General features: G+C 37.0%; 2 protein-coding genes and 2 non-coding genes across 4 annotated transcripts; 1 reads left to right on the top strand and 3 right to left on the bottom strand.

The window, feature by feature from the left end:
• Nucleotides 1-3,730: 3,730 nt before the first annotated feature.
• Nucleotides 3,731-5,702, bottom strand: LOC141708019 (uncharacterized). The gene is made up of 3 exons (XM_074511488.1): nt 5,670-5,702; nt 4,442-4,783; nt 3,731-4,312 (listed from the first exon to the last, which is right to left on the bottom strand). Exons 1-3 carry the CDS (start codon nt 5,700-5,702, stop codon nt 3,731-3,733), a joined length of 957 nt encoding a protein of 318 aa, XP_074367589.1.
• Nucleotides 5,703-6,068: 366 nt separating this feature from the next.
• Nucleotides 6,069-6,566, top strand: LOC141708013 (uncharacterized). The gene has a single exon (XM_074511485.1). The coding sequence runs from the start codon at nt 6,069-6,071 to the stop codon at nt 6,564-6,566; it is 498 nt and encodes a 165-aa protein (XP_074367586.1).
• A 23,283-nt stretch (nt 6,567-29,849) lies between these two features.
• On the bottom strand, nt 29,850-29,956 carry LOC141683129 (small nucleolar RNA R71). Its single transcript, XR_012560123.1, has one exon. It is a non-coding gene; the product is annotated as a small nucleolar RNA R71 (small nucleolar RNA).
• A 132-nt stretch (nt 29,957-30,088) lies between these two features.
• LOC141680052 (small nucleolar RNA R71) lies at nt 30,089-30,195 on the bottom strand. Its single transcript, XR_012558235.1, has one exon. It is a non-coding gene; the product is annotated as a small nucleolar RNA R71 (small nucleolar RNA).
• Nucleotides 30,196-72,089: the final 41,894 nt, after the last annotated feature.

Raw genomic sequence — 72,089 nt, 5'->3', positions numbered from 1 at the left:
GTGCCTCGTTAAAACCTTTCTAGGAAAAAACCCATTGGGAAAAAAAATCCTAGTAAAGGAAAAAGAGTACATCGATCTTGAAAATTTTATTTCAAGTCCTAAGTCGTCGCATGCCAATCTTATGTACCAATTTTTTAAAAACTGATGGGGGTAGCGACTTCGTGAATAGATCTGCAAGGTTTTCACTTGAGCGAATCTGTCGGACTTCAATTTCTCCATTCTCCTGAAGGTCATGTGTGAAGAAAAACTTGGGCGAGATATGTTTAGTATTATCGCCTTTGATATAACCTTTCTTTAGTTGCTCGATGCATGCTGCATTATCTTCGAACATTACTGTTGGTGTCATGTCATGATGCATGCCACATGACTCCCGAATGTGCTGACATATTGATCTCAACCAGACACATTCTCGACTAGCTTCATGGATTGCAAGAATCTCTGCATGATTAGAAGAGGTAGCAACTAGAGATTGTTTTACAGATTGCCATGAGATGGTTGTATCCCCATAAGTGAACAAATAACCTGTCTGTGATCGAGCTTTATCTGGATCAGATAAATATCCTGCATCTGCATAACCCGTTAGCACTGCTTTGGATTTATTAGAATAAAATAAACCCATATCAGTTATGCCTCGAAGGTACCGAAAATATGTTTAACACCATACCAATGCCTCCGAGTTGGGGCGTTACTGTGTCTTGCTAATAGATTCACAGAAAATGCTATATCAGGTTGTGTATTATTAGCAAGATACATAAGCGTGCCTATAGCACTGAGATAGGGTACTTCAGGACCGAGTATCTCTTCATTTTCCTCCTTTGGTCGGAACACGTCCTTTTTCTTATCAAGTGATCGAACAACCATTGGAGAGTTAAATGGATGTAATTTATCCATGTAAAACCGTTTCAAGATCTTTTCTGTGTATGATGATTGATGCACAAAAATTCCATTAGGAAGATGTTCAATTTGTAATCTAAGGCAAAGATTTGTTCTCCCAAGATCTTTCATTTCAAATTCTACTTTTAAGTAATCAACTATTTTCTGGAGCTCTTCAGGAGTTCCGATGATATTCAAATCATCAACATACACAGCCACTATAGAAAATGAAGATTCTGTTTTCTTTATAAAAATACATGGACAAATAGGGTCATTCTTGTAATTTTCCCTTAGTAAATATTCGCTTAACCTCTTATACCACATTCGACCAGATTACTTTAATCCATATATGGATCTTTGTAACTTAATAGAATAAAGATCACGAGAGTATAATTTAGATGCTTCAGGCATTCGAAATCCTTCAGGAATCCTCATATAAATATATTTCTCAAGGGAACCATACAAGTATGCTGTCACAACATCCATTAATCGCATTTCTAATTTTTCAATAACTGCCAGGCTAATAAGATAACGAAAAGTTGTAGCATCCATTACAGGGGAATATGTTTCCTCATAATCTATGCCTGGTCTTTGTGAAAATCCTTGAGCAACTAAACGTGCTTTATATCTCACAATTTCATTTTTATCGTTTCTTTTTCGCACAAATACCCATTTATAACCAACGGGTTTAGTCCCTTCAGGGGTTTGACTACAGGTCCAAAACCTTCATGCTTGTTAAGTGAGCTCAATTCCTTTTCAATTGCTTCTTTCCATTTTCGCCAATCTTCCCTACGTCGACATTCTTCGACAGATTTTGGTTCAAGATCCTCGTCTTCCATCATTATATCAAGTGCTACGTTATATGCAAAATTTTCATCGATGATGATGTTATTTCGGTTCCATTTCTTTCCTGTGACAACATAATTTATAGAGATCTCTTCTATTTCAAAATTTTCAGGTACCTGGTCCTCTTCTGGGGTTTGGTTATTCATGTCACGGGTCTCTTCTAGAGTCTCTCCTTGAGATTTTATTTCATCTATTTGGGCATCATCATATTTTGCTCCTTTTCTTTTCCGAGGATTTTTATCTTTGGAACCGATTGGCCTACCTCGCTTCATGCAAGGTCTTGACTCATTTGTCTTGATAATTTGTCCTTCAGGGACTTCAATTTTTGTAGGAGCATTTGCAGCTGGTATCTGTGACTTAGTCACTCTATTGATATCATTGAATGCATCAGGCAATTGATTTGCTATGCCTTGTAAATAGATTAGTCTTTGAACTTCTAGTTCACATTGGATTGTACGAGGATCAAAAATGTTCAATGTTGGTGCATTCCATGTAATTTCTTTCTCCAGCTGCTTATTTTCTCCCCCTGATTTAGGGAAAATTTTAATCTCTCCCCTAATTTTGGAAAAACATTTTCATCAAAATGATAGTCTGCAAATCTTGCAATAAATAAATCACCTGTCATTGGTTCAAGATATTTGATTATTGAGGGAGATTCATAACCAACATATATTCACAATTTTCTTTGAGGACCCATCTTTGTGCGTTGTGGTGAGGCAATTGGGACGTATACCGCACATCCAAATGTTCTAAGATGGGAAATATTAGGCTCTCTTCCGGAGGCCAATTACAAGGGAGATGATTTGTGATATCTTGTAGGTCTGATGCGTATAAGTGCTGCTGCATATAAAATGGCATGTCCCCAGACTGTAACTGTGAGGTTTGTTTTCCTAATTAATGGTCTAGCAATTAATTGGAGTCTTTTAATAAATGATTCTGCAAGACCATTTTGTGTATGAACATGAGCTACAGGATGTTCAACACGTATCCCAATTGATGCACAAAACTCATTAAAAGCTTTTGATGTGAATTCTCTGGCATTATCCAATCGAATTGTTCCAATATTATAATCCGGAAATTGTGCCCTTAATCGGATTATTTGCGCAAGTAGTCTCACAAACGCCAGGTTACGAGATGATAATAAGCACACATGTGACCACCTTGTTGATGCATCGATTAATACCATGAAATATTTAAATGGTCCACATGATGGGTGAATGGGCCCACATATATCACCCTGTATTCTTTCTAAAAATTTAGGAGATTTTGTTCCAATTTTTGCAAAGGTTGGTCTGATAATCAATTTTCCTTGAGAACAAGCAGCACAAGAGAATTCATTAGATTGAAAAATCTTCTGGTTTTTCAATAGTTGCCCGTGTGAATTCTCAATAATTTTTCGCATCATAATTGATCCAGGATGCCCTAGCCGATCATGCCATATAACAAAATTATTTTTGTCAGTAAACTTCTGGTTTACTGTGGCATTTACCTCAATATTTCGAATATTGGTATAGTATAATCCGGAAGAAAAGGTTGGCAATTCTTCTATAACACATTTGCTACCCGAAGTGATACTTGTAATATAAAGAAATTCTTTATCCCCTTTATTCACCGTTTCAACGTGATATCCATTTCTGCGAATATCTTTGAAACTTAATAAATTTCTTTGTGACTTTGGGGAGAACAACGCATCATTTATAATAAATTTTGTTCCTTCGGGTAGTAATATAGTAGCTCTTCCGGAGCCTTCGATCAATTTTATACTCCCGGAAATTGTGCATACATTGCCTTCATATTTATTTAAAGAGGTGAAATATTTTACATTTTTAAGTATAGTGTGGGTTGTTGCACTATCTACAAGACAAATATCTTCCTCTTTTGTTATATGCCCAATGCGAGAATGTAAAATTTCCATATTGCTTTAATAACAGATAAATATATAATTAGCAAGGATAATCATAAAGAGATACAATCATATGCATGCGAATGTAAAATAAAGCAAATAAGTACATCAAGCATTTTGTTTATCATCAAGGGTAGTGATGCCATCAGGAGTCTCATAAAAATCAGCGGTATCCAAATAAGTCATTGTTAGGAGATTGTCTGCATGTTCATTATCTTCGAAATCTAAATTTGCTTCAACATTCTTGCCTTTGTCCTTCAGGGACGCTTGATAAAGATCAGCTAGGTGTTTTGGCGTACGACAGGTACGTGACCAATGGCCTTTCATTCCACATCTGTAACATTCATTTTCAACAATCCCCTTTCTTTTATCAATGTTTTTCTCCAACTTCTGGTTGGGATTAGATTTATCATGCTTGAAAATAGGGTAATTTTGGATTTGAGATCCACGACCACGGGTTCCTTGTCCATGAGCAAAACTACGTCCACGTCCACGAGTACCACCTCGTCCACGCCCGCCACCTCGTCCATGCCCATAATTGTATATTGTCGCATTCGCTTCAGGGAATGGGCGAGATCCTGTGGGGCGAGACTCATGATTCTTCATCAAAAGCTTATTATTTTGTTCAGCAACCAGAAGACAAGAAATCAAATCTAAATATTTTGTAAAACCTTTTTCACGATATTGTTGCTAGAGGAGTACATTTGAGGCATGAAAGGTTGAGTAAGTTGTTTCCAATATATCTGCATCAGTAATATTCACTCCGCACAGTTTTAATTGAGAACTTATTTTAAAAAGTGTGGAATTATATTCACTGACGGTTTTGAAATCTTGCAGCCTCAAATGCATCCAATTATAATGAGCTTTTGCAAGAATCACAGTCTTTTGATGATCATACCTATCTTTTAAATTTTTCCATAATTCAAGTGGATTTTGCACTGTAAGGTATTCACTTTTAATCCCTTCGTGGAGATGGCGGCGAAGAAAAATCATAGCCTTTGCGCGATTTGATTCAGATTCTTGATTTCCATCTTTGATGGTGTCCCCAAGGCCTTGTGCAGCTAAATGGATTTCGATATCTAAAATCCATGATAAATAATTCTTTCCGGTGATATCAAGAGCCTCAAATTCAAGTTTGGTGAAATTTGACATATTTGAAAACTATAAAATCATGTTAACATTATATGAGTAAAAAAAATAATAAAGTAATAATAAGATCTCATCTTATTCAAAGCAAATTCAATTAATATAAAGCAAATATAACACAATTCACATGTTATTCACATAAAGAATATAATATAAATTTAGGCAATCTAGAGCAATGCATGTCCAGGAAACTCACACACACAAAAAAAAGGTCATCGTCAAAAATGAAAAGGAAAGAAAAATAAATAATCTCATCCAGTATTAAGAGAAAGCTGAAAAACAAATTTAAGAAATTTGTAACTAATACTACACAACCAAATAATATTATCTCAAACTTAAACTAAGATACATCCTTGTTAAGAAGCGTATTTGTTCAATTATAATTGTTAACAAGGATGTATCTTAGTTTAAGTTTGAGATAATATTATTTGGTTGTGTAGTCATATCAAGTTTGTATTAGTTACAAATTTCTTAAATTTGTTTTTCAGCTTTCTCTTAATGCGGGATGAGATTATTTATTTTTCTTTCCTTTTCATTTTTGACGATGACCTTTTTTTTTGTGTGTGAGTTTCCTGGACATGCATTGCTCTAGATTGCCTAAATTTTATATTATATTCTTTATGTGAATAACATGTGAATTGTGTTATATTTGCTTTATATTAATTGAATTTTCTTTGCATAAGATGAGATCTTATTATTACTTTATTATTTGTTTTACTCATATAATGTTAACATGATTTTATAGTTTTCAAATATGTCAAATTTCACCAAACTTGAATTTGAGGCTCTTGATATCACCGGAAAGAATTAATTATCATGGATTTTAGATATCGAAATCCATTTAGCTACACAAGGCCTTGGGGACACCATCAAAGATGGAAATCAAGAATCTGAATCAAACCGCACAAATGCTATGATTTTTCTTCGCCGCCATCTCCACGAAGGGCTTAAAAGTGAATACCTTACAGTGAAAAATCCACTTGAATTGTGGAAAAATTTAAAAGATAGGTATGATCATCAAAAGACTGTGATTCTTCCAAAAGTTCGTTATGATTGGATGCATTTGAGGCTGCAAGATTTCAAAACCGTCAGTGAATATAATTCCACACTTTTTAAAATAAGTTCTCAATTAAAACTGTGCGGAGAGAATATTACTGATGCAGATATGTTGGAAAAAACTTACTCAACCTTTCATGCCTCAAATGTACTCCTCCAGCAATAATATCATGAAAAAGGTTTTACAAAGTATTCAGATTTGATTTCTTGTCTTCTTGTTGCTGAACAAAATAATAAGCTTTTGATGAAGAATCATGAGTCTCGCCCCACAGGATCTCGCCCATTCCCTGAAGCGAATGCGGCAATATACAATTATGGGCGTGGACGAGGTGGCGGGCGTGGAAGAGGTGGTAATCATGGACGTGGACGTAGTTTTGCTCATGGACAAAGAACCCATGGTCGTGGATCTCAAATCCAAAATTACCCTATTTTCAAGTATGATAAATCTAATCCCAACCAGAAGTTGGAGAAGAACATTGATAAAAGAAAGGGGATTGTTGAAAATGAATGTTACAGATGTGGAATGAAAGGTCATCGGTCACGTACCTGCCGTACGCCAAAATACCTAGCTGATCTTTATCAAGCATCCCTGAAGGACAAAGGCAAGAATGTTGAAGCAAATTTAGTTTTCGAAGATAATGAACATGCAGACAATCTCCTAACAATGACTTATTTGGATACCGCTGATTTTTATGAGACTCCTGATGGCATCACTACCCTAGATGATAAACAAAATGCTTGATGTACTTATTTGCGTTATTTTTTACATTCGCATGCATATGATTGTATCTCTTTATGATTATCCTTGCTAATTATATATTTATCTGTTATTGAAGCAATATGGAAATTTTACATTCTCGCATTGGGCATATAACAAAAGAGGAAGATATTTATCTTGTAGATAGGGCAACGACCCACACTATACTTAAAAATGAAAAATATTTCACCTCTTTAAATAAATATGAAGGCAATATATGCACAATTTCTGGGAGTATAAAATTGATCGAAGGCTCCGGAAGAGCTACTATATTACTACCCGAAGGAACAAAATTTATTATAAATGATGCGTTGTTCTCCCCAAAGTCACAAAGAAATTTATTAAGTTTCAAAGATATTCGTAGAAATGGATATCACGTTGAAACGGTGAATAAAGGGGATAAAGAATTTCTTTATATTACAAGTATCACTTCGGGTAGCAAATGTGTTATAGAAGAATTGCCAGCCTTTTCTTCCGCATTATACTATACCAATATTCGAAATATTGAGGTAAATGCCACAGTAAACCAGAAGTTTACTGACAAAAATAATTTTGTTATATGGCATGATCGGCTAGGGCATCCTGGATCAATTATGATGCGAAAAATTATTGAGAATTCACACGGGCATCCATTGAAAAACCAGAAGATTTTTCAATCTAATGTATTCTCTTGTGCTGCTTGTTCTCAAGGAAAATTGATTATCAGACCAACCTTAGCAAAAATTGGAACAAAATCTCCTAAATTTTTAGAAAGAATACAGGGTGATATATGTGGGCCCATTCACCCATCATGTGGACCATTTAAATATTTCATGGTATTAATCGATGCATCAACAAGGTGGTCACATGTGTGCTTATTATCATCTCGTAACCTGGCGTTTGCGAGACTACTTGCGCAAATAATCCGATTAAGGGCAGAATTTCTGGATTATAATATTGGAACAATTCAATTGGATAATGCCGGAGAATTCACATCAAAAGCTTTTAATGAGTTTTGTGCATCAATTGGGATACGTGTTGAACCACCTGTAGCTCATGTTTATACACAAAATGGTCTTGCAGAATCATTTATTAAAAGACTCCAATTGATTGCTAGACCATTAATTATGAAAACAAACCTCCCAGTTACAGTCTGGGGACATGCCATTTTACATGCAGCAACACTTATACGCATCAGACCTACAAGCTATCACAAATTCTCTCCCTTACAATTGGCCTCCGGAAGAGAGCCTAATATTTCCCATCTTAGAACATTTGGGCGTACGGTATACGTCCCAATTGCCCCACCACAATGCACAAAGATGGGTCCTCAAAGAAAATTGGGAATATATGTTGGTTATGAATCTCCCTCAATAATCAAATATCTTGAACCAATGACAGGTGATTTATTTACTGCAAGATTTGCAGACTATCATTTTGATGAAAATGTTTTTCCAAAATTAGGGGGAGAGATTAAAATTTTCCCTAAATTAGGGGGTGAAAATAAGCAGCTGGAGAAAGAAATTACATGGAATGCATCAACATTGAACATTTTTGATCCTCGTACAAACCAATGTGAACTAGAAGTTCAAAGACTAATCCATTTACAAGGCATAGCAAATCAATTGCCTGATGCATTCAATGATATCAATAGAGTGATTAAGTCACACATACCAGCTGTAAATGCTCCTGCAAAAATTGAAGTCCTTGAAGGACAAATTATCAAGACAAATGAGTCAAGACCTCGCATGAAGCGAGGTAGGCCAATCGGTTCCAAAGATAAAAATCCTCGGAAAAGAAAAGGAGCAAAATATGATGATGCCCAAATAGATGAAATAAAATTTCAAGGAGAGACTCCAGAAGAGACCCGTGACATGAATAACAAAACCCCAGAAGAGGACCAGGTACCTGAAAATGTTGAAATAGAAGAGATCTCTATAAATTATGTTGTCACAGGAGAGAAATGGAACCGAAATAACATCATCATCGATGAAAATTTTGCATATAACGTAGCACTTGATATAATGATGGAAGACGAGGATCTTGAACCAAAATCTGTCGAAGAATGTCGATGTAGGGAAGATTGGCCAAAATGGAAAGAAGCAATTGAAAAGGAATTGAGCTCACTTAACAAGCATGAAGTTTTTGGACCTGTAGTCCGAACCCCTGAAGGGACTAAACCCGTTGGTTATAAATGGGTATTTGTGCGAAAAAGAAACGATAAAAATGAAATTGTAAGATATAAAGCACGTTTAGTTGCTCAAGGATTTTCACAAAGACCAGGCATAGATTATGAGGAAACATATTCCCCTGTAATGGATGCTACAACTTTTCGGTATCTTATTAGCCTGGCACTTATTGAAAAATTAGAAATGCGATTAATGGATGTTGTGACAGCATACTTGTATGGTTCCCTTGAGAAAGATATTTATATGAGGATTCGTGAAGGATTTCGAATGCCTGAAGCATCTAAATTATACTCTTGTGATCTTTATTCTATTAAGTTACAAAGATCCATATATGGATTAAAGCAATCTGGTCGAATGTGGTATAAGAGGTTAAGCGAATATTTAGTAAGGGAAAATTAAGAATGACCCTATTTGTCCATGTATTTTTATAAAGAAAACATAATCTTCATTTTCTATAGTGGCTGTGTATGTTGATGATTTGAATATCATCAGAACTCCTGAAGAGCTCCAGAAAACAGTTGATTACTTAAAAGTAGAATTTGAAATGAAAGATCTTGGGAGAAAAAATCTTTGCCTTGGATTACAAATTGAACATCTTCCAAATGGAATTTTTGTGCATCAATCATCATACACAGAAAAGATCTTGAAACGGTTTTACATGGACAAATTACATCCATTTAACTCTCCAATGGTTGTTCGATCACTTGATAAGAAAAAGGACGTGTTCCGACCAAAGGAGGAAAATGAAGAGATACTCGGTCCTGAAGTACCCTATCTCTGTGCTATAGGCGCGCTTATGTATCTTGCTAAAAATACACGACCTGATATAGCATTTTCTGTGAATCTATTAGCAAGACACAGTAACGCCCCAACTCGGAGGCATTGGTATGGTGTTAAACATAATTTTCGGTACCTTCGAGGCACAACTGATATGGGTTTATTTTATTCTAATAAATCCAAAGCAGTGCTAACGGGTTATACAGATGCAGGATATTTATCTGATCCAGATAAAGCTCGATCACAGACAGGTTATTTGTTCACTTATGGGGATACAGCCATCTCATGGCGATCTGTAAAACAATCTCTGGTTGCTACCTCTTTTAATCATGCAGAGATTCTTGCAATCCATGAAGCTAGTCGAGAATGTGTCTGGTTGAGATCAATATGTCAGCATATTCAGGAGTAATGTGGCATGCATCATGACATGACACCAACAGTAATGTTCGAAGATAATGCAGCATGCATCGAGCAGCTAAAGAAAGGTTATATCAAAGGCGATAATACTAAACATATCTCGCCCAAGTTTTTCTTCACACATGACCTTCAGGAGAATGGAAAAATTGAAGTCCGACAGATTCGCTCAAGTGAAAACCTTGCAGATCTATTCATGAAGTCGCTACCCCCATCAGTTTTTAAAAAATTGGTACATAAGATTGGCATGCGACGACTTAGGACTTGAAATAAAATTTTCAAAATCGATGTACTCTTTTTCCTTTACTAGGATTTTTTTTCCCAATGGGTTTTTTCCTAGAAAGGTTTTAACGAGGCATGATTATTGAAAAGGCCATCCAAGGGGGAGTGTTATGAATGGATGTCCTAGAAGAATCTAACTATCCTTGACCTTTAAATGTTTGTCTCTTAATCTTTCACATTCTTGTAACTATAGACTTTTGGTCTTTCAAATGCCTTGTAATCTACCTATAAATAGGAGGCCAATTGAGTTTATAGACACTTGATCTAATAGATTTTCTCTTCTCATGCCTCTCTAATTTATCATAAAATATTATATCTAACACGTACTCTTTTTCCTTTACTAGGATGAAGCTAGTCGAGAATGTGTCTGGTTGAGATCAATATGTCAGCACATTCGGGAGTCATGTGGCATGCACCATGACATGACACCAACAGTAATGTTCGAAGATAATGCAGCATGCATTGAGCAGCTAAAGAAAGGTTATATCAAAGGCGATACTACTAAATATATATCGCCCAAGTTTTTCTTCACACATGACCTTTAGGAGAATGGAGAAATTGAAGTCCGACAGATTCGCTCAAGTGACAACCTTGCAGATCTATTCACGAAGTCGCTACCCCCATCAGTTTTTGAAAAATTACCACTGGAGATTCCTGAATGGAAATGGGAGAATCTCGCTATGGATTTTGTGCTGGGACTACCAAAAACTAGATCTAATCACGATGCTATCTGGGTGATTATCGATCGATTGACCAAATTGGCACATTTTCTACCGATCAACGAAAGATTTTTGTTAGACAAGCTTATTAAGTTATATTTGGATGAGATCATTATGCGACATGGGGTGCCAGTGTCTATTGTGTCTGATAGAGATCCTAGATTTAATTTGAGGTTTTGGCGACAATTCCAAGAGCATTTGGGAACAAAGTTGAATATGAGTACTTCTTATCATCCGCAAACAGACGGGGAAAGCGAAAGAACTATCCAGACAATTAAAGATATGTTAAGAGTCTGTGCGTTAGATTTTAAAGGAAATTGGGATGAACATTTGCTTCTGGTGGAATTCTCTTATAACAACAGTTACCACGCGAGTATTGGCATGCCTCTATACGAAGCTCTCTATAGGCGAAAGTGCAGATCTCCTGTGTATTGGGACGAGATTGGTGAACGTAAACTATCGGGTCCATAATTGATTCAACAAACCAAAGAAAAGGTGGAACTAATTCATAAAAGATTGATCGCCGCTCAAGATCGACAAAGAAAGTATGTTGATCAAAACTGAAAAGTCCAGATTCAGAAAGAAAGGAAAGTTGAATCCAAGATACATCGGACCTTTTGAGATATTAAAAAGAGTTGGAATGGATGTGTACGAGTTGGCTCTACCGCCGCAGATGCAGCACATTCATAGCGTCTTTCATGTATCTGTGCTTAAAAAGGTACAATCCAGATTCAAGTCATGTGATAGAATATGAACCTTTAGAGATTCAGCCAGATCTATCTTATGTAGAACAAGCGGTAGAAATATTAGATCGGAAAGAGAGGACGCTTCGAAATAAGATAGTGCCGTTAGTGAAAGTTTTAAGTATCCTCATTTATTTACTAAAGTATGATTCTGGAGACATAATCCTTTTAAGTAGGGTTGTAATATCCAGGGATTTCGCGACTTGTATTCTCGAATATTATATGTGAATGTGTGATTTTGTGTGGAATTAGAAAATAAAAATATATTATTTTATATTTCCGTTTGGTGTGCTACTATTTGTTATTGATTTGGAGTTAGCGAGCAAGAAATTGAAAAATGATAATTTATGAGAATTAAAAAAGAAATGTGTGATTAATGATTTTTATGGGTATTTATGCGAGCACATGATTAAGTGACCCGTATGTGTTGATACGATTAAGTAAATTATGTGACGGTGTGACTGAAAAAAGATATCAGATTTTTGTATATATAACGGAAATGGAAAAGTGAGAATATTTAAGATTTAATATGGAAATTAATGGAAGCATGAAGCTTCTATTGAGGAATGTGGGATTACATGATATGTGAGTTGTACGTGTTGGACAATGTGGTTGATTAAATATTTTATTATGTGAATATAGGAGTATATGAGCTTTAAAATATTCCTATATAATAATTAGAATTATATAAAATCATGAGATTTGTTTTATTATCTCTAGAATACCCCTAGAGACTTTATAAAAATGATGGATGAATTTATTTTGCTGATTTGGCATTTTAAATGATTTTGGAATCATTATTTTAATTTTTGAATAATAACTTGTAAAATTCATATAAAATAATCTATACGTTCAAAAATTATTTTAAAAATATGAGAAGAAATCTAATTTAATTCTCTACATTTTAAAAATAAAATTTCATCTCCTCCCATCCGTTATTTACCCAGATTAATTATTTTATAAGAACGAATTATATGAATTTTACACTAAATAATATAGTAATAAAAATATGTTGTAATAGTAAAATTACCAAGTTTGTAATAACCCCAAAAATTTTGGACTTTTTGTAACCCTTATAAATAGTGATTTTGCTGATTATGCTGAATGAGAAAACTTTTCTTGCCACACTTTGTAGAGGTTCTTTTATTGATATTCTGAGATCTTATTAGTACTCTATGTGGTATATAAGTGTATGTAAAGATCGTCATAATCCAAATTCGAACACTTTGATTTTTCTCGAAAATCCACCAGATACCGAAAGAATTGAGTATAAGGTAACAGGATAAAGAGGATTTAAATTTAAGGATTATAAGAGAGGATCATAAAAGGAATATAATGTATTGAGAAAGGTTAAGGAAACCCAAGTAATAAGATCCCGGGTATGATCCCTCAAACGATAAACGAAAACGAAAGTTAAGCGAACCGTATAACAGATCAGCGATCATTAGCCAAGTAATTAGGAGTTAATCAAAGAGGTTAGGGATGATGATGTCATCACACCAACAAGAAGAAGACAAGTGTGGGAAGATGACATAGGAGGATGACATAAGCATGACCAAAAGGGAAGGAATTGTTGGTTGATTATAAGCCACACAAATTTTACCATGGTTAAAAGATTAATTAACAAAACAAAAGGATATCAACCAAGCCTTTTTATGCACAAAGATCAATAAAAACAAAGCAAGCTTCTCTCCACCCCCCTTTTTGTAACATCCCCAAATCCAGGGTAGGGGATCCAGGTTGTCACGAGTTCCATTTCCCTTAATAACACTTAACCTTAATAAACAACCAACTATTGCGTACTGTGACCCCACAATATACACACACACACACCACAAGTTATAGTCTCAAAGATGAATACCAAAAATAACACAAGTCATTTTATTCCACAATTATAAACCGTTACACCTTAAAAGGGGTTCTGAATAAATTTACATTTCTTTGCCATTATTACAATTCATATAGATACATAAGTCTGGTACATCATAAGTTGAAAGCCTAGCCTATTGGTAATTTCTACCTCAGCTACAGCGGCATCAACGCCTACAGGAAACTGCGGAACGTTTCCTATCCGCTCGCAAATTGGGAGCTTGGTCATGTTCATCTTTTTTATCTGTTGTTCTGTGATGAAAGAAGAAAGCAAGGGTGAGCAACAAGCCCACCGAAATAATATGTATAATAATTAACAATATATCAGCATTCTCATAGTACTCATGAAAGTCTTGGTCACAAGAAATGAACCAAGTTTGTTATCTTAACGCGACCAAGTCGCAAAATATTCAGTATATATATATATACTTTTCATAATCTTTGAAATCCTCTGACATGTATAATATACACAGAGTTCCAGTTTATAACTGTATAAAAAATATTGTTGCAAGGTGATCTCATATATCTAACTTTGTCTCAACGTTTTTCTGAAAATCTTTGACATGCATAAGATAATCATTTACTAGATATAAGTTTAAAAGATGAAGTTACAAGATACTCTAATATACTTATATCTTTTCTAAATACTACTTGAACTACCACCGTTCAAGTTATAATCAGTTTCAAAAGTTCATCGCACTGATGAGACTACAAGATAAGACTTGAATAGATTCAATCTTTGAAATATCATTTGAAAGAAATGAAGTTACGAGATACTTCATTAAGTCCCGATATATATATACACGTATATATATACATTTCATACACTCCTTGAAAACCTCTGTTATGAAAATTATAAACGGAGTTACAATATCCAATGAATTTGGAAAGGAGAAAACCTTGGCATAAACTTGATATCTTGCTGATCAGGCAAAGATACCAATAAGTAACCTTTTCTACTAGTAGATGGACGAATTCCCCACTGGTCATCACCCTGGCCGCAATAGGACCTTATGCTGGACTGCCACTCAGCCACGTACGCATTTGATGGACTCCCACTGAGCCACTTACACTTTCATGGACGCCCACTGAGCCCATGTTGCTTATGCCGACTCAATAGATGGACTTACTTCCCGAACGTTGGGTAAGTAATCAATTCATTTATCAAAACAGCAACCTTGTTGCGAATATAAGTACACCACAGAGTCGAATCCCTCAGGTTTTGAGCGGGTATTTAAATCCCCTTTGAAAGGAAGATCTTAAATATAAAAATGAGTTTTGGGATCCGCTCTAACTTTTAAAATCATTTTGAAGACACGAAAACACTTTTACGAATGTTTGGAGTAATGCTGATTTAATAAAATAAATCAGTCCCAATATATTAGAAAATATTTGAATATTTTTATTTAAATAATATTCCCATAAGGATAATCTCTATATAAATAATTGAAGTAGAAGTTTTAAGACTCATACTTGAAATGAATAATAAATAACCAAAGATATACTTATACGAAAGTACGATCTTTATTTGAATAATCGAAAATAAGTTTGATTATCAAACATTATTCTTTAATAAAATAAAGAATATTATTTAATAAAAGAAGCGGAGTCATAAGTCCTCAAATGAATATTCAAAATAATATTCATTAAATAAAATAAAGTTATCGAATAAACCTTATTCGATTAATAATTTTGAAAACTATATCAATATATATATATAAATATATATATATATATATTATACTCGAGAACATCGATTCCCGGTTTAGAAAATGTTCACCTTTGGGTCCCCTATACTAAGGGTATACGCAACTACTGCTTATCTCTAGCATAGGTATTATGCAACTTATAAGCATTTCAATCAACAATTAGATATCAATAATACGAAACATACATGCATATATACCATATCAGCATGCTCCAATATATCGCAAAATTTGCTAATAACAATCATGCACTTATCACAAGATAATGCATATACATATATTAACATCACAACAACAGTATAACGGGTAGAAAACTTGCCTGAGTGTTCCCGGATAGACTTAAGCTTAGAGTGGGTCCGATAACCTATGAACAACAACATAAGTCGGAATTAAACCCCGGTCGCTTAAGAAACTAGACTTTAACCAATTGAACCCTAACGTTCGCTTATGATCATTTCTACGCTTAACAAATCACATTAGTCATTCGAGTACCCTCGGCTCCACCATTTTTAATAAATTAACCATTAAGAATTTTAAGGCGATTCTTTCACGAGTACCCTACCAACTGCCTAATCCACTTTACATAATTGTTTCATACTCCAATTCGTCATTTAAGGACCATAACCAAGGTTTCAAAGTAAGGTGAGGGGTAATGGTTCGTTCGCGAAATGCCGTTACTTAAAACGGTCATTTCTTGTAAACCACACATCGGATTCAAGCGAACCACATATCAAAATGAAGCTCGTAACATGAACTATTTAATCATGGCAATGGTCAAAACCTAACATTGAGCTCACGGGTCCTGATGTTAAGAACAAAAGCAGTCTAAGGTAAATCGGGCATTACGACGGCTATATTTACGCGATTACCAAAGTTTAACTACTCCAATCATCCACAAGTCAACCACAAATCAACCCATAACCACCAATACAACCAAACTTCATCCAAACCTTAATACATCAGTCCATATCCTCAAGATTTTCCAATTTATTCAACCACAAACATGAACTACTAACTATACTTAAGTTTCATTAACTATAAACAAGATTCAATCATTCAAATCACTACAAACCCAACCAAACTTTAAACACACAAGCATCATGCTTCTCATGAACTATATTAATCAAAACCACTCCTAAATATTCAAAGTAAAACTAGGGTTTGAAGTTTTATACCTTCCTTGAAGCTTTTAATCCATGAAAGATCCTTGGAATGCCCATGGAAGCCTTAATCTATGCTTAAGCTACCTTGACCTTACAAATAAAATCAAGAATCAAAAATTTGTTCTTGAAAGTTACTGTTCACCCTAAACTAAAATGATTTGTTTGAGATAGAAAACCTTTGATTCAAGCACTCAAACTACTTGCACTTCTTAGTTATGAAATATAGGATCCAAAGAAACAAACCTCTTGAATTATAATTGAGTGGAGCTTGGGTTTGGAAATTTTTCTTCTTGTTTTTCTTCAAAAAAACCGTGAGCAAGGAGATGAGGGGAAGAGAAATGATTGTGTTTGCTTGGTTGCTTCCTTTTTGTTTGTTAATTAACCTTTTACCATGGTAAAAATTGTCTGGCTTACAATCAACCAACAATTCCTTCCCATTATGTCATGCTTATGTCATCTACTTATGTCATCTTGTTACACTTGTCATCCTCTTGTTGGTGTGATGACATCATCCTCCATTAACCCCTTTGATTAACTCCTAATTACTTGGCTAATGATCGCTGATCTATTATACGGTTCGCTTAACTTTCGTTCTCGTTTATCGTTTGGGGGATTATACCCGGGATCTTATTACTTGGGTTCCCCTAAACCTTTCTCAATATTTTATATTCCTTTTATGATCCTCTCTTATAATCCTTGAATTTAAATCCTTTTAATCATGTTACCTTATACTCAATTCTTTCGGTATCTGGTGGATTTTCGGGAAAAATCAAAGTGTTCGAATTTGGATTCTGATGATCTTTACATACACTTATATACCATATAGAGTACTAATAAGATCTCAAATAACAATAAAAGAACCTCTACAAAGTGTGGCATGAAAGGTTTTCTTATTCAGCATAACAGCAAAATCACTATTCATCCGTGTTTCAAAAATTTCCAAAAATTGGGGTTATTACACTTTTCATCTTCTTCACTTCGAATTTTTCACCAAAATGGTGAATTAGAAAATTATAAGGTTTGTTTCTTTGGATCCTATATTTCATAACTAAGAAGAGCAAGTAGTTTGAGTGCTTGAATCAAAGGTTTTCTATCTCAAACAAATTATTTTAGTAGAGGGTGAATAGTGTTTTCAAGAACTTGAAACTTTTGATCTTGTTTTTTTGTTTAGATATAGCTTTGGTAAGGATTTTCAAGGGTTGTTCCAAGCTCCTTAGTTACTTCTACTCACCAAGGAAGGTATAATCTCATACCCTAGCCCTAATTTTTAATATTTAGAGTTTTTATGTTTGGTTTAGTTCTTGGGAAGTATGATTCATGTATATTTAGAGTTGGGTTGGATTTATAATGAGTTTGGAGTTGTAAATCTTGATTATTGGTTAATGAACTTAAGTATAGCTTTAGTTCATGTTTAGGGGTAGTATAAATTGGAAAATCTTGAGATGTTGGGACTGATTTATTTTATTAAATCGGCATTACTCCAAACATTCTTAAAAATGTTTTCGAGTCTTCAAAATGATTTTAAAAGTTAGGGCGGATCCCACAACTCATTTTATATTTAAGATCCTCCTTTCGAAGGGGATTCAAATACTCGCTCAAAACCTGAGGGATCCGGCTCTGTGGTGTATTTTATATTCGCAACAAGGTTGCTGTTTTGATAAATGAATTGATTACTTACCCAACGTTCGGGAAGTAAGTCCATCTAATTGAGTCGGCATAAGCGACAGGCCGGGGTACGGTCTATCAAAGTGTAAGTGGCTGGGTGGCAACCCATCAACGCGTAAGAAGCCGGGTGGCGGTCCAGCACAAGGTCCTAATGAGGCCAGGGTGATGTCCGGTGGGGGTTCATCCATCTACTAGTAGAAAAGGTTACTTATTGGTATCTTTGCCTGCTCAGCAAGATATCAGGTTTATGCCAAAATTCTTTTCTTTCCAAAATTCATTGGATATTGCAACTAATTCATACTTTACATGACAGAGGTTTTCAGGAAATGTATGAGAGATATATATGGATATATATATATATATATATCGGGACTTAATGAAGTATCTCGTAACTTCATTTCATTCAATAATATTTCAAAGATCGAATCTATGCAAGTCTTATCTTGTAGTCTCATCTATGTGATGAACTTTTGAAACTGGTTATAACTTGAATGGTGGTAGTTCAAGTAGTATTTGGAAAAGATATAAGTATATTGGGGTATCATGTAACTTCATCTTTTCAACTTATATCTGGTTAATGATTATCTTATGCATGACAAAGATTTTCAGAAAAACGTTGAGACAAGGTTAGATATATAAGATCACTTTGCAACGATATTTTTATACAGTTATAAACTGGAACTCTGTGTATATTATATATGGCAGAGGATTTCAAAGATTTTGAAAAGTATATAAGTATATATACTGAATATTTTGCGACATCGTCACATTAAGATATCAAACTTGGTTCATTTCTTCTTGACAAAGACTTTCATGAGTACTATGAGAATGCTCATATATTGTTAATTATTATACATATTATTTCGGTGGGCTTGTTGATCACCCTTGCTTTCTTCTTTCATCACACAATAACAGATAGACATGATGAACATGACCAAGCTCCCAATTCGTGAGCGGATAGGAAACGTTCCGCAGTTTCCTATAAGCGTTGATGTCGCTGTAGCTGAGGTAGGAACTACCAATAGGCTAGGCTTTCAACTTTTGATGTACCAGACTTATGTATCTTTATAAATTGTAATAATGGCAAAGAAATGTAAATTTATTCAGAAACCCTTTTAAGGTGTAATGGCATATAATTGTGGAATAAAATGACTCGTGTTATTTTTGGATATTCATCTCTGAGACTATAACTTGTGGTGTGTGTGTTTATTGTGGGGTCACAGTATAAAGTAGTTGATTGTTTATTAAGATTGGGTGTTATTAAGGGAAATGGAACTCGTGACAACCCGGATCCCCGACCCCGGATTTGGGGGTGTTACAGAAATGGTATCAGAGCTAAGCGTTATAAACCTCAGAGATGATATGACATTAAAATAATAAGTTCACTAAGATAATAAGAACTTTTGCCAAGTTCATAGTCGGACTACCTAAAGTAGTACTGACAGTTAAAACCATTATGGGAACCCTTATAAATATCGTGATAGAAGCGTAGTTCGTTATCGTACATGGTAGCGGGACTCCGAACCCTGAGGTTGAGGAGCAACGACGCGATGATGTTTTATTACTTATTGGAGATCAGATTATGGATCCGATAGAGTGTCCTAACGCGGGACCGGATGATGTTCATATTGAGGATGTAGCGGTTGAGGATGTTGTCCTAGAAGGGATTGTTGCTGAGAAGAATCCCGTGGAGGATCCTGACAAGAATGAATAAAGGACCACTGAGGAATTGATGACTATGGTTAGGGCGACTACCAGAGGTAGGATTGGCCGGTTACTACCGGAGATTCGTTCAAGTTTGTAAAGATAGTAGCCCCTTTAACGCGCTTACTCGTAAGACTAAGAAGTTCGAATGGACAGAGAAATACGAGAACAACTTTCAAGAACTGAAGCAAAGATTGGTGACAGCCCCTATGATGGCGTTGTCGAATGGAAAAGGAGATTTTGTGATGTGTAGTGATGCTTCACATAAGGAATTAGGGTGCTTCTTATACAGCACAACAAGGTAATCACGTACGCGTCAAGATAATTAAGGGAATATAAAATTCGATATCCCCACCCATGAGCTTGGGCTCATGGCAATAGTTTTTCCCTAAAGATTGGAGGCACTACTTGTATGGAGAGAAGTGCAAGATTTACACAAACCATAGGAGCTCTAGTACATTTTTACGTAGAAAGAGCTAAACATACGCCAGAGGAGGCGGTTAGAGCTAATCAAGAATTATGATTGGAAGATTCTTTATCATTCGGGGAAAGGCAATGTGGTGGCTGATGCCCTTAGTAAAAAGGAGAGACCCAAGATGATAATGTCTTTGGGAAAGTTTATAAAAGATTTTGAGAAAATGGAAATAGAAGTGAAGGTAATCGGAGCCGGTACCGAAAAGCTGTTTGAGATTGCAATATAGCCCGAATTATTGGAAAAGAACATATTATGCCATAAAAAGTGATGAATAAAGGCAGAGAGCCAACAAATAGATAAGAGATTAATACCGAGAAAGATGATAAGGGAATAATGAGGTATTCCTACAGAATTTGGGTTCCAAATGTTCAAGAGCTTAAAGATGAGATCTGAGATGAAAGCTAGTTGGAGGAATAAGATTTAGAGCAAACCCTGAATGTGATAGTCAGGGAGGTCGCCATCAAGATAGAAGGAACCCATAACATAATGAAGTGGAAAATGGGGATTTAAAACATGTAGGATGATCCCGATTATGGGGGGGAGGAGGGAACGTTCAGACTAAGGAAACAGAAGTCGAGTAAGGAAAGGAGACCTGAGATGGTACTCCTATACAACAATTTATGGACCTTTCTAGACAGAACTTAGACTATTATCCCCAACCACCACCCTGAGGAAACAATGCGGTGAGAAATTTTTTCAGGACCTTTAAGTCACTAAGCACTCAGAGTTCCAAGGAACAAGCTGACCCAGTCGAGGCAAGAGCCTGGCTAAAGGAAATATAGGAATCATTTGAGATTCTAAATGATTGACGAATTACAAAAGACTGTTTTTGTCACTTACCCTCCTAAGAGAGAGGCCACCCGCTGGTGAAAGGCTAAGGAAGGCACGGAGCAAGAGATTATAATGAACTGATTTAAGTTCAGTCAATTGTTTTCAGGAAAGTACTTCCCAAGGTTATGGAGATAGTGTAAAAGCTTTAAAGCCAGAACAAAGGCAGACGAGTATATTGAATTATGAATCTAAGTTGTAAAAGTTGTCAAGATTCGTTCTGAGGACACGAATCCAGAATGACGGGATGTTTGAAATCAATGCTTATGTTGTGTTGGTTCATGAAATAATGATAAGAGAAAGGAAAATAAAAAGAAACTGAAGTGGAAAGGAATATAAAGGCAATAGAGTTTGAGGAATGATAAGGGAGTTGGGTATGAGGAAACCCTAAAGACTCGTAGCAATAGAAATAGAAAAGTATGTAATCGTCAGGATGATGGTGATTCACCATGAGTTAAAATTGATGGTTGAAGGCATAAGAGATACATATATTTTATCCCCTGTAAGTTGGGAGGATTCGAGGAAACCTTGAGAGAGTTCGAAGGATAAATAATGAGACACAGATAGACTGAGGAGACAAGGAAGTAAGAAATTAAGAAAATTGGATGAAGGAAGTGACCTTCAAGAATGTGAAGTGTAAGACCGGTGGCTTTATACCCAGAAAGGGAGACGCCAGGTATGAAAGATATCCCAACATTGAGATGACTGTTGAGATAAACAACAAAAGTAAATAAGGAATTATTAAGAAGAAGTTCAAGTTGAACACGACCAATATCTTCCAGAACATCCCTGTTGTCATTACCAAATTAGGCAAGCAAAGCGAAAAAAAAACCGTTGTTATCTTTTGGAGGCCATATGGATTGACCTCAGTTTGAATAAGGATGCTATTGTGAAATTAAGTATAGACTATCGAAGTGAGAATGATTGAATAAGGTAATCTATCAAGTATATATGACTTGATTTATCCATGGAAGAGTGTAAGTATCTTTAAAGGTGGAAATAAGGATAAAACCCCGATAACTTGAAATGAATCATAGGGGAATGCATAAGGTTGGCATTTCACCCTTAATAGGGACAACATGAGTTTTGACAGCATGAACTGGAAAGGATTAAGGTAACAACAACCTTTAAGGATCAGTGGAGAAATTTTTCAGAAGTATATAGACAATGATTCTGGTATTAGTAAATGGTATCTTGATATGCCCTGTGCCTAGGGTGTACCTGATGAAGGATTTAAGGATAACCTTAGAGGTTTTACAAGGAGAAAAGTAATATTCAAAGTTCTCAAGAATGGGAATTTTGATGAAGGAAATATGGCGTAATTATAATAATGCCAGGTGGGCACGTGTTAAACCATAAGAAGTATAGATTGAACCAATGAAGGTCAGAATTGTTAAAGCGAGAAGGGCCCAAGATAAAAGACGTCCTAAGTATGATCAAGAGTCAGCCATGATAATGTTCACATCTAAAGACTAAGGCAATGACTTATGGAAAAATGGTGATTTTTTTTTCTCACCAGGACTTAAGAGAAGCATTTTCACATAAGCAGTGATTGGAATGAGGTAGAAAATTTAGTTGGAGGTGGCTAAAATGACATTGATTGTAAGGAAATTTTACTATCAGGAAAGGCCAAAGAGGTGGACAACACTTTAAGTGTAAGAGGACAATTATCGGCGCTCGTGCCAGAGGAATACAGTGATAATGGTTAATTCCGTGAAGGTTGTATTATGGTGTGAAAGATTGACATTCCTTCTGATGACTATGTGGTACTCAACCGTAATAGTAGTTTGGTAAATATTTAATTCATGTAATCGCCGTGAGCGGGCTTTCTATCTTAGAAGGTCCTATCTTGAGATAAGCCAGGAGCATGTTACGAAAGGACTAAATGAACCTTTGAGCTTCATGTCTCCCAGTAAAGAAATATGGTTAATAATGGTATTAGCCTGCTATCATTGCTTTAATCGAAACTCTTCTGCAATTTTATTTGCTTCATGTCATGTATGTACGTCAGGATAAGGAATGTTCTTCACGAATCATGAATGGTGATTATGTTACCTCCTTAGAAGGATTCGATGTGATATGAATGGACTCCGTATGGTTAGCTATTAAAACTTCAAGGAAAATGAATGACTACAGTAGGTCAACGGTGGGCCATAGTAATGCAGGAATGATTCTGCGAGTAATGAGCCGATTCCTTACAACCGTGAGAGTTGTATTGGAATGGATGTTGAGAGTGAGTACCACTAATCGGCTCGTGGTGGTGTATAAGTTATCATTGATAGGCTAATTAAGTCGATTATCTACCTATTGAATACTTATTCCTTCTTATCAATAGAGAGTCGTATTACTATACGAGGAAGGTTGCGATGCAAGCATAGAATTCTAATAACGATGACGTCTAGAATGAAATCCCAGATTCGATTTTTGATGTCGAGGGAGTTTCAAAGGTGATTGTTTATAAGCTCGAGCAAGAGCATGGGTCCATAGAATGATGGACAGAATAATAAATATTCAGACACGTGAAATACGATGCTATAATACTTGATGTTGATATATATATATTTTGTTCTCCTATGACAAACCTCTATAGTTCAGAGGTAGATTCCAAGCCAGATATTTTGTGGCAGTATATTTTATATATATACAATTCTCTTTAATTCGTTCTTTTCTCTCCTTTTCATTTCATATAAGCTGAGAAGCACAACCCTTCCAGAAGGGGAGGTATTGTCGAATGACTATCTATCTGTGTGATAGAAGCCTAGTAGGATACCATCTATTATTTAATTTCTTGTTAAGTACTAAAGGCTGGCCACCTTCTGTACTAACTATGCAATGTAACAAGTGTTCATGATCATAGTGATCTCTCAATAAATTCTTCTACTTCTATATGAAGGACCAAGCTTTCGAAGATGGAGGCAGCTAGAGATGAAGTGGTATCAAGATGGTGGTATTCTGAATCTAACACGTTCGTGATACTAAGGTTGACGTGGTTATTAAAAGGTTATAGAACGCTAACGAGCAAAAGTATAACTAGTATAATATTAGGAACGAAAGATAGTAACGATTATGAACTGGAAAAGAATGGGTATTGAGAAGCAAAAGCTAGAACACTAGAAGTTATGATGAGGGTCTGTGCAATAAACTTGAAAGAATTTGGAACGATCACTTAACACGGATTGAGTTTTCTTACAACGATAGATGATATGTCAGTATTGAGATGTCGCCTTATGAGATCCTTGAGGGAAGACAATGTCAATCTCCCTTATGTTAGGATGAAGTTGTAGAGCGCAAGATTCTCGGACCCGCAGTAGTCCAAAGTACCAAGGATATAATAGATCTAATCAGAGGATGGCTGGTAGTAGCCCAACAGAGACATAATAAGTATGTTGATTTGACATGAAAGGACAAAGAATAGGACGTAGGGGACCTAGTGTTGTTATAGGTATTTCCTTGGAAAGGATGGATGAGGTTCCAAAAGAAAGGAAAGCTAAGCCTACGAATTGTTGGACCCTTAGAGATATTAAGACATATTGGGAAGTTAGCATATGAGCTAGCCCTACCCCCCCCCCCCCCGAAACTGTAGCAAGTTCATAACATGTTCCGCGTATCAATATTAAGAAAGTGTAATCCGGATGCCAGACAAATAGGGGCATATGAGCGCATAGGCATGCAACCAAACATAACCTATATGGAGCAACCAAGAAGGGTATAGATCGAAAAGGAACAAGTGCTTAGGAGAAAGGTTATCGTGCTAGTCAGGGTTTTGTGGCAGAACCACAATATGGGAAAGTTGACTTTAGAGTTAGAAGGCCCAATGCTAGAAAAGCATCCCCGACTATTTTCTATCTGATTCCGGGACGAAATCCTTTTAAGGAGGGGAGACTGTAATAACCCCAAAAATTTTGGACTTTTTATAACCCTTATGAATAGTGATTTTGCTGATTTTGCTGATTATGCTGAATGAGAAAACTTTTCTTGCCACACTTTGTAGAGGTTCTTTTATTGATATTCTGAGATCTTATTTGTACTCTATGTGGTATATAAGTATATGTAAAGATCTTCAGAATCCAAATTCGAACACTTTGATTTTTCCCGAAAATCCACCAGATACCGAAAGAATTGAGTATAAGGTAACAGGATAAAGAGGATTTAAATTTAAGGATTATAAGAGAGGATCATAAAAGGAATATAATGTATTGAGAAAGGTTAAGGAAACCCAAGTAATAAGATTCCGAGTATGATCCCTCAAATGATAAATGAAAACGAAAGTTAAGCGAACCGTATAACAGATCAGCGATCATTAGCCAAGTAATTAGGAGTTAATTAAAGAGGTTAGGGATGATGATGTCATCACACCAACAAGAAGAAGACAAGTGTGGGAAGATGACATAGGAGGATGACATAAGCATGACCAAAAGGGAAGGAATTGTTGGTTGATTATAAGCCACACAAATTTTACTAAGGTTAAAAGATTAATTAACAAAACAAAAGGATATCAACCAAGCCTTTTTATGCACAAAGATCAATAAAAACAAAGCAAGCTTCTCTCCCCCCCTTTCATCTTCTTCACTTCGAATTTTTCACCAAAATGGTGAATTAGAAATTCAAAACACAAGCTATACTCCATGGAAAATTATAAGGTTTGTTTCTTTGGATCCTATATTTCATAACTAAGAAGATCAAGTAGCTTGAGTGCTTGAATCAAAGGTTTTCTATCTCAAACAAATCATTTTAGTAGAGGGTGAATAGTGTTTTCAAGAACTTGAAACTTTTGATCTTGTGTTTTTGTTTAGATATAGCTTTGGTAAGGATTTTCAAGGGTTGTTCCAAGCTCCTTAGTTACTTCTACTCACCAAGGAAGGTATAATCTCATACCCTAGCCCTAATTTTGAATATTTAGAGTTTTTATGCTTGGTTTAGTTCTTGGGAAGTATGATTCATGTATATTTAGAGTTGGGTTGGATTTATAATGAGTTTGGAGTTGTAAATCATGATTATTGGTTAATGAACTTAAGTATAGCTTTAGTTCATGTTTAGGGGTAGTATAAATTGGAAAATCTTGAGATGTTGGGACTGATTTATTTTATTAAATCAGCATTACTCCAAACATTTTTAAAAATGTTTTCAAGTCTTCAAAATGATTTTAAAAGTTAGGGCAGATCCCACAACTCATTTTATATTTAAGATCCTCCTTTCAAAGGGGATTCAAATACTCGCTCAAAACCTGAGGGATCCGGCTCTGTGGTATATTTTATATTCGTAACAAGGTTGCTTTTTTGATAAATGAATTGATTACTTACCCAATGTTCGGGAATTAAGTCCATCTAATTGAGTCGGCATAAGCGACAGGCCGGGGTACGGTCTATCAAAGTGTAAGTGGCTGGGTGGCAGCCCATCAACGCGTAAGAGGCCGGGTGGCGGTCCGACACAAGGTCCTAAAGAGGCCAGGGTGATGACCGGTGGGGGTTCATCCATCTACTAGTTGAAAAGGTTACTTATTGGTATCTTTGACTGATCAGCAACATATCAGGTTTATGCCAAAATTCTTTTCTTTCCAAAATTCATTGGATATTGCAACTCTGTTCATACTTTACATGACAGAGGTTTTCAGGAAATGTATGAGAGATATATATGGATATATATATATATATCGGGACTTAATGAAGTATCTCATAACTTCATTTCATTCAATAATATTTCAAAGATCGAATCTATGCAAGTCTTATCTTGTAGTCTCATCGATGTGATGAAGTTTTGAAATTGGTTATAACTTGAACGGTGGTAGTTCAAGTAGTATTTGGAAAAGATATAAGTATATTGGGGTATCTTGTAACTTCATCTTTTCAACTTATATCTGGTTAATGATTATCTTATGCATGACAAAGATTTTCAAAAACATTGAGACAAGGTTAGATATATAAGATCACCTTGCAACGATATTTTTATACAGTTATAAACTGGAACTCTGTGTATATTATATATGGCAGAGGATTTCAAAGATTTTTAAAAGTATATAAGTATATATACTGAATATTTTGGGACACCGTCGCATTAAGATATCAAACTTGGTTCATTTCTTCTTGACCAAGACTTTCATGAGTACTATGAGAATGCTCATATATTGTTAATTATTATACATATTATTTCGGTGGGCTTGTTGATCACCCTTGCTTTCTTCTTTCATCACACAACAACAGATAGACATGATGAACAGGGCCATGCTCCCAATTCGCGAGCGGATAGGAAATGTTCCGCAGTTTCCTATAGGCGTTGATGTCGTTGTAGCTGAGGTAGGAACTACCAATAGGCTAGGCTTTCAACTTTTGATGTACCAGACTTATGTATCTTTATGAATTGTAATAATGGCAAAGAAATGTAAATTTATTCAAAAACCCTTTTAAGGTGTAATGGCATATAATTGTGGAATAAAATGACTCGTGTTATTTTTTGATATTCATCTCTTAGACTATAACTTGTGGTGTGTGTTTATTGTGGGGTCACAGTACAGAGTAGTTGATTGTTTATTAAGATTGGGTGTTATTAAGGGAAATGAAACTTGTGACAACCCGGATCCCCGACCCCGGATTTGGGGGTGTTACAAAGTTGGCCCTGGGTGTATATACAACAGACCCAACCCATTTTATACTCAGTTCAGTTCCAATCTCTCAAAATCCCTAGCTCTCTCTCTCTCTCTCGCCTATTTCCATCTCTCTATCTCGGTCTACAAGTTCACTGATAAATGGCATTTATATCCACTTAGAACGCTTCGTAAAGGCTCGAATTGATATTTTGTACTCAAGTTATTTGTGTTTTTGATGTATTTTTGTAGTGTTTTACATTCCAGGGCATATAAGAAAGAAGGATTGGATATTTCATGTTTTATGCTTGAAAGAGTGTTAGGATGGAACCTCGGTTGATTACACACAAGAAACCAGCACGAGAAGGTCAAGAAAGCAGAAAAATCCAGTTTTTCCAGAAGCTCGGGGCGGCCACACTAGGTATTGTGGCGGTCGCGCTAGGTCGATTTTCAAGAATCCTGATTCTATTAGAAGATTGATTTGCTGGACTCCTGATATGTTGGGCTGGTATTTAAATATTTTTTAAAGACGTTTTTCATATACGAGAGCAAGGAGAGAGCAACAAGAAGACCTAATAGCACAATACAACGAAGGAGAAGAAGATCTTATTTTTACTTGTGATTTTTTGCTTAAGTTATAATCTTGGATGCTTGTTTTCTTTTTTGTTTATACCTAATACTCTTCTTAACGTACTTTTGATTATTATTCAGTTTATAAAGACCTAGTTATTTACCATGCTTTCATTGGAACCTATGGTGACGATGAGTTCGGTTATGAACTAAATGTTATCATGGGGTTTCAACGGATTTACTTATGGATTTTTATAGTTAATTATTTTGATACCTAAGTCTGTGGTGATTGTATGATATCCTAGTATTGGTTGTGCTTATTCGTCTTTTGTGCATCGCGAACATATAAGATGGCGTGTTAATCCCTATTGAAGCGACAATGAATATAAAGGTTTAGAACTTGCCATGCTAGTATAGGTTCATGTATAACTGTTATGCATGATTCGTAGGTAATTTTAACCATCTTACTTTCCCTATATAATCATGATAGATAACTTGCGCATTAAACCTTTATGTTGTCAAATTCAATAGACATATAGGGTCTCAACATAATTGGTGTCTATTCAGCTTCTATCTCTTTTGTGGATTATCTGGTAGTAGGGTATTTGTATAACGACAGTTGGCGTTTACTAGTTTCGTGTTATCTAATTAGTTGTCATCGCCATTGCATGCTAAGGTTAAGAACAATGACTTTGAATGAAGTAGTAATGAAGTTAGAATCCCTTGTTTATCTCATATAGTTAATTCAATCACTTTTATTCTTAGTTAATTGCATGTTAGTTTACTCTTAGTTATAAACATCTCAACCTGTTATTGCCTTAGCATTGAGCGATAGCCATACCATTGTTGCATAGGTGCATAATCTTAAGTTAACTATAAGGAGTCTCTGTGGGCACGAATCTGATTTATATCTTATACTACTTGTGAACGCGTATACTTGCGTGTAATTTTAGCGTGTGTTTTCGCCCTAACAAGTTTTTGGCGCCGCTACCGGGGACTCGATGTTTAATTTAGTTTATGTGCTTGACATCAGTGGTCGTTAAAGTTCACTGACTCGGATATTTTACTTACTTGTTTTGCTTGTTGGTGTTTCAGGTACGCTTGAGATCGTGTATGTGAACACGTTCTCAATCTCGTAAGGAAGCACCGGAAGAAGTCGAAGTAGTTGAAGAGGTTTTTGAAGAAGTTGAGATAGTTGAAGAAGAAGCGATCGTTGTAATGGGAGAACCAGTAGCAAATACGAAATATTTGATGGATTATTCTTAGCCGAAGATCAATGATATTCAGTCTAGCATTATCAGACCAGCCATCACGGCTAATACTTTTGAAATCAAATTTAGCACGATTCTGATGGTGCAGAATTCAGTCTAGTTTGGGGGTTCTCCAACGGAAGATCCCAACATGCATATTAGAGATTTCATCGAGATCTGTGACACTTTCAAGTTCAACAATAATTCTGAAGATGCTATTAAGCTGAGGCTTTTCCCATTCTCTCTGAGGGATAAGGCTAAGTGTTGGTTGCATTCTCTACCACTAGGCTCTATTACTACTTGGGAAGATCTTGCTCAGAAGTTTCTTACTAAATTCTTCCCTATGGCAAAGATAGCTGCAATCAGGAACGGTCTTACCCAATTTGCACAATAATTGGGAGAGTCTTTCTGTGAAGCTTGGGAGCGCTATAAGGAGATGCTTAGGAAGTGTCCTCATCATGGGATGCTTGACTGGATGACCATCAATTGCTTTTATAATGGTTTGGGAGTACATTCTTTTATAATTTCTCTATTACTACTTGGGAAGATCTTGCTTAGAAGTTTCTTACTAAATTCTTCCCTATGGAAAAGACAGCTGTAATCAGGAACGCTCTTACTCAATTTGCACAGCGATTGGGAGAGTCTTTCTGTGAAGCTTGGGAGCGCTATAAGGAGATGCTTAGGAAGTGTTCTCATCATGGGATGCCTGACTGGATGATCATCAATTACTTTTATAATGGTTTGTGTTAAGTCACACAACACTGTAGAAGGGGGTTGAATACAGTGTAGAATACAATCAAATCGATTTAAAGCACAAGTAACAGAAAACATATGTATTCGATATAATAAACTCTGTTACAATGGAACTGTTCTCTCTTAGTGATGAACAAATATCACGAGAGCTGCTAGGTTACAATATATGATCTTCTCGATGATCGTAACTCTGATAGAGTAAACCTATGTCTATGTTTATATAGACACACAGTTACAAGATAACTTCTAGTTGATATGGAATATAATTTTGTCTCCTAAAATATATCAACTAGATATCTTATATAATTCTTCTAGTCCTTAAACTCTTTCCATGCATATCTTCTTCTTGTATTAGTCTCGATCTTCTTTCCTGTGAATCAGCTTCCTTCTTTAACTGTTAGTTCTCCAGTACTTAAGTTCTGATATCCATCTTCTGATATTATCTTCTGATAATCTAAGTCCTGATATCCTTAAGTCTTGACTTCCAGTAAGTCCTGATTTCAGTAAGTACTGATATTTCCTGTTATTAAGATCTGAAAACTAAACATGAAACATATTAGACATGCTATCTCAAATATATCCAACAATCTACTCCAACTTGTAAATTATGCAAGAATGTACAAGTTAATAGATTGGATGATGTCAAAAACATTTAAGTTCAAATGTAATAAGAGTTTAATAAGACTATTAATTACAACTTACAAAACATCCAGCTTTACCAACATCACTGAATCAATCTGAATCCATAATGATTCTTAACAAAATCATTTATCAGATTATCTTCAGCTTTCTTCAGAACTTCAGCTAATTGTGCTTTGACCTGCATCAGTTTTTCTTCCTTACTATCACCAATTTGATAAATGGCTGTTCTGAGAGCTTGAATGGATGTTCTTTCAAGTCCATCACCAAGTCTGATAACCTTAGGATGTGAAGAGTTTTCATTATAATATAGGCATCTTCCTTTCAGAATAACTTCCACCTTAGCAGAATTCTTCAGCATAGGAATTTCTCTTCCATCACCTTTAGTAATCATTGGACTATAATGAGAAGTCTTTGTACCAGAGATTCTGAATAGATCTCTTATAGCCTTCAAAATGTATTATGACCATCTTCTTGTAACATCAGATTTTACTTCCACAAGATAGTGAATATGTTAAAGTTCTCTGATTGACTTCTTTAATACATCAGTATCAGCTAATCTATGAGTCCTTCCATCATTGAGAAATAAGATCAATTTCTCCTTTAGATTCTCTTTTTCATGAGCATTTATCACAACTTGAGCAGACAACACCTTGTCAAGGTGCCTTTGTTTGATTTGTTCATATAGTTTGTCTGTCAACATGAAAGGATCCCTTAGAGTAACCTCTACTCCTGTTTGAATCTTCTCTTCGTCAGAACCTAATCCAGCTCTATCTCCAGGTTGCTTGGCTTTCAACCCAAATGTAACAAGTTGATAAATCATGAGATTGGATTTTGGTTCAACTGGAGTAGCTTTCTTCCATAACAGCTTCTTCTTATCAGCAATTGTCATTTTATCCAAATCAACTTGAGCATTGTCAGTAGTTGATGTCTTGATAGCTTGATCAGAATTTGTTGTTTCTTCTGTACCTTCCTGTCCTTTATTCTGAATAACAACTTGAGTAGTGTCAGAGGTTGTTTTAGAATCTTCAATTATCTTTCTTCTTTTCAGAATTTGAACAGTTTCATCTTCAACAAGATTATCTTCAGTTACTTGAACCATTTTACACACTGGTTTCATCAGAGCTTGAGAAGTTTTCAAGTTCAGTGACTTGGTTGGTTCATAAATTTTTCCTTTCCCTTTGGGATCACTCGCAGTCTGTGATCTAGTCTTGACCTTTGAAGTTTCAGAATTTTACTTTTCCTTGATCACAATGCCTTTTTCCTTAGGCATTGGAGGTTTCTTTGCATCAGAAGCTTTAGACTTAGGATTTGTCTTCTCAGCAGCAAATCTAGCTTCTTCCTCCTTGAGAGTTTCTAAATTCATTCCTGGATTGTGTTTCAGAAATAATCTCTTTGCTATCTCCTCATCAAGTGTCTGGATTTTAGGATCTTTGTAATAAACAGTAGTCTGCTTCCCCTTTAACTTTAGAGTTTGCAAGAACCTCTGAGAGTCTTCAGGTCCTGACTGAATCAAAATATCAGAACTTGACATCAGACTTTGCTTATCACCACTTGACTTCAATCTTTGAGCATTCATAGCATCAGAACTTGACTTATTCTGATAGAAGATTTTCCTTGAACTTTTCTTTGACCTCTGCTCTTTTCAGAGTTTCCTGGTCAACACCTTTATCATCCTTTTTCTTCAGTTCTTGAGTAGGTGAGCATTTGGACTTAACTACCTTCTCCCCCTTTTTGGCATCATCAGGAAGTAAGAGAGAAAGAAGAAGTTCAACTGAATATTGGATTTCATCCAATGGAGCTTTCTGAGAAGCTTAATTAGCCAGAACCTCAGCAATTTGGGCATGTTACTTCTCTTGAGTTTTCTCAATGGCTGCAACTTTTTCAGAAATAGGTCTGATATACCTATTCTTGTCAAGCTTGATCTATAGATTGAACTTATCAGCTTGTTTCCTGAGTGTATCAACCTTTTCATGAGTAGAAGTATCTAGACCTTGAAGATGTTTTGTAGACAGAGCTGTGATCTTGAGTTGTGTCTTGAAATCAGCATTTGTAAGCAACTCATCAGCTTTTGCAATATGCTCTGTCAGAATTTTAGAACATGGATTAAAATCTTATTCATTCCACTTCTTGGTCCACTCAACACCTCTGTGAGTATCCTCCCAAGGAATAGGTGCTTCCTTTTCAACAAATTTCTTCACCAAATCTTCCTTGCCCAGAGTAGGTACTGGAGTCTCAACAGAAACACTGTCATCAGAAATTGAGGAAGACTCATTTTGTTCTGATAGCTCAACAGTGTGTGAAGCAACTGGAGATTCAGGAATAACATCACCTAAATTCTGATCAGCATAATTTATCTCCAGAGCTGGTGTCTTTGATGTAGATGGAGCTTCCAGATAAAGAACTTTAGGTATATTCAAATTATGAATATCTATTTCTGAATTATCAGTTTGTTCTTTAGCATCATCTATAGCTTTAATAGGAGAGACATGAGGGGTAACAACTGTGTCAGTAGCAGTGTCTTTGGCTTGAGCTGGAAGGGCTTCAATGATAATTGGTTCTTGTGAGATCAGAGATTCCTGATCTCCTTCCTCAGCTTCTTCAGTATCTTCTGATATAGCCTTAGCCAAATACCTCCTTTCCTTCATTTTCTTCAATCTCCTTGCTAATGAAGGAGTTGCTTCAGCAGCATCAGAATTTACAGATTTCCTTTTCAAAGTATCAGAACTTTGAGCTCCTTTCTCTTTCTGAGAAGTAACATTCTCAGCTTCAACTATCACAGGTTCAGATGAATGAACTCGTGCTTCAATTATTTCCTCTTCACTCTCAGACTCATCTCTGAGAATCATCTTCCTTCTCTTTTGTGGGGGTTGAGGAACAGACTTTGTCCTCTTAGAAAGTTTAGAAGATGAAGGTTTGGTTGTGTGTGCTGATGGTTGAGAAGTCTGAGGTGTTTGTGTAGAGGTGGTAGGTGCTAATGGTTGAGGTTCTGATGGTTGGACATCAGGATATAGTGCAGTGTATTTAACTGGATCATAGATTATTAAGGCTTGTTTAACAGATAAAGGAACTCAGAGGGGTCTTAACACAGCCTTCTTATTATCAGTAGATAATAGTCATTAAAAGCTCTTTTAGCTAGTCTGAATGATGGAATTAATTCAGTAGCTGATTGAGGCTTATCATCACAATAAAAACTATATATAAGCTGACAAAATCTAGCAAAATAAATAGTATTTCTGTCTTCTGTCATCCTATCCCCAATGAAACCTAAGATAGCACTTGCATAATCAAAATCAGTTTGATTTTTGAGAGCATACCCGATTTGTTGACTGAATATGGGGATTGCATCGAAGTTGGAACATTTGTTTGCAAAAGCCTTGGTAATGCAGTCAAAGAAGAAACTCCATTCCCTTCTTATGTAAGGTCTCTTCAATTGACCCAGCTTTTCTAATATCTTTTCATACCCCAGACTGGCCATCATATTTTGAAGAACTGGCTCCTCAACAGTAGAGTAAACGCAGTTCTCAGGAAGCTACAGTGTTTGTCAAACTGTGGTCAATGTCACAACATGCTCATCCTCCCCTGATGAAAAGATAATACTTGGGAACCCTTGAGCACCACCATCATCATAGACTCCACTTGTCCAGAACTCCAGCACTTGAGTTCCAGAGACTGCATCAGGTTGGGTCAGAGTGTACCCAATATCAGAATTAGCGAGAAAATCCTGAATGAAGTGAAATTCCGATGGAGCTTCAGCCTTGTTAAGAATGGCGGAGTAGTTGTTAGTAAAAAACTTAGTTCCATTGAAAATTACGTCTTTTGGTGCCATCCCTGTAAAAAATTAAGTGAGAAAGAGAGTGTTTGCAAAGTGTTTGTTAAAATTCATGAAAGAAAACGCTTCAGAGAATATTAGAGAGAGAGATAGTAAGAGAGATGAAAAATAAAAAAGTAAGTAAAAGATTATAAAATCTGTTAACTCCCATATATATACTCTCTCCACTCAACAGTTATATTTTTGAAGCATAATATACACTTTACACCTTCCATTGTGTGAACAGTCAATAAACGGCTAGAGAGGAGTTAATGGGCACGTAAAATAAGCAATAATTACCGTGCACATGCAGTTTTTCAGGACATACAAGTTAACCACTAACCCATAATAATTATGACTGTTTTATCTCTCCCAAATTTATTCTGATATTAATATGACTGTTTTAGATTTTACCACAAATAAGTCTAGTAAAGAAAAATGCCACGTAAGCATCAAAGATTCCATCAGTATTTAATATCAGAACATAACTTATATCAGATTTTAACAGTCATCAGAACATGGCTTCTGTACTCAAAAAGTGAATATTTTTTCTGTGATTTTTCATACAAATACTGACTTGTTTTCTTCAGAGTTTAATCATCAGAACTTCCATCAGAACCTGTCTTCAGAAATTATGCAAATGACACTTAACTATTTATCAAAAACAACTTAATCACCACAGTAATTTTCATCATTCATATGGAGTGAAAGTGTGTGCATTCAGCAAAATATCAAATAAAGATTAAAGTCTGATCAACTTTATTACATCTTAGAAATAAGGCATAACTAAGAAAAGTGCATAAAATATGTCATCAGTCATGATGTCTACTATAGAACAAATTTATGCATGAGTCCACCTCAACTGTTTGTGCTCATTTTATGCATCTTTTGAAATTCATTTTTACAGTGGCTTCTCAGTGTAAGTGAGTCACGACTGCTTATCAGAATTTATGCTTTAATCAGAGTATTTCTCCAGTAATCATAGAGTGTGAAAAGTCACCAAGAATTTTTTTCTGCTTTTCTAATGCATCTTACTTAATACCAGCAATGCACTTGGGTCTTCCCTTCCACATTTTTACTCTAGATCTCAAGGGAGTACCTGACTTTTATTCTTTTCTTTTCTTTTGATAAGTGAGGCTTATCATCACTTAGTTAATTCTTAAGATTTACTGACAACAGAATTTGACAGATAAGAAACAAGAATCTAGTTTGTGACCTAGTAATAAGATACACAAAGTAAACTTGACTAAGCTCAATATCATAATCTTCTTGTGTTAATGAGTTTCCACATAAACAACTAATTCAAAACACTTACCAGAGTATATAAATCCACATCAGATAACAACCAGCATTTAATGAATTTTCAAAGTAAGCACAAATTACATATAGATAATACAATCTGTAAATACTGATCATAAAGTCTGATGCATGAAAACAAAAACTAAGCAGATTTAGAGAAAGAATCTGAAACCATTCCAAGTTTATTTACCAATCTTATAAAAGTAGCTTCACATAGTGGTTTTGTGAATATATCTGCTAGTTGATGATCTGTTAGAACAAAATGCAATTCTACTGTACCTTCATCCACATGTTCCCTTATGAAATGGTACTTAATGCTGATGTACTTTTTCATGGAGTGTTGAACTGGATTACCTGTCATAGCAATAGCACTTTGATTATCACAATAAATAGGGATTTTAGAAAATTCTAACCTATAATCCAAAAACTGATTCTTCATCCAAAGAATCTGTGCACAACAGCTTCCTGCAGCAATATATTCTGCTTCTACAGCGCTCTTGGAGCTTGCTTAAGGCCATAAAGTGCTTTGTCAAGCCTGTAGACATGATTGGGAAATTTAGGATCTACAAAGCCTGGAGGTTGTTCAACATATACCTCTTCATCCAATTCTCCATTGAGAAAAGCACTTTTTACATCCATTTGAAAGACTTTAAACTTCTTGTGAGCAGCATAATCCAAAAAGATCCTTATGGCTTCTAATCTAGCAACTGGTGCAAATGTTTCATCATAATCAATACCCTCATGTTAAGAGGAGCCTTTAGCAACCAGTCTTGCTTTATTCCTTGTAATTATGACATCACTGTCAGTTTTATTTCTGAACACCCATTTTGTACCAACAACTGATCTGTTCTTTGGTCTTGGCACTAGGGTCCAGACTTTATTTCTTTCAAATTCATTTAACTCTTCATGCATTGCTTGCACCCAATCAGCATCTTGAAGAGCTTCTTCCACTTTCTTTGGTTCAGTCTGAGATAGAAAAGAATGATAGAGACATTCATTTGAAGTTGCAGTTCTAGTTATGACACATGCTTCAGGATCTCCAATGATTAGATCGGGTGTATGTGCTTTAGTCCACTTTCTTGCAGATGGAAATTGATCTCTAAAACTAGATCCTTACCCATGATCCATGTTATCTCCATCGGCATTTTCTGATGCTCCCCCTGTAGTTATGCTCTCTGAGACTTCAAAAATTGAATTTGATTTTTCAGGAGTTGAAAAATCAGATCTTCTAGAATTATCAGAATTTGGCTCATCAGAACTAGATGAATCAGAACTTGAAGAGCCAGTCACAAGTTCTGATGCTTCTTGAGAGTCTTGAGATGTGGTAGGTTCTTCAGCTTTCTCCCCCTGGACAGGTGCATTTTCTTTTGGAGTTTTTACCACAGTTTCAACGACATCAGAACTTAATCCATCAGAAGTTACAGGATCAGGATTTAAGTCAACAGAATTTCCAGAATCAGAATTTAAATCTTCATTCTCAAATCTCAGCTGATCATGGTCATCGAAATCTTCATGTCCAGTAATCTTCTTATCATCAAAAGATACATTGATAGATTCCATGACAACTCTTGTTCTCAAATTGTAGACCCTGAAGGCTTTTGTGGAAAGTGGATATCCAACAAAAATTCCTTCATCAGCTTTTAGATCAAATTTTGACAGCTGTTCAAGATGAGTCTTAAGAACAAAACACTTGCAACCATATACATGAAAGTATTTCAAATTTGGCTTCTTCTTCACCATCTCATATGGTGTTTTTCCATGCTTGTTTATAAGTGTAGCATTTTGTGTAAAACAAGCAGTCTGCACAGCTTCAGCCCAAAAATAGGTTGGTAGTTTTGCTTCATCAAGCATTGTTCGTGCAACTTCAATGAGACACCTGTTCTTTCTTTCTACAACTCCATTTTGCTGTGGAGTTCCAGGTGCATAAAATTCCTGTTTGTTATGGATAAAAAACTAAGGTTATTATTTGCTGTATTTATTACTAAGATTCGGGAGCTCAAGGCCTTTAATGGCTGCTCTCGTGTTTCGTGACTCAATCTGCCTTTACGATGCCTACGTATCTCTGTGAATTAGAGAATCAAGCCAAAAAACGTAGTTCTGATTTGTGGGGTGAGGCCCCTTATATAGATGTGGGAGTCCTTGAATTGGACTTGGTATAGGAGACTTGGTGGACAAGCCTCTGAATTAGGATAGACTTAGGAGTCCTAGGAAGTAGGAAGCTGATTCCTTATCCTTTTAGGTCCCCTTGAGGCTAATCTATAAGGATTTATATCCTTATTGGGACTCTTCTCAATAGCTGATTTTTCCCTTATTAATTAATTACGAAATTAATTAATAATCAGGGCTTTTGGGCCTTTTTTATTCCACCAGGCCTGATCTGGTCCATCAGGCTTAACCTTTCTGGTCTGAATATTATACTTCTTATTATTGGGCCTATCAGCCCATTAATTATAAAATCAGGACTTATTTATCCCTATCATTTGCCCCCCAACTTTTGGGAAACATTGATTAGGTTTCGCAGAAGTTATTCGTTCCCTTTCAGGGTTTCGTTTTTGCGTAAAGTGTGGAGCGACCTACACATTTACAATGAATCTTCCTTTTATTCAGAAATTATCTTAATTTCCAGGAATTTTTCCCTAATTTTCTGGGATTTTCCCTAATTTCTGGATTTTTCCCTTAATTTCTGGGATTTATCCTAATTTTCTGGGATTTTTCCCTAATTTTCTGGGATTTTTCCCTAATTTCTGGATTTTTCCCTAATTTTCTGGGATTTATCCTTAATTTCTGGATTTTTTCCCTAATTTCTGGGATTTTTCCCTAATTTTCTGGGATTTATCCTTAATTTCTGGATTTTTTCCCTAATTTCTGGGATTTTTCCCTAATTTTATGGGATTTATCCTTAATATCTGGATTTTTCCCTAATTTTCTGGATTTTCCCCCTAATTTTTGGGATTTATCCTTAATTTCTGGATTTTTTCCCTAATTTATGGGATTTATCCTTTAATTTTCTGGATTTATTCCTTATTTCTGAAAATATTAACATTTTTCAGAAATTATTTTAAGGAATTTCCTTATTTTTTTGTAATTTTCCAGGATTTTTTCTTCCTTCTTTTTTTTTTCTTTTTTCTTCCTTTTTTTTTTATACAATTTTCGACCAGGAATCCATTCGACCAGGATCCTGGTCGAATTAGCCCCTGTTGTGCCTTGGTCGAAGGATTTTCGAGGAGGATGCTTTCGGTCAGGAGTCCTGGTCGAATTTCGGCCAGGATTTTTCCTTCTTTCCGTTTTTTTTTTTTTTTTTTTTACAATTTTTGACCAGGAATTTTTTTTTCGACTAGGATTTTCGTCCCTTTCGGTCAGGATTCTTGCTTTTTGACCGAATTAAGCTTCTCTTGCTGCCCAGGTCGACAGAATTTTGACCTCAATGATTTCGACCAGGAATCTTTCGTGTTTCTTGGTCGAATGGGTCTAATTCTAGTCGAATTAAGCCTCCTTTTCAACCCTGATCGACAGGATCTCGACCTCAGGGGCTTCGATCAGGATTTCTCTATATTTTCTGGTCGAATTGATCCTGGTCCTGGTCGAATTAAGGCCTTTATTTACCCTGATCGACTTGATTTCGAGCTCAAGCCATTCGACCAGGACTTCTTTGTGTTTTCTGGTCGAACAGGTCAAGAACATATGCATGTATATAAATTTTTGTACATACTTGGATTTAGGCCCCTTATGCTGGGCTAAAACTTGGGCCCATTTTAACTGGGCTTATTCTCTTACTGGGCTTCACAGGCCTTTCAATTGGGCCTCTAATTCTGGGCTTTTAATTTGGGCCAACGTTTTGGGTTCAGGCCAAAAAAAAAAAATTATCTTAGCTGGACTTCTTTTCCACCCCTAAAACCATTTGGGCCTCTTTCAACACTTGGGCCCTTAACTGGGCTTTTGTTTTCTAAACCCAAACTCCAAATTACTCTAGGATTGTTTCTGGATTCTTCCAGAATCTTCAAAAAAACTCAAGTTTTCTTTCTTGAATTTTCCAAAGATTTCCTGATGCTTCCAGAACCTTCTTTTTTTGGGCATGAATGGGCTTTTCTAGGCCCAATTTCCTTCTTTTCCTCCTATATAAAGGTGGGGGGGGGGGTGCTCTCACTCACACTCTTCACCCTTCACTTCATTCATTTCTAAAACTCTCCAATCTTTCTCCTCTTCCAACTTTCCTCCCTTAGCTTCCAGCCTTCTTTTCCAGTCTTTACTAAATGGCTGACAAGAGTTCTGAGAGGGCGGCCAAGATAGCCTCGGCTTCAAAACGAGGTAAGGATATCGAGATCCGCTCTTCATATATGTCTTTAATTGATATGATTAACACTAGGGGGATGAATATCCCTCCACTGCACATCTCGACTCTTTTAATCATTGTAATACTTGGCACAACATAGATTTTAATAAACTAAATGCTCGCTATAACGTCCTTCCTCCTCTTAGATTAGTTCCAGTCTCTGGTGGTGACCGTACTTGCCACTGGAGACCCGACACTCTCTTCATTTACACAGAGGCCCTTAATGCTGGGCTTAGGTTTCCTTTCCATCCTTTTATTCCTCATCTTTTGGCTGATCTACAAATTAATCCGTGTCAGCTTCCTCCAAACGCCTGGAGGAATATTCTATGTTTTATGGTTTGTTGTCTTAGGGAGGGCTTTCCTCTTTCTGTAGCCGTTTTTAGGAAGGTCTTTCAGTGTTATAATAGTTCTTCCAATATCTGTGGCTGGGTCTATGTCAAGCAAAGGCCCAAAAGCAAACATATCTTTAACAGCGCCTCTATTCCTGATAATAATCAAAATTGGAGGAATAGTTTCGTTGGGTTACGTTGGGAGAATGGTGACTGGGGCACACTTTTTCGATCTTCCTTCGGGAAGGTCAGTGATGGTAGCCTCAAATCCATTCACTTAACTCCTGAAGAAACTATTATTTATAATGGGCTTACTCAGGATGATGGCACCACCACCAGCTGGACTCTCTTAGAGGAGTTTTCCCTGATTCATGTGGGACTATCCTCTGTTTCTCAACAGGGTATTTTTCTTCCCTTCTCAATTTTACTTCATTTTATGCATTATTAACATCACTTATTTTGTCCTTTGCTTTGTTTCAGCTGCTAAGGAGATTAACGAGGACAATGTTCCTTTGGTTGAGGAAACAGCTAGGATGAAGAAAGCTCGGCTCGCAGGCCTAGACACCCGGGGAAAGGCCACGGAGCCTATCTTTTTGAAGAAGCACAAAGAGCCTATAGGGGAGGCTTCAACTGAAGGAGCTGGAGGCCATGGTGCTCCTATCACTGCTGTTGCCCCTACTGCTGCTGCCACAGGCGCCTTTCAGCCTCTCTGGGGATTCCTCCGAGGGGACACCGTAGTTGGTTCCACGAAACATGCTTGGGATTGGTCTTACCATAGCGTGACTCCCAAGGATTTTACTGATGTGGTGGCCACCCCTGATCTTGAGAGGATTAAGCTCATGGGAGCTCAGTCTCTGGTTTCGGTATGCCTTCTCTTTTTTGAACTTATTTTTCATTCTTGTAGCATTTTCTTGCCTTATATTTTGTTAATTGCTTTGTTCCAGTCTAACGCCTACTTTCAAGGCGCTGTGAGGCAAGCCGAATCATGGAAGCGGGCTTCTGATAAGGCCGATAATGCCCTCAGGAGGCAACAGAAGAAGTATGCTACCCTGGAGAAGAAGCTCAAGCGCAAAGAGGAAGAACTCGGAGAGTCTAACGCCGAGCTGATGGTACTTCGGGCGGAGAAGGATAAAGCTATAGACAACTATCTGGACTCGGAGGAGTTTGCCCAATCCATGAGGATTAGGGATGATTCAGTCTTTCCCGGGTTTTTTAGGACTGGTTGGGACACGACCCTTGGGACCGTGAACGAGGCTTGTCCTGATATTAACCCGGCGGACTACATCTGCCCTGATGACGAGGCTTTGCTACAGAGGTTTCGTACCCGAGTAGTTGTCTCGGACCATGTTCCTCAGGATCCACTCCTTCCTCCTCCCGAGTCTTCTTCCAGACCTGCTGAGGACGACAGCTCTTCCTCCTCCTCCGAGACGACAGAGACATCCAGCGAGAGTGGAGAGGATGATAATATGGATGCCGAGGGTACTTCAGCTCCTTAGAGCTTTTTCAGCCCTGCGTGGCTTTCTGTTTTTTATCCTATTTTCGAGACTTTATTTATCGAATTTTTGTAATATCTATCAGATCTATTTCATTTATCACCTTCTATGCTTGCATCCATGTATTTGACTTTTATTTGTTAGGCCACAAACATACTTTGAAGAACACATGAATTTTGTAAAATTGTCTGGGATTCGTCCCTTACACAAGTAATAATAAACTTCGTAATAAAACTAAAACATATAAATCCTAAGCAAGCAAAGCTTCAAGGTGCTTTTCAACCTACTCGCCATCCTGACGAGTGAGAATCGTATCTGGCTGCCCTACACATAGTAAACCTTCAGGTTTTGTGCATGCCAAGTTCTCGGGACTTCAAATCCATCCATAGTCTCTAGCTTGTAGGTTCCTCTACCTTGAACACTCTTGACTCTGTACGGCCCTTCCCAATTCGGGGCAAGCTTCCCTTTTTGTCCTATACCAGATGCTTCTATCTTCCTCAAGACTAGATCGCCTTGTTTAAAAAACCTTTCTTTAACCCTTAGGTTGTAGTAAAATGAAGCCTTTTTCTGATATTCTACTATCTTTGCATGTGCCTTATCTCGCACTTCATCGATCAGATCCAGGGCTAACCTCTGCCCTTCCTCATTTTCTACAGCATTGAAAGTCTGAATCCTTGGAGAGGAATGCGATATCTCCACGGGAACTACTGCTTCTGCCCCATATGCCAACATGAAAGGAGTTGCTCCTGTCGTGACTCTACAGGTAGTCCTATAGGCCCATAATATTGGAAGTATCTCATCCACCCAATTATTTCTTGACTTCTCGATCCTCTTTTTTAGCCCATCCAGGATTATCCGATTTGCTACCTCTGCTTGCCCATTGGCTTGCGGGTGAGCCACAGAGGTGAATCGTAACTTAATTTCATTTTCTTCACAATACTTCTTGAATTCCTCATTGTTGAATTGTGTTCCATTGTCAGTGACGAGGATACGGGGAATTCCATATCGGCACATAATGTTTTCCCACAGGAATTGTGCAACCTGCTTAGTTGTGATTTTGGCCAAGGGTTTGGCTTCGATCCACTTGGTGAAATAATCAATGGCTACAATCAGAAATTTCCTTTGTGCCGTGGCCATAGGAAAAGGCCCTAGAATATCCATCCCCCACATGGCAAAGGGAATAGGCGAGTTGATAGAGGTCAGCATCTCGGGGGGTTGTCTAACAACTGGTGCATGCTTCTGACAGCGATCACACTTCTTCACATATTATTTGGCATCAGCCATCATTTCTAGCCAATAGAAGCCTAAACGAGTTATCTTATGAGCCAAGGCCCTGCCCCCCAAGTGTTGTCCACAAATACCTTCATGCACTTCTTCAAGAGCCAAGCGTGCCTCATCGGGCCTGAGACACCTCAAGTAGGGAACCACGAAAGATCTTTTGTAAAGAATCCCATCTATCAAAGAGTACCTTAATGCCCGAACAGTTAACTTCCGTGCTTCAGTTGCATCACTTGGCAACCAACCGGTCTGAATGTGAGCCTTGATGGGATCAATCCATGACGTCCCCAAGCCTATGGGAGCCAGCAGCTTAACATCTATGCTTCGTGTCTTCAAAACACGGAAGTACACACTTCCTGAACTTTCTTCAATCTCAGACGAAGCGAACTTTGATAGCGCATCTGCCTTAATATTTTCTTCCCTTGGAATGTGTTCAACATGGCACTCATTAAATTGGGTCATCACAGCCCTTACTAGGCGGACATACTTAGCCATCGTATCATCCCTTGCCTCAAATTCTCCCTTTACCTGGGATATGATCAGCTTCGAGTCTCCACGGACCTTTAAGTTTTTTACTCTAAGTGTCCCAGCTAGACCAAGGCCAGCTATCAGGGCTTCATACTCTGCCTCATTGTTTGTGGTTGGAAAATCTAGCTTCATAGCATACTCAATTAAGAACCCATCAGGGCTTTGCAAAACCAACCCTGCTCCACTGGAATTTGTTTTTGATGCTCCATCAAAATAGAGAACCCAATATTCTTTCTCCTTGTCATTCTTCTCCCTGTCCCCATTGTCGACTCCCTTGTCTTGAGGTATGGTATCTTCCTGCCCCCCGACTTCTTGGTTGGGTATGGTACATTCCACCACGAAGTCAGCTAGTGCCTGGGCTTTTATGACCGTACGTGGCTTATACTTGAGATCGAACTCTCCCAACTCATTTGCCCACTTAATCAGTCTCCCACTTGCCTTGGGATTGTGAATGATATTTCTCAGTGGCTGATTTGTTAGCACTTCAATTTGGTGAGCTTGAAAATAAGGACGCAGCTTTCTTGAAGCCATTACCAAGGCTAAAGCAAATTTCTCAATGGCTGAATAATTCAACTCAGCACCATGCAAAATTTTGCTGACATAGTATACGGGTTTCTGGACTTTCAGTTCCTCCTTAACCAACACCGCGCTCAAGGCGCTCTCTGAAACAGCCAAGTACAAGAATAAAACTTCATTCAGAACTGGCTTGGCCAACAACGGGGCCTGGCCCATATACTTCTTTAATTCTTCAAATGCCTTCTGATTTTCCTCACTCCATACAAAGTCTTTGATGTTCTTTAGTGACTTGAAAAGTGACAAGCACTTGTCTCCTGACTTGGAGATGAATCGTCCTAACGCAGCAACCCTTCCTGTGAGCTTCTGAACATCCTTGACAGTTTTGGGGGGTTCCATGTCCAGGATTGCCTTTATTTTATCGGGGTTTGCCTCAATTCCCCTCTTCGAAACCATCAATCCCAAGAATTTTCCAGATCCTACTCCGAAAGCACACTTCGTCGGATTCAACATCATCTTGTGGTACCTCAGGACCTCAAAAGCTTCCCTTAAATGGGCTATATGATCAGTCTTTACTAGACTCTTGACTAACATGTCATCAACATAGACTTCCATAGTCTTACCAATAAGATCCTTAAAAATTCTATTCACCAACCTTTGATAGGTGGCTCCTGCATTCTTGAGACCAAACGCCATAACAAGATAACAATAAACACCAAAGTCAGTGATAAATGATACCTTTGGAATGTCATCCTTATGCATTTTGATCTGGTTGTATCCGCTAAACCCATCCATGAAACTCAGCATCTCATGTCCAGCGGTAGCATCAATCAAAGTATCAATTCTAGGCAGCGGAAAACAGTCTTTAGGGCATGCATCATTTAGATCGGTGAAGTCTATACACATCCTCCACTTTCTATTAGCCTTCTTCACCATTACAGGGTTTGCTAACCACTCCGGAAATTGAATCTCCTCAATGAAACCAGCCTCTAAGAGCTTTTCCACTTCCTGCTTTATAGCCTCTTGTCTTTCCGGGGCAAAAATTCTTTTCTTTTGTTTCACTGTCTTCCGGCTTGGATCTACGTTTAGCTTGTGAGTAATTAACTCTGGGTCTATGCCTGGCATATCAGCTGCTGACCATGCAAACACATCACTATTTTCTTGCAAAAATTTCACTAACTTCCCTCTAAGGGGCTCCTCTAATGTGGCTCCAATGAAAGTCGTCCTCTCAGGATTCTCGGGGTCTAAAGGAACCGAAACCAATTCTTCTGCTGGCCTTCCTCTATTCTCATCATTTTCTCGAACATCCATATCTTCAATAGAAAGAACCTGCCCCCCGACTCCATCTGCCCTCAAAGAGGCCACATAACAGCTTCTAGCCATTTTTTGATCTCCTCTCTCTTCTCCAATCCCGTTCCGGGTGGGAAACTTCATGACTGAATGGTAGGAAGAGGGGACTGCCTTGAAGGCATGTATCCCTGTTCTCCCCATGATAGCATTATAAGTTGAACTAGCCTTTACCACCACGAAATCCAGCATCTGCGTTGCTTGCCTTGGCTCCGTACCTATGGTGGTTGGCAATTTGATTATCCCTTCCACAGGACATTCTACTCCAGCAAATCCATATATCGGCATGCCGGTTGGTGTTAACTGGGAGTCGTTATACCCCATCCTTAGAAAGGTGTCGTGGAGCAAGATATCCACAGAAGCACCATTATCCACAAGGACCCTCTTAACCGGGCTATTTCCTATTATTGGTGTTATGACCAGCGGGTCGTCATGGAGAAACTTCACACCCTCTAGGTCGGAATCATCAAAAGCCAATGTTACTTCTGTCCTGGCCCTCTTCGGGGCTTCTCCAACAATATGCATAACCTCTCTAGTATATGCCTTTCTGGAACTTTTGGACAATCCAGCAGCAGTTGGACCTCCAAAGATCGTGTTTATCACAGGCCCTCGAGGTCTCGGCCCTCCATAAATGGTGTTTATAATTGGTCCTCTAGGCTGGGGGTTTCGCCCCTGATCGTCTTGGTCCCTCCTACGATCTTCAAATTTCTTCCTTCCATTATTATTTCTGTCCCCTCCATCTCCAGTATACTTGTTCAATCTTCCTTTTCGAATCAAAAACTCAATTTCATCTTTCAATTGCCTACACTCATCGGTGTCATGGCCAACATCTTTGTGAAACCTACAATACTTGCCCTTATCTAGCTTGGCGGGATCAGCCTTGGAGGGCTTAGGCCAGCGAATATCTCTGTCTTTCTCAATCTCCATCAAAATCTGACTTCTGGGAGCATTCAGCTTAGCGTATTCAGTGAACTTTTGCCCAGGTCCTCCCTTCTTGGGGGTTGAATCAGGGTTTTGTTCGGTTCTAGGATATTTATCCTTAGCGATATACTCCAAATCAGTTTTTCGTTTCTTGCCTCCAGTGGGCTCATTACTTACTACGGTCTTCCTCATACTTTCTTCAACCTTGATTTACTTCCCTGCCCTCTCTTGGAGCTGCAACATGCTCTCAGGGGGTCGTTTGGCCAAAGACATCTTGAAAAACTCATCCCTAGTTCCTTGTTGCAGTGCTATCATGGCTACCTTATCATCAAGGTCTGGGACTTTTAAAGCCTCCTTTGTAAAACGATTCAGGTAATCTCTTAAGGATTCCTTAGCTCCCTACACAAGACTCATAAGAGATGCTGAACTTTTCTCATGGACTCTTCCACTGATGAATTGCTTAATAAAAGCCTGACTTAATTCTCTGAACGATCCAATAGAATTTGGGGGTAGGCGACTGTACCATCTTTGAGCCATACCCGACAGGGTTTGAGGGAAGGCCCGACATTTTATGGGATCATTCACGGGTTGCAGCAGCAGTGCATTAGAGAATGTCCTAACATGATTAGCGGGGTCTCCCGTGCCATCATAGGCTTTGATATTGGGCATCTTGAATTTCCTTGAGATATGGGCATTCATTATCTCTTCTGTGAAGGGTGGAGTTGGATCATCAGGATCTCCAAGGGGAAGGAGATTGCTTGGATCAGTTCTTGGGACAGCAGCCCTTCTTCTTACCGGACCATCCAGGTCTATGATAGGAGGAGGATTTCTCCCCCTAGGAGGTATGTGGGGTCTGGTGGCTTGGTGAGCCTCCAAATCACGCCTCAGCCTTTGGATTTCAGCCTCATGAGCCCTGATCCTTTCCTGCACTTCTTGGGGATTCGCTCCTGGGGTGCTTTGGGGGCGTTGCCTTCCATCGGCCATTGGCTCTTTTCCAGGACGCCTCCTTCTCGGGGCCACTTCATCATCCGAAGATTCGGAGTCTCTCTCAGTGTATGGACCAGAAAATTCCCGATCCTCAGGGATAGGATCCAAACCTCGTATATAGGGGGGCGACCGCCCTCGTGCTTCGCTTCGCCCAGCATATCCGCTTCCTCCAACCTTGAATCAGGGGAGTTGTCCCTTGTAGCTGGGGTTGAGTTGCCCCTGTCTGGGCTTCCTCCTGAGTAGATGCATAAGTTGAATGGGGAGGAACCTCCACGGTTGACGAAATCACCTGGGTTGTCTCTAATGGTGTTCCTTTCTCTAGAGCTCCAATAGTTCTCCGTGTTCTCGCCATGGTTGTTGTTGTGATTCCCACAGACGGCGCCAAATGTTATGGATAAAAAACTAAGGTTATTATTTGCTGTATTTATTACTAAGATTCGGGAGCTCAAGGCCTTTAATGGCTGCTCTCGTGTTTCGTGACTCAATCTGCCTTTACGATGCCTACGTATCTCTGTGAATTAGAGAATCAAGCCAAAAAAACGTAGTTCTGATTTGTGGGGTGAGGCCCCTTATATAGATGTGGGAGTCCTTGAATTGGACTTGGTATAGGAGACTTGGTGGACAAGCCTCTGAATTAGGATAGACTTAGGAGTCCTAGGAAGTAGGAAGCTGATTCCTTATCCTTTTAGGTCCCCTTGAGGCTAATCTATAAGGATTTATATCCTTATCGGGACTCTTCTCAATAGCTGATTTTTCCCTTATTAATTAATTACGAAATTAATTAATAATCAGGGCTTTTGGGCCTTTTTTATTCCACCAGGCCTGATCTGGTCCATCAGGCTTAACCTTTCTGGTCTGAATATTATACATCTTATTATTGGGCCTATCAGCCCATTAATTATAAAATCAGGACTTATTTATCCCTATCACTGTTTGATTCCATGATCTTTGCATAACTCTTCCATAATTGAATTCTTGAACTCAGTGTCATTATCACTCCTTATGATTTTAATAGAATCTTTGATCAATTTATCCAGCTGTCTAACATGATCAGTTAGGGTAGATGCAATTTCAGTCTTCTTGTGCAAGAAGTACACCCAGGTGTAACTTGTGAACTCATCCACTATAACCATAACATATTTCTTCTTTGCAATAGACATGACATTGACTGGACCAAATAGATCAACATACAGTAGGTGATAAGGCTCAAGAATTGATGACTCAGTTTTGCTCTTGAAAGAAGATTTTCTTTGTTTTGCCTTCTGACATGAATCACAAAAGCCATCAGGAGCAAATACTGTTTTTGGCAGTCCTCTCACAAGATCTTTCTTCACAAGCTCATTTATATTATTGAAATTTAACTGAGAGAGTTTCTTTTGCCAATTCCAGCTTTCTTCAATTGATGCTCTACTCAACAGACAGACATGTAATATCTGGGACATACCGTTTAATTATTTTTGTTATGACCGGCATTTTCGTGTAATATTATTTGTGAATTTGGTATAATATTAAAGCCGAATGCAAATATATTCAATTATTGTACGTTTGTGTGAATAAAAATTTCTGCATTTTAAATTTGCTTTATGTAGTATATGATTTTTCAAAGCAAAAGTTTATTTATTTCCTTTATTTTTGATTTATAAGGAATATTCTAAACCTTGGAGAAATTTTCTTTTAAAAGTTATTTTGTTCACAAATTTCGAAAGTGATTTTATAAAATTTCTGAAAATCCAAGTTATTTTATGGTATAAATTTTATAATTTTTGAACTTGTATTTTATTTTATAAAAATAAATCTTTACAAATTTTAGTTGTAATAATTAGAAAATTACAAGGAAGCCCTTGCATGCAAACCACCCTTCTATTCTCTTCAAGGACAAAAAAGACATTTCTAAACCCACTAACTCATGATTTATTAGCCAAATTACCTCCTTGACCTTGCATGCAAGATAGCCTAACTCTATCTAGAAGGTTACTCTTGTCATTTCCCAAACCCACTCATATTATAGTCAAATCAAGACATAAAAATAAATCAAAGAGTGATCACCACTCCATTTTCACCCCACCACTTCACTCTCCTCTTCTTCTCTCCCTCCCTCTCGGCCCTTCTAAAACCGAGGCCCCCATTCCCTTCTTTCTTCATTTCTTCACTCAAATAATCATCCTATAAACAAGTAATCTTACTCCCTACATGTTGTTCATGTATATCTCAAGAGTTTAGAGTAGAAAACTTATGTGTTGACTTTGCATGGTGGTGTTTTTGTTAAACTCAAAGTGAATATCCTTGATTCTTGTGAATTCAAGGCTTTCACCATGAGTTATAGTATCATAGGGCTGAGAATGGCTAGACATGAGTGTATTGCACTTATGCAAATGTTTTTTTCACCCTAATCCATTCAGCCATGACTTGATAGGAGCCGAATGGATGGTGCTTTGGTTGCTTTGTTTCATTTTGTGTGTTTTTGTGATAATAACATGAAAATCTTAGTGAAATCTTGGTAAAAAACTTTGCATGCTAGGTGGTCATTTAGATATAATCCATGATAGGCTTGCATGTTGAATTAAAATGAAAATTTATTTGGAAAGCATGTTGTTTTGGTTTGTAAGACTCGAAGTCATGCAAGCATGTAGATTTCTCTTGAATTTTAGAAGTTCTTGATCATTCGGATTGATATTTTGTTAGTAAATCTTAATTTTAGTTAAGTTAAGATATTAATTAAGAATTGTATTCTTAAAATGTGATGTTATTTCATTTATATTTATCATGAAAGTTAAAGTTGTTGTCCTTGAAAACTTGATGACTTGTAATTTGTGTAATGTGATTTCAAATGTTTTGCTATGTTGCACCTTAGGTAAGGATGATCTCCACTAAGCCTATTTTGAGTGTAAGGGAGTTAGTTCAGTAGATCACCATAGTTAAGTTATGGTTTGGTTATTTTGGTTGTTGGTGGTTGGGTTTGTTAAGTGAGAATCTTGGAGAAAGGAGAGTCTTAGTTTCTGCAGAAAATCAGTTTGGTACCCTGAGGTTTAGAGTGAGTTTTGCCATGTCATTGTTGTGAACTTTGAGGCTCAAGCCACCAGAAGCTAGCACTAGGAGTATATAAAAGGTTTTAGGTGTTTTTTGGAGGTTTATAAGTCATTTGGTTAGGTGCACGAGTGGAATCACAAAATCTGTCCACCAGGGGACAATTTTGTTGCAACCTAGAAATAGGAAGTTTTGACCATGTCACGAGTAGGACCTCATTAGGCCCTGTTGAGCCTTAGTTAGAGGGAGTGTCAGAGGATTTTTTCCAACCATATTTCATAGGATTTGAGTTAGAACCATGTGTCGCAAGTTAGTTCAAGTCAGGGCGTTTTCTGCCCAGAAAAACAGGGGAACCATGGACTTTAAGCTTAGGCCCAAGGAGGCCCAAGCTAGGCCCTTGAACCACATCGAGTTTGGGAGATGCCTTATGGTCAGAAGAGTCTAGTGTAGAAGTTTTGGAGGTAAACTTGTAGTTTAAGAGTGTCTAATGCACTCAAGAAACCATAGATGTCATTCTGAAATTTACTCCAGTGAGCACTTTCACTTACCACATAGTTTTTGAGCACTTATGAGTTAGACCTAGGTTGACCACTATGGTTGCAAGATAGTATAAAGCCATTAGAGTTAAAGGCCCAAGTGAGGGTCAATAGGTTTTGCATAGTTTAGTAAAGGGACATCGAGTTAGGAAGCCAAAATTTGGAGATTTTGTCTAGTTTAGCGATCAAGTGACTTTAGTTGGGGATCGAGATCATCCAAGCCTAGTGTTGCATTATGGTGTGTGTGATATTATTTGATATTAAAATATGATATGTGAGTATATGTGGCTATGTGGACTATGGTATTTATAAGGTGATTATAAATTGAGTGCATATAGGCCTAAGTGCCATTTGTGTTTAATTTCGGGTTGTAAATAGTATGAGTTGGTGAGAATATATTATAATGAGGTTATTATTATTTATGTAGGATCTCGAGATGAGGGTAAACTTGCCATAAAGGTCGAGTAAAGCTTCCAGTTGCTACCAGCCAGACCAGACCAGCCTTTCTCAAGGCAAGTGATTCAACCTGTTTTTCGTTTACACTGCAAATGTGTGTTAATTAGTTCATATATTGATGCGAGTATCCTGAGTAATCTTGATATACTTGAACCGAGCGATACTTAAATCTATCTTTGTATTATATAGAAATGCCATGAACCCTCAAGTACTTATTGATATTGCAACAGTCATATCACGCTAGTATATCAAAGTAATCGGAATGTCATGATAAGATAAAGACTTGATATAATACTAGATTGATCCTCTTGATTAACATGCTATTGATTCCTAAAATATTGACATCTCGCCCTGATGCTTGAACCCCAATGGAAACTTTTCCTTGATACCTAAAAGCCAGATATTCTTCAAAGTTGTTCTTAATTGATTGATAACCCTTTTTCTTACCCTGAAGATTGACAATCCTGATATACCTTGAGCTAAAAATCGTTTCTCCATAACTTACCACCCCTAGTATTCATGAAGCTTATCTTCTTGATGTTCTAGTACTTGTACCTTGTCGAAAACCATTGCTTTAAGCCTAGTTTGGCATTACTCTTTCATATTATCCAAGAGCCTTGCTAAATCTCCTTGTCAAAGTTCTTGAATATGGAAACCTTTCAAGTATCCTAATATAGTAAAGTCTAGTGGATCATGGCCCTGAAATTTGGTGACATATTCCCAGTGTTTCAAGTTGATCTATAATCCCTTGATAAAAATGCTTACTATTAAAGAGATTTTATTATAAATCGGCATCAGTTTTTGAAATGATTAAAATGTGGATTTTCAGTCCCAAAGGGGGATAAATGTTTTCTTTGAATGGTGGATCTGGACTGAGACGCGAGTCCCTTCCACACTTATGTTGTAGGCTTAAAAGTTGCCTAGGGATCCCATTAATGTTTTAGAACCCAGCGAGGTTCGGAATTACTTCGCGGCTGATCACCGGCTGTAATCCGTAGCGTCATAAATTTTTTTTGACTAAGTTATGATTTTCAAAATGTTTTGATTCAAGCAAATGATGCCATCACCCAAAATTTCATCTCTTGTTATCATTAGTTATATCTTCGCATTGTCATTCTTTAATTTTTATCTCGATTTATGATTCGTATCGTACTGTTTAGCACTTGTTGAGCATTTGGCTCACTCCTTGCTTTACCCTGGTATTACAGCTAGCAGCTATGGTTAGATTCAAGCAGACACCACGTAACACTTGTGACGCCGATGCTTATGTTCGAGCTCAGGTAGAATAAGAGATAGTTTTGTGTGAGGACTCGATATTAAAATCAGTTGTAATAGATGGTAATGTTGTGCGGTTCCAAACCCTAAACTGTAAGATCTCGGATTCGGTTATATTTACTTTCTTTTAAATATTGTAATAGTTATATATTATGTATTGTTAAGTTGGGGGTGTGACAGGTTTTGGTATCAGAGCTACGGTTTAGAGTCCCTGGACAGCCCAAATAGGTTATAGGATATAAGTATAGGTTATAGATAATATGCGAGAGAGTAGGTTAAGTAAATTTATTATTATTAATACCCCTCCTATTGGTTTATCAGCAAAGGGCGCATTCCTCGTCATCCTCTGGGTCGGACGACACTATTGCTTTCTCCGTGTATGCTGAGTTAAGGCCCGAGTTTGACATGCTTCAAGGCAAGTACGACCGACTGATAGACCGACTGAAGAACGTGTACCCAGACAGCCGAAACTATGGAGGCCTAAGGAGCAGATGACTGCGAGATTTGAGACTTTGGTTCAGTACGTCAACACTAAGCTTGAGGAGATGCCATCGCACCGAGACCGCACCAGCCAGTATATCATCCAGATGGTGGCGGATGAGCTCCAGAGCATTGTGAAGACGCTTCGAGAGGAGAAGACTACCAAGCCCCGTTCCGATGGAGTGGAGCCTTAGTTCTTTCCATTATCTACCTTCCATGTTGTTGTATTATCAGACTTCGTAGAATTCCCAGTTGTTTCCTTTTAATAAGCATGTTATTCCTAGAATCAGACTTTGTCCTAATCCCGATGTATTGTGACTTTAAAATTTCAGTTATTATGCACTATCATTCCATTTGCTCTCAACTGTTATTTTACGCCTTTATATGCATCACCATATCTGTTTAATTTGAAACTTGACCTCATATGTAAATAAGAATGCCATGCGATACCCTCAAATTATTTCATTGTTCATACCTGTTTTAATATAACTCTTATTTCAGGATCATGCCACCCAAAAAGAAGAACCCAACAACCACATCCACCACAGACCCAAATATTCTTCGATTACTGGAAACCTTGCAACAGCATACCAACGCTATAGCTCAACAACAACTAACTCTTCAACAACAATTTGAAAACTAAGATAACCGTGAACCACACCAACCACCTGATCCACCAGTACCACCTCGACAAGTTGTCACTTTCAAGGCTTTTCAGAATGTGAATCCACCTGCATTTCATGATACCACTGATCCAGTAATAGCTAACACATCGATTAAGGAAATGGAAAGGGCTTTTGAGTTGGTACAGTTAAGGGAAGATCAGAAGACGCCATATGCTACTTACTTCTTGAAGGGCGAAGTCATCTATTTATGGGAATCAGTAAAAGCTATGGAAGCAACTCAGCAAGTTTCTTAGGAAAGATTTAAGAAGTTATTTCTGGAAAAGTATTACCCTAAGTACATGCAGAATCAGATGGAGCTTAAATTTCTTGAGTTGAAGCAAGGGAACATGACTGTACTGGAGTATGAGAAGAAATTCACAGAGTTGTCAAGGTTTGTGACAAAGTATACCAGCAGTGAGGAGGAAAAAGCGAAGAGATTTCAATAAGGATTAGAGCCTTGGATCAGAGATATAGTGGCTATGTTTGAGCTTGATACTTATGCGGGAGTAGTACAGAAAGCTGCTCTGATTGAGAATAATGGGATGCAGTCCAGAAAGGAAAGGGATAACAAGAAGAGAAAGGTTCCATTTTATGGAGAAAAGTCGAAAGCTGGAAATTCACAAGATCGGAATGTAAAGAGGATTGGATTCTATAAGGGCAGAAATTTTCAAAAGAAAGGGAATTTGGGCAAAAGACAAGAATTGAGAGGGAACAACCAGACAAGTCAAGGGCAAATTGGAGAAAACAGATTCCAGAGACCGGAATGCAAGCATTGTGGAAGAAGGCACCCCAGAGTGTGTAATAAGCTGAGCATGACATGCTATAGGTGCAACCAGAAAGGGCATTTGGCAAACGAGTGTAAGATGCCGAAGCCAGGAGTTACATGTTATAAGTGTGGAAAGACTGGACACATAGCTAGGGAGTGCAAGAAAACCTGACCAGTCAAAGCTCTAATGAATGTGGCAAGTACCAGTGCAAGCGTTCCAGCCGAGGTATTGGCATTACCTCCACCACCTACAACAACTCCGCAAGCAAAAGCAAAGACATTTGATTTGAAAATGAAGGACGATGTTAAGAACTCTGAGGTGATAGCAGGTACACTTTTACTAAATAATGTCAAAGCTAAAGTATTGATTGATTCGGGAGCAACGAGATCTTTCATATCAGAAACTTTTGTTGATAAACTTCAATGTGATAAAATGATTATGAGCGAGGTAGTAAATGTGGTAATTGTGAACCAAGAAAAGATTCCTGTGAATCAACTCTGTCCGAAGTGTGAGATTGATATTTTGGGGCATAAGTTTTCAGCCAACTTGATACTCTTCAAGTTGGGAGAGTTTGATATAATTTTAGGTATGGATTGGTTAGGGAAGAATAACGCCCAGATTAATTGTAAGACCAAGAAAATGTATTTAAAGACGAAGAGTGGAGAGAAGGTAGTATTTAAGGGACAGAGGCAAGAACAACTGTTTCTTACAATCGTTCAGGCTAAGAAGCTACTTAGAAAAGGTTGTGAGTCGTTCCTAGCATATGTAATGGATTCAGAAAAGGGCAACCCCAGCATAGAAGATATCCCCATAGTTAATGAGTTCCCAGATGTGTTTCCAGATGAACTACCGGGCTTACCGCCAGATCGACAAATCGAGTTCGAGATCAACCTTGCTCCGGGCACAGAACCAATTTCAAAGGCCCCGTATAGGATGGCACCAGTAGAAATGAAAGAGTTGGTGAGCCAGTTATAAGAATTGTTGGATAAGGGAGTGATACGGCCAAGTACGTCGCCATGGGGAGCACCTGTTCTGTTTGTAAAGAAGAAAGATGGAAGTAGGCGGCTATGTATAGATTATCGGGAGTTGAATAAGGTGACAATTAGGAACCGCTACCCGCTACCAAGAATAGATGACCTATTTGATTAGCTGAAGGGAGCAAAGTGCTTTTCAAAGATTGACTTGAGATCAGGATACCACCAATTAAAGATCAAGGAAGAAGATATTTCCAAGACAGCATTCAGGACCAGATACGGACATTATGAATTCTTAGTAATGCCTTTTGGATTGACTAATGCCCCGGCCGCATTTATGGATCTGATGAATCGGGTATTTAAAAAGTATTTGGACAAGTTCGTAGTGGTATTCATTGATGATATCCTTATTTATTCAAAGTCGGAAGAAGAACATAAGCAGCATCTATGGATAGCGTTGGAGATACTTCGGCAAGAGAAGTTGTATGCCAAGTTTTCCAAATGTGAGTTTTGGTTAAATGAAGTTCAATTTTTGGGACATGTCATTGGAAATGAAGGAGTTAAAGTAGATCCGGCAAAGATTGAGACAATTATGAGTTGGGAGAGGCCAAAGACACCTACGGAAGTGCGTAGTTTTCTAGGATTGGCAGGGTATTATAGAAGTTTTGTCAAGGATTTTTTGAAAATCGCCACACCATTGACTAAGTTAACCAGGAAGAATCAGAAGTTCGAATGGAGTGCAGAATGTGAGGATAGCTTTCAAGAGTTGAAACAGAGATTAGTAACAGCTCCGGTGTTAGTACTACCAGATGACCAAGGAAACTTTGTGATTTTCAGTGACGCTTCACATAAAGGATTGGGCTGTGTGCTAATGCAACACAATAAGGTGATCGCATATGCGTCAAGACAGTTAAAACCGCATGAATTGAAGTACCCGACGCATGACTTGGAACTAGCCGCCATAGTGTTCGCACTTAAGATTTGGAGACATTATCTCTACGGAGAAAAGTGTGAAATCTACACGGATCATAAGAGTTTAAAGTACATTTTCACTCAGAAGGAGCTCAATATGAGGCAAAGGAGATGGTTGGAATTGATCAAGGACTACGATTGTTCAATAAATTATCGTCCTGGAAAGGCGAACGTTGTAGCCGATGCCTTGAGTAGGAAGGAAAGATTGAATATGATAGCAACACCAAAAGAATTGTCTGAAGAGATTAAGAAATTTGGATTGGAACTTTGTGATAATGGAATAGTTGAAGAAGTTTGTCGTGCAATGGCTTTTCAGCCAACACTAGTGGAAAAGATAAGGAAATGTCAGGAAGAGGTATTGGAGAAAGAGAAGAATCAGCTACCTGGAGAAGAGATTGGTACTCAAAAGGATGAGCAAGGTATACTAAGGTTTTCCTCAAGAATTTGGATTCCTTATGTACCTGAATTGAAGAATGAGATCTTGCAAGAAGCCCACAATTCAAGATTTTCAATCCATCCAGGAAGCACCAAGATGTACCGGGACTTAAAGCAGAACTTTTGGTGGCCAAATATGAAGCGAGACGTGGCAGAATGGGTTGCAAAGTGTTATACTTGTCAGAAAGTGAAGGCAGAACATCAACGACCAAGCGGATTAATCCAGCCCCTAAAGATTCCAGAATGGAAATAGGAAAATATTGCTATGGACTTTATAGTGGGACTACCGCGAATGAAATCCGGACATGACGCTATATGGGTTATAGTTGATCGCCTTACGAAGTCGGCGCATTTCCTTCCAATTAATAAGAAGTCATCATTGGACAAATTGGTTCATCTGTATGTGCGTGAAATCGTACTAAGGCATGGAGTACCCGTATCGATAGTTCAGACAGAGATCCCCGATTTAACTCGAGGTTCTGGAAGCAATTTCAAGAGAGTCTTGGCACAAAGTTGAACATGAGTACGGCGTACCACCCGCAGACTGATGGTCAGAGCGAAAGGACAATTCAAACAATCGAAGACATGTTACGCAGTTGTGCAATCAATTTTGCAGGAAGTTTGGACGACCACTTGTCATTGATAGAATTCTCTTACAACAACAGCTATCACTCCAGTATTGGCATGCCACCATAGAAGCTTTGTACGGACGAAAGTGTAGATCACCAACAAGTTGGGATGAAGTAAGAGAAGGAAGGATTCTAGGCTCGGAATTGGTACAACAGTTACATGAGACAGTCAAGTTAATTCTGAAAAGGTTGCTTGTTGCTCAAGATAGACAGAGGAAGTATGCGGATCCAGCGCGTAAGGATGTTCGATTTCAAGTAGGCGAAGCCATTTTGTTTTAGGTGTCACCAAGAAAAGGGTTGTCTAGATTTGGCAAGAAAGGGAAGTTAGCACCTAGATATATAGGTCCTTTTGAAATTTTGAGTCAAATGGGGAAGGTGGCCTACGAGTTAGCCTTACCACCTCAGTATCAGCATGTGCATAATGTGTTTCATGTGTCGTTGCTTAAGAAGTACAATCCTGACGTCAGCCATGTGATAGAATATGAACCTGTAGAAATTCAGGCAGACCTGTCATTTGTGGAGCAACCTGTCAAATTACTCGACTGGCAAGGTTATTTTTCTATAATTTTTATTATTTTCAAATTATTTTAATTAAAAATATAAATTTTTGTTCGGATGATTGTTTGAATGATTTGATGATTGCATGTTGTAGAGCTTGTTTTCCTGATAATTTTGATATATTATATGACTGATTTGGAGTTCAATAACATGTTCAAAATTGAGTTTGATTTTCGAATTTTGAAATTAGGATTTATAACCCGTATGAATGTTCTTAATTGAAATTTAGGGCTTTTTGATCTAGGGGTTATTAGCTGTTGATATATAGTGGGTTGTGTTCCTTATAAAATTTGCAATCGATTAGTATATAGCTCGTTAACAGAGGATTCGTGAATCGAAGGGAGTTGTGATTTTAAGTTCACGTCGAGTTCGCCGGAAACCAGCGAACTTCTCGGCCAAAGTCCGGCCAACTCAGGGATGGGTTGTGTGATTTGATGGCATGGTTAGATTCCTGGTGTGGTGTAGATCATATCTGTAGGTGGTGGTGGCCTGAGCATCCCTGAATCGTCTTCTCCGGCGAGACAGGGCATTTTCCGACGACCCCCTGTAAAATTACAGTTTGATGCCTAAACTTTTGGGGACGATGCAGTTTAGTCCCTGAAGTTTCCAGAGTTTGCAAAAATAGGATTCCTGTTTTAAAAATGTTTAAAAATCATATTTTTTATTTATTTTAAGTATAAAAATTCGTTTTTAATTTCTGAAAATTCCAAAAATTATTATTTTGATTCCAAAATTTATTTTTAATTCAAAAATAAATCTGAATCAATTAGTTAATTAATTTTAGTTAATAATTAATTGATTAATTGGTCAATTAATTCAAAAATTAATTAATTAATTGATTTAATTAATTATTAATTGATTTTAATTAATTATTTAATTAGATTTAATTATTTAAAAATGATTTAAAAATTCTGAAAAATAGTTTCGAGCTTTAAAATATTATTTTAAATTGTTTTCAAGGTTCGATAATTATTATAAAATTGTTTTGGAGCCAGATTTGGCCAACCGAACCCTGTTTATTGCTTTAAAATTTATCCAACGACCCGTTTTAATTCCGAAAAATATTTTAAAAATCATTTTAAATACCCGAAAGCCTGTTTACAACCCAAGACTCCTTTATAAATAATATATCATTGATTATTTGATGTGTTACATGTTATATGTGACTTGTTAATTGATTATCGGTCTATATGTTCGATGTTTACTTGTTTATTGCGTAACTTTCAATCCGTTAATCGGATTTGGGTAAAACGAAGGGTAGGTAGAAGTGTGTATCGAATGGAATCGTATGAGTTGAATATTGATAGGTGCTTATGATACGTGAGCAGAAAAGGCAAGGTGTAGGAAAGGGAAACAGATAGTCGAGGAATAGACGGTTGTAATTGGAAGTTAGTGCAGTATAGCAAGCTAGTACCAGGCAAGTGTTCTGAACTTTCTCGAAATATATTGTAGTTGCTTGATAGTCCTATTTTATATTGCAAGTGCTTTGAAGCACTGAACCCTAAACCTTAATTCCAGTTATTGATCTTGAGTCGTAAACCTTATTCTTTCTAAACCATTGATTGTTGTATACCCAAATATGAACCATAAATATATGATACTACTCCACAAATACATACAAACTATATACCAAACAATGAACCGGATTACTTACATATTCAAACCATTGTACCTTATGCTTTGAGAGACCAAATCCTTGAAACCTTGAAACGTTGATTCCTTTGTTATCCAATTCTTTTACTACTTAACAACCAAGCTTTGAAATTGCCACATTGATCCTTTGTGAAGATTGAAACCATTTTATTATCAAACATCCATTGCTATTTATGATTCTGTTTATCGCTTTACACTGTTTACTCTGTTATCATGTTAAAATTGGATTGTTTTTATAAAATTGTGGACCAGATTCGTGGTCAGACCATATTAATGGTCAAGTTAGGCCAATGTGTGCCTTGAATCCAGTAGTTAGAGCAGTGCTATGTGCTTTGCTTAGGGTTCGTGCATGACTGATCAGCAGCCTAACCTTGGTTTTTAAAATAAAAAAATAATATCCAATTCTAAATCATAATTCATTGTTCACTTGATATCATAACCCTTTCCACTTGATGATCATTATTCTCAGTCTTATCATTGAGACTTGGTGAGCTAGTTAGCTCATTTGTGCGATGTTGTTTATGTTCTTTTCCAGTTAAGAAGGAACCGGTTGGTAGCGAGGATCCCCAAACCAGTGCGAGAGCTAGGGGTCCAGGTTGATCGAGTTAAGCTAGCAGGCATCTTTTGGGATAATTTAAGTTTGTAAAAGTTTGTAATAATGTTTAATACTCAGTTCTGAGTTTGAATAGTTGGGATTTGGACGTTGTAATATAAAGTGTGTGTGTGTGGCTTGTGTACATACTTTAACCTATTGTGGTCCGTGGTAGTTGGTAAGTAGGGTCACTGCATATTATTATTATCTTTATTATTGTTATAAGCAGGTTATAAATAAGGTGTGTGTGTGTGGACCCCAAACTTCTGACCCGGGTTTGGAGGGCGCCACAGGTTTGGTATCAGAGCTACAGGTTATAAGTCACTGACACAAGCCTAGGTTGACGGGAATGGGTAGAGGGTTAGGATTAGAAGTAAGGAATAGAAAAAATAGAACGTCGAGAGGTTGAGTGCTACAGCATAATAGGTATTAATATGATTCGTGTCATGGTTCCAGATTCTTATATTACGATATGATTTCAGATAGTAGCGATGACCGACTCTTTCATCCCCGTATCAGCTAATCACCCAGAGCCCTCAGTTGGAGTACCATCTTCAGATCCACGTCCTGTTGTTCCACCAGCGTTGGCTATTTTACCTCCACCTGTATTGTAGCCCGTACCATTGCAGGCTATTCCACCCCCAGGCATGAGGCCACCTATCAGAAGACCCCCACCTACTGATTCAGGCTTTACTGGTCATTCAGTTACAGGTGTACCTGTAACGACCGAGAAATTACGCTTGTATTATATTATAATAATGATAAATTATGTGTATTATTATGTGATTAAATGTGTTAAGTCATTAAACCCTAAATGCTATGTGTTACGTGTTGGTTGTTTTGATCCAAACATATTTTGGATATTTATTGAGCGTTTTATTGTCAGTTATATGTTTTATATCAAAACCTGTACAGCTCAAAACTATGTTTTAAAAGCCCGTATTTCAAACAAAATCATTGGCCCTATTTTGTTAAAAATGCCATATATCATATCGCTATTCTGAACCCCTAGACGTTTTACAAATTGACCTTTTTCACGAAAAACGACTTTTCCCGACCCCTTCGGGTACCAAAAACCCCACAAAAATTACATTTTTATTTTTATATGATCATGAAATTAACATATATTATTTTTCTTTGTATTTTTGTAATATTCACAATTTTTGGGAATTTTTTAGCATTTATTTTATATTTATTGGATATTTACAAATTCAATATTAATACCCAAAAATTATAAAAATTGGGGCCAAATATTTTTATTAGGAGTGTAATTAGACCCTTAATTTTACTTAGGGTATTATTTTCATAATATAAATACCTGAATTACTATTAATTTTTCAGTTAATTATAATTAAAAATCAGAAAATAAAAAGAAAAAAACAGAAAAGGAATTAGGGTTAGGGTTTGGTGAAGAACAGAGTAGCAGAATCAAGCATGGATTTGAAGGTGATTCCGGAGTCCAAATCGAGCGTGTGAGTACTCGTTTTGAAGCTTATGATCTCTAATTTTCAATTATGTAATTGTTTTTCGTGTTTGATTGATCGAATAGAAATTTATATTTTTGGGTTTAATTTCTTGAATTTGGGTTTTGTGATTGAGTAGTTGTTTGATGATTCTGTTAGTATAGACGTTTAGATCGTTGAATTTGGGATCGATTGGCACCGGGTTTGTGTTTGTTGGTGTCTGTTTTGTGGTCGTCGGAAAAGCGGCGGCGCCGCCGTTGTTCTTCGTCTCCTGTGGCGTTCGACAGGAAGGAGAACGGAGGAAGGCCTGGGAACAGAAGGGAGCGTCGTTGTGTTGCTGTGCCTCGAAAACGCAGAAGAATCTACTGGAATCGAGTGTTTTGGTTCGCCGGATTCTCGCTGGGGAACGTTACCGGCGTAGGGTTCTGGGCAGCGGCCGGTTGTCTTCCCGACCCGATTGGGTTGGGGACGACCCGGTTTGCAACCAGGGGACGACCCGGGTTTGATCCTTCAAAACCCAAACTATGTTCTGTTTTTGTGTTTTTGAGTAATTAATTATTTATTTATATTTTAGTAAATTAAAATTAGTTTTTAATAATTCTAAAAATTAATTAAAAATTAGTTTTGAATTCTGAAAATTAGTATTATTAATTTTTAAATTATTTTATTAAATTATAAATTCAAATTTTATTATTTAATTATTTATCTAATTATTTATTAATTATCTAATTAATTAATAATTGGGTAATTAATTAATAATTAGGTAATTAATTAATAAATAAGGATTAGAAATAATTAGTGATATGATTAATAATCTAATAAGTAGTTAATAATGCGAATAGTGATTCACTAATTAGAATTAGTATTCGAGCGATAGTTATTCGAATAATATTGCGGTAATTATTTGTATCGTATAATTAAATATCAGTAACTAATTGATTAGCGAATCGTATGAGTTTCAATAATAATTTAATAATTCGATAATTATGCGAGAATTGCGAGTAGCTCGTAGTTATACGAGTGATTAATCGTTAAGTTGGTTTATAATTCGAGTAATTCGTAGTTATTCGATAATTAGCGTATCAGTTAATTAAATCGATTGATTATTTGTAAATAATCTATCTAATTGAATAAGTAATAATAATTTATAATAAATAATAATAATTCCTAATAATTAGGGATTAATTATTTTAAAATACAATAATTATTAATTAATTATTTAAAAATGTAATTAAGGATTGTTTAATTATAATTAATTATTTATAATTAATTATTAATTAATTTAATCTTGTTTAATTCATAATAATTCAACCGTTAGTCCGATTTGAGCAAAACGAAGACCCCTAGACTCAGAAAAATGTGACGAATCCAATAAAAATAGTTGTAAGTTATAATTTCTTCTTGAAGAGAGTGGTTTGGTGATAATTAATAGTTCATAGGTCCTAATAGGGGTATAATTGAGTCGAATAAATCCCGAAAAAATTATAATAAAATCAGATAAGACTAGTTAATGCAGGTATGAGTCTAGAATCGATTCTAAAAATAATTATAAGTCTAAAAATTAATTATATGCTTTATGTGCTATGTGCTTTACATGATTATGTGAACCTATGTGCTATATAAATATATGTGTATATATGCGAGTCAGATAGAAACGCATGGGTAGACTGATAAGGTTATGTGATATCAATTCGAGATACACGTATATAGTCAGTTATCTAAACGACTATCTTTCTATGATTGGTTCAGTGTTAGCAAGGCAGAGCAATCTAGGGACAAAAGGCGGTTAGTTGAACCAGGTTAAGTACAAGCAAGGCAAGTTTTTCCCCTATTCTAAATTCAGAATAGTGAATTATATTTCCTTTTATCATATCAGTTACCTTTGATAATCATTATTCATATACACTGTTACCCATTTATTAATGCTTGTTTCAATTTCATTTCGATTCTTGATTTCTCCCAATTTATTGAATTTCCTATTCATATTTCAATCCTTTTTTTTACCCTTGTTACATATACTCTGGTATATCCTGGTGTTGGGATATACCAAAAGCATTATGATTGTTCCGGATGCTATACCTTGGACTGGATGGTTACTATACGGGCCGGGTTTTACCCAGACCATTATTTAATAGGCCATAGTTGCCTGAGTACTCTTTATGTTGGTTGGGTCTATGCAATTGGGTATAGATCCGCACTGTATCCTGACTGATCAGCGGGTTATAGTGCATATGTTGGTTCTTGTTTCCAGTCTTGTTCATTTGGTACTCGCCAGCATTGGCAAATTACTATCCTATACAGATTCAGATGGTTGTTTCAACCAGCTGCTTATTGGTTCACTTATTTCTCTCTCTCTTTACACTATATATATTGTTGCAGGCTTGTTGAGCAATTTTGGTTCACCCCCTTTTATTGTTATTCCTATTGTTTTACAGTTAAGGTAGAGAATGAAACCCATCAGGACCCGCATAGTCAAGAAGTGAGTCAAGCAGCGGGACCCTCTTATACCAAGAGTGTTCCTTCCCATTCCCGAAGAGAGCTTTGAATTGCCAGATCAGGTGTAACAGGATAAGTAGTAATGTTGGGTTGAATAAAAGTCTTGTGTAGTTTGAATAAAAGTTGTGTGGTGAGATTGTAGATAGAATAAAGCTTTGTAACAAAGAGAGTTCTTGAGACAGGTTTTATTTATTTGGGTTTGTAATAAACTGTAGTAAGTGGTTCTTGTTTTCAACTCAACCCTTAAAAGATCCTGAGTAGTAATAGTTCGGGGTAATTAATATATTTATATTCCACTTGTGCAGGTTTAGTTGGTAGTTGTTGTTAATAATGCCCCAAATCTATACCCCGGATTTAGAGGGTGTTATAGTTGGCATCAGAGCTTAGGATTGACCCTTGAAAACAAGAACGTTAGGGTTAAGATAAGATAGGAAAATGAGATAGGATAAAAGTAAGAGTGTTAGGATTGTCTGTGTAATAACCCCAATTTTTGGAAAATTTTTGAAACCCTTATGAATAGTGTTTTTGTTGAATGAGAAAACTTTTCATGCCACACTAGGTAGGGGTTCTTTTATGGATATTCTGAGATTTTATTGGCACTCTATATGACATATAAGTGTATGTAAAGATCGTCACAATCCAATTCCGAACACTTTGATTTTTCCCGGAAATCCACTAGATACGGAAAGAATTGAGTATAAGGTAACAGGATAAAAAGGATTTAAATTAAAGGATTATAAGAGAGGATCATAAAAGGAATACAATATATTGAGAAAGGTTAAGGGAACCTAAGTAATAAGATCCCGGGTATGATCCCTCAAACGATAAACGAAAACGAAAGTTAAGCGAACCGTATAACAGATCAGCGGTCATTAGGTAAACAATTAGAAGCTAATCAAAGAGATTAGAGGGGATGATGTCATCCAACCAATGAGAAGAGGACAAAGAGGGGAGGATGACATCACATGATGACATAAGCATGACATAGGGAGGAAGGAGATGTGGTTGGTTTATAACCACACAAAGTCAAGGTTAGAAGTTAATTACCCAAAAACAAAACAAAAAAACAACCAACCAAAGAATCAAATCAAAGCAAAAACACAAAAAAATCTCTCTTTCTCCAAGCTTGCTCTCGGCTTTTCTTCTTTTTCAAAGAAGAAATTTCCAAAAATCAAGTTCCAAGCATTGTTAAATCACAAGGTAATTATCTAAGGTTCCTTGTACATAGATATGGATATGCTATAAGTTTAAGCTCCTAATTCCTTCACAATCTCTTCCAATAAATCAAGGAAGAAGATGGTGAATAGTAACCTTCAAGAAATAACTTTAGTTTTCTTGAATTTTTATGAAAGATTAAGGTTATACAAGCAAGGATCAAGGTTCTTTAGGCATTCAAAGCTCTTGTGTTGTGTTAAAAAGCTTCAAGGAAGGTATAATCTCTTAACCAAGCTTTGTTATTGAATGTTAAGAGCATAATATGAGTATTATAGTTCATGAGAGGCTTGATGGTTGTGTATGTAGAGATTAGTTGGTTTTGGGATGTTTTTGGAGTTGTAAATCTTGGTTGTTGATTAATGAACTTAAGTATAGTTTAAATTCATGATAAAGAATATTATAAATTGTTAATGTTGAGTTGTTGGGGCTGTTATGATAAAGTATGGATGGAGTTTGGATTGGGTTGTGATTGTGGGTTGATTGTGAGATGATTTGGAGTTGTTTAAAATTGGGTAATCGCGTAAACATAGCCGTCGTAATGCCCGATTTACCGTAGACTGTTTTTGTTCTTAAGATCAGAACCCTTGAAATCACTGTTAGGTTTTGACCATTGCCATGATTAGATAGTTCATGTTACGAGCTTCGTTTTGATGTGTAGTTCGTTTGATTCCGATGTACGGTTTAGGAGAAACGACCGTTTTAAGTAACGACATTTCACGAACGAAACATTACCCCTCGCCTTACTTTGAAACCTTGGTTAAGGACCTTAAAGGACTAATTGGGGTATGAAACAATTATGTTAAGTGGATTAGGCAGTTGGTAAGGTACTCGTGAAAGAATTGCCTTAAAACCCGTAATGGTTAAATTATTAAAAATGGTGGAGCCGAGGGTACTCGAGTGACTTAAGAGAATCAATAAGCGCAAAGCGAGCGTTAGAGTCTAAGTTGGTTAATGTATAGATTTACAAGTGACTTTGGTTTAATTCCAACTTACTTGTTGTTTATAGGTTACCAGACTCGTCCCGAGCCATTCGTAACCCCCAGTCGCTCAGGCAAGTTTTCTACCCGTTATACTATTGTTGTGATGTATAAGTGTATATGCATGATCTTGCGATAAATGCATATTTGTTATTAGCAAATTCTTGCGATATATTGTAACATGTGATATGGTATATATGCATGCCTATTTCATATTCTTGGATTATATATCTGTTGGTGAAAATGCTTACAGTTGCATAATACCTATGCTAGAGATAAGCGGTATTTGAATTTACCCTTAGTATAGGGGATCAAAAGGTGAACATATTTCTAAACCGGGAGTCGATGTTCCCGAGTATAATATATATATATTTATATATATATGGTTATAGTTTTCAAAACTATTAATCGAATAAGGTTTATTCGATAACTTTAACTTTATTTTATTATTGAATATTATTTCGAATATTCATTCGAGGGCTTATGACTCAGTTTATATTATTTAATGATTATTAATTGGATATTCATTGGAGGATGTATGACTCCGTTTATTTTATTTAATGAATATTATTTATAATATTCATTCGAAGTATTATGACTCCGCTTATTATTTAATAATATTCTTTATTTTATTAAAGAATAATGTTTCGATAATCAAACTTATTTTCGATTATTCAAATAAAGATAGTACTTTCATATAAGTATATCTTTGGTTATTTAATATCCATTTCAAGTATAAGTTTTAAAACTTCTACTTCGATTATATTTATAAGGATTATCTTTATGAGAATATTATTTAAATAATAATATTCAGATATTTTCTAATATATCGGGACTGATTTATTTTAATAAATCAGCAGTACTCCAAACATTCTTAAAAATGTTTTCGAGTCTACAAAATGATTTTTAAAGTTAGAGTGGACCCCAAAACTCATTTTTTTATATTTAAGATCTTCCTTTCAAAGGGGATTTAAATACTCGCTCAAAACCTGGGGGATCCAGCTCTATAGTGCATTTTACATTCGCAACGTGGTTGCTGTTTTGAGAAAAACAAATGAATTGATTACTTACCCAACGTTCGGGAAGTAAGCCCATCTAATTGAGTCGGCATAAGCGACAGGCCGGGGTACGGTCTATCAAAGTGTAAGTGGCTGGGTGGTAGTCCATCAACGCGTAAGAGGCCGGGTGGCGGTCCAACACAAGGTCCTTATGTGACCAGGGTGATGACCGGTGGGGGATTCATCCATCTACTAGTAGAAAAGGTTACTTATTGGTATCTTTGCCTGATCAGCAAGATATCAGGTTTATGCCAAGGTTTTCTCTTTTCCAAATTTATTGGATATTGCAACTCTGTTTATAATTTTCATAACAGAGGTTTTCAAGGAGTGTATGAAATGTATATATAGGTGTATATATATATCGGGACTTAATGAAGTATCTCGTAACTTCATTATTTATAATGATATTCAAAGATTGAATCTATTCAAATCTTGTCTTGTAGTCTCATCTATGTGATGAACTTTTGAAACTAATTATAACTTGAACGGTGGTAGTTCAAGTAGTATTCGGAAAAGATATAAGTATATTGGAGTATCTTGTAACTTCATCTTTTAAACTTATATCTAGTAAATGATTATCTTATGCATGACAAAGATTTTCAGAAAAACGTTGAGACAAGGTTAGATATATGAGATCACCTTGCAACGATATTTTTATACAGTTATACACTGGAACTCTGTGTGTATTATGCATGGAAGAGGACTTCCCATATTTTGAAAAGTATATATGTATATATATATATATACTGAATATTTTGCGACTTCATCGCATTAAGATATTAACTTGGTTCATTTCTTTTGACCAAGACTTTCATGAGTACTATGAGAAGGCTCATATATTGTTAATCATTATACATATTATTTTGGTGGGCTTGTTGCTCACCCTTGCTTTCTTCTTTCATCACACAACATCAGATAGACAAGATGAACAGGACGAAGCTCCCAATTTGCGAGCGGATAGGAAACGTTCCGCAGTTTCCTATAGGCGTTGATGTCGCTGTAGCTGAGGTAGGAACTACCAATAGGCTAGGCTTTCAACTTTTGATGTACCAGATTATGTATATTTATGAATTGTAATAATGGCAAAGAAATGTAAATTTATTCAGAAACCTTTTTAAGGTGTATTGGCATATAATTATGGAATAAAATGACTTGTGATTATTTTTGGATATTCATCTCTGAGACTATAACTTGTGGTGTGTGTGTTTATTGTGGGGTCACAGTACAGAGTAGTTGATTGTTTAATAAGATTGGGTGTTATTAAGGGAAATGGAACTCATGACAACCCGGATCCCCGACCCCGGATTTGGGGGTGTTACAGTCTGTTTATGTGATTAGAAGTTATGAGTTTTAGGATTGTGATTTGATTGTTTTTGTGTAATTATTGTTATGTATATTAGATGGCTTCTTTATCCTCGTCTACGGAGCGGACCGAGACAGATCCAGTGGTTGCACCGGTATTAGCTCCAGTGTCAGAGCATATCTTTCCTCCATTGCCACCACCTCCACCAATGCCACCTGGACCAGCACCAGCGATACCACTTCCCCCAGCGGTACCAGGTTTTGCAGATTATTTTTCCTATTTTGAGCCAGAGATACCAGATTTTCCACCACTAGAGTTTCCGATGTTCGATATTCCTGACATGATTGATCTTCCGCAGTGGGAGGATCTAGAGCCCCAGATTCATGTGCCACCAATTGAGATTCCAGAGATGCCACAGATGGAGCCAGAGGCAGAGCCGCCAGTGTATGCACCTATGGAGCATCCTGTCTTATTCCCTGCCCCATTAGCCATTTATGCCCCTGTTCCTGGAGTTTATCAGTTTCCTCAGCCAGAGTTTATGGATGAGATAGTGGTAGATGGGCCGTTACCTTCTCGAGGTTCTAGCACGGATCTTCGTGAGCATCATACAGTGACTTATCAGCACTTTCAGGCGGAGAGAGAGGAGAGGATTCGATGGCATGACCAGTGCAGAGAGATCCTTGGATTGTTTGAGACGCAGGCAGATGGTCCCGTTCGAGCGTTACGATCGGATTACATACTGAGGCAGGGGTTACGTTAGATTCACCGGGTTAGTTCTCAGTAGCTTATGGATTTGAGACAGCAGGATCTTAGTACGGGGACAGCATATCGTAGAGCATTGGGACTTACCGAGGCGGTGCTAGAAGCATTGCAGGAGGAGTTGAGTCACGTGCCACCAGGATTTTGAGACTAGCAGATAGAGGAGTGTTGTATCATGTACATTTTGTAGATAGAGGCAGCATAATATTGTATGACTAGTTTGTATGAGCGTAGCTACTGACTTTGACTGATAGTAGTAGCAGTACGACCAATATATCATAGGTTTTTGTATCAAGCATTGACACCTGCAGTTGGTGTTCTACCTATATATATATATGAGATGGTCTTTTGTACGTTTTCTTTATTTTATTTCCAGTCATTTAAGCATTTACATTTATTTCATTACCATTGCATATTTACAAATGTTTTTTTATTTACGATCATGTTGTACCCTTATGTTTTCAAAAAGATTTTAAAGTATTTTAAAAAAAGATTTAATATACATCATACTGTTTTATTTATTTAGCTATTTAATAAGCTGTTTTATTTTCCCAAATCAACTGTTTTAACACCTGTTTAATATACTGTTATTAAAGAAGACCCATTGTTTTATTACCAGAAAGGTGGCACCTAAAAGAAAAGCATAACCCGACTCATCAAATGGAAACACCGAGGGCCAAAACAATAATAACCAGATGGATCAGATATTTAATCTCATGCAACAACAGATGTTGATGATGCAACAACAAATGCAGCAGCAACAGCAGCAGTTCCAGCAACAGATGTTACAGTAAGCCGCTCATCCAGGACATCAAGTACCACCAGCAGCACCTACGGTCACTTTCAAGCAATTCCAGTCGGTAAAGCCTCCGGAATTTATGGGTTCCACGGATCCTACAAAGGCGAGAGTTTGGCTGAAAGAGATAGAAAAGGCTTTTTGGTTGGTAAAAGTTGAGGAAGAACAGAAGACGGATTTTGCTAGCTACTTTCTAAAAGGCGAAGCCAATTACTGGTGGGAATCGAAGAAAGTTTTGGAAGGAGAAGGTGTGGTGACCTGGGATAGATTCACTGATCTTTTCTTGGAGAAATATTTTCCTCGCTTTATGAAGAACCAGATGGAGATCAAGTTCCTGGAGCTGAAGCAAGACAACTTAACAATGGCAGATTACGAGACCAAGTTCACTGAATTGACTAGATTTGTTTCAGAGCAAGTGGATACGGATGAGAAGCGGGCCAAGAGATTCCAGCAAGAACTGAAACTATGGATTCATAGCAGAGTAGCTGTGTTTGAACTGATAACTTATTCGGCTATTATTCAGAAGGCTATGATTATTGAAGGTGAAAGTGAAGCAGCTTAGAAAGAGAAAGGACCAGGAAATTTTCAGAATCGTTTCAACAGAAGGCCGGGATTTCAAGCTCGGGGAAAAGTAAACTTTAGGAGACCAGAACAAAACAACCAGAGGATGGGTAATCGACTTCCTGCCCCAACTCAGCAAAGGCTTATTCGACCGCCTATACCTGATTGCAGAACATGTGGTAAAAAGCATACGGGAATTTGCAACAAGTCAAATGTCATGTGTTTCAAGTGCAAGCAAATGGGACACTATTCTGGAGAATGTCCGATGAGAAAAGCAGAAGTTACTTGTTTTCAATGTGGGAGAAAAGGACATATTGCTAGAGACTGCAGAGGAGTTGCAATGGCCGCTAGTATTCCAAGAGTTTTAGCATTACCTCCACCTCCACTACCACAACAAAATCAGCCCAGAGCAAGGACTTTCAACATGTCAATGAAGGAAGCGGTACAGAATCCGAATGTGGTTGCAGGTACACTCCCTGTAAATTCCGTAAATTCTCTAGTATTGATTGATTCAGGAGCTACTAAATCTTTTATTTCTGAAGATTTTATCTCTAAGATAGATTGTGAGGTTCAGTGGTTAGATGAAGTGTTAGTCATAAAATTAGCAAATGATGATCAGATTGCAGTAGATCGAGTATGCCCGAGTTGTGATATTGAGATAGGGAGATGTCATTTTTCAGTTGATTTGATACCTTTTAGGCTAGGGGAATTTGATGTTATTTTAGG

This window comes from Apium graveolens, chromosome 1 (genome assembly GCF_009905375.1).
Source record: "Apium graveolens cultivar Ventura chromosome 1, ASM990537v1, whole genome shotgun sequence".
NCBI lineage: Eukaryota > Viridiplantae > Streptophyta > Magnoliopsida > Apiales > Apiaceae > Apium > Apium graveolens.
Note: the sequence above shows the minus strand (reverse complement) of the source record. Positions and strands in the feature narration are given on the sequence as shown.

Coding starts and splice junctions, on each gene's coding strand:
- LOC141708019 (XM_074511488.1), bottom strand. CDS start 5,702: ATGGCGGCGAAGAAAAATCATAGCATTTGTGCG. Junction 4,784..5,669: donor AAAATCATAGCATTTGTGCG/GTTTGATTCAGA, acceptor ATGATTTTATAG/TTTTCAAATATGTCAAATTT. Junction 4,313..4,441: donor GGCTGCAAGATTTCAAAACC/GTCAGTGAATAT, acceptor GTACTCCTCTAG/CAACAATATCGTGAAAAAGG.
- LOC141708013 (XM_074511485.1), top strand. CDS start 6,069: ATGAAGAATCATGAGTCTCGCCCCACAGGATCTCGCCCATTCCCTGAA.